At 37.6% G+C, this 72,089-nt stretch overlaps 1 protein-coding gene across 4 annotated transcripts; it reads left to right on the top strand.

Annotated features, from left to right (window-relative positions):
- The first annotated feature begins 23,314 nt into the window (after window positions 1-23,314).
- On the top strand, window positions 23,315-65,214 carry LNPK (lunapark, ER junction formation factor). Of its 4 annotated transcripts, none has more exons than XM_030241786.2 (13): window positions 23,315-23,384; window positions 27,129-27,210; window positions 28,429-28,470; window positions 29,639-29,826; window positions 33,099-33,157; window positions 36,357-36,397; window positions 42,484-42,564; window positions 42,651-42,702; window positions 49,701-49,919; window positions 55,453-55,558; window positions 56,263-56,333; window positions 57,577-57,747; window positions 63,826-65,214. In XM_030241786.2, the coding sequence occupies exons 2-13, from the start codon at window positions 27,184-27,186 to the stop codon at window positions 64,020-64,022; spliced, it is 1,254 nt and encodes a 417-aa protein (XP_030097646.1). In that variant the 5' UTR covers window positions 23,315-23,384; window positions 27,129-27,183; the 3' UTR covers window positions 64,023-65,214. The 4 variants fall into 4 exon arrangements, with proteins under 4 accessions (XP_030097646.1, XP_030097645.1, XP_050832808.1 ...); XM_030241785.2 differs by having other exon boundaries at window positions 28,426-28,470; XM_050976851.1 differs by lacking the exon at window positions 23,315-23,384 and adding an exon at window positions 23,838-24,060.
- Window positions 65,215-72,089: the final 6,875 nt, after the last annotated feature.

Below are 72,089 nucleotides of genomic sequence, written 5' to 3'. Positions count from 1 at the left end.
AGTTGTTTTTCAGACATGCAGTGAATCATTTCTAGTGCCTTATAAAGCATTATTTGGTTGACAATGTCTCTTAAAATATCTGTTTATGAAATGCAGTGTTACTTCATGAAATTTACCATTTTGCACCATGAAAAATTACCCTTTTTCTCTGGAAACAACAACAACACAGACTTAGCAGAAAAATCTTTAATGTCAAGAAATGGGCAAGATGTCAGTTTTATGCTGCATCAGAAAGACAGATATATGTATTTCACCATTTCTCCTATCCTATTTATGATTGTTGCAATCACAAATAATGTAGCTGATCTCTTGAATCTACTTGGCCTGTATGTATTGCTGCATCTTACTCCAAGGGCTCCAAGGGTACCAGCACTTTGTCATACAAAATGTCTCCTCCTTGGGTTTTTATCCAGTATTAACTCTGTTCTTCAGGAGTGCAGACAGTGACTCTGTGGGCTGCAGTGCCTCCCTTTGCAGAGCCTCAGCTGCTGAGCAATGCCACCCCCAGCCCACCTGGCATTAACATGGGGGACATGGTTCTGAACTAAAAGATGGAATCACACTTTTTTGTCAGTGTGTGTTACAACTCAGATGGTACAACTCAGATGACAAAACTGGACTGTGATGATTTCTGTTTTGGTGAGTGGCATACCATATGCTATAATATGTCACAGTGCCATCTCATATTCCCTTGAAGTGCTTTCTGAATCTCGCTTTGTAAAGAAACATTATTTCCAACTCAAGTAAAAATAACTTCTAGCTAGTTTTCACTAACTTATTTCCAGTTGACATGTTAATTTGCCAGCTATTATTTAGACTTGAAAAGAAAAAATATATTGCTGTGAAGACAGGTTATTCTAATGAATTTGTAAAAGAAAAAACAGATTTATTTGTTCAGATACATTTGTCATTTCTTGAATAATGGATGTCCTGCTTGAATACTTGATTACACATATAAGTTCCACAGTTCCTTTGTGGTCAGATCATGACTTCTTAGGAGCCAATTTTTAAAGAAAGCTGATTTCTGCATCTGTCTCTATTTTCCTATCTTCTATATAGTCTCCTAGTAGCTTTCTACTGACAGACCTCTGGACAATGTCCTGTTAAGTTATCTTGGACTGCTATTAGCATTTTTTCAGTAAAAACCCTTCCTGTCCTATAGGAGGCAGAGTGTATGAATACTCTTTTGCTCTGCTAAGCTATTAGCCTGTTGTCAAACTACTGAAGAATAAAACATTCTTTTTCTCTTGCAAAGCATTGTGCATGTCTCAGCAGGGAGCTTTACCATGTTATGACTCTTGTATTTCATCTGAGTGCTAAATGCCTGAAACTGGTTATCGATAATGAGCTTGTTTGAGTGCTAAAATTTTTCAAGAGTTCCCCCTCTGCCTCTGATAAATATCATAACATTTGTGTAGTCATTCTGGTCTTGCATAAAAGTTATTGCACATTTTGAGAAGGTTTCCCCAAGGATTTGAAATGTCATTTCTCTTTTCTAAAAGACCCACTGTAAGTTATATGCTTTTTGAAATGTTCAGTCTGGAAGGCAGGTACTAGACCCAGGCAGTGAAAGAGTTCCTGTAAAATTCCTGTTTCATTACTGAACTCATCAGAGAAAGTGTTTCTATCACAGGTTGAAAATAAAGATCTATTAAAGCATGAGAAGATAACTTCTTGAGTTCAGTTTGATGAATGTTCACTAGCTACCTGAAAACACTGATTTTATAACTAGGCAGAGATAATATTGCAGAAGAATGAAATTAGCAAGGGGTAACATTAGCAAGGTGGGATTTGACATGGGATCCTTCTGCACCAGTAAGGTGCATAACCCTGCTTGCTGAGCTGCTGAACAGCTCACTGCCTTCACCTCTGACTCACATTTGGGATCCAAACCAAGCTTGTTCCAGGCAAACACAATTTCTGGGATGCTAGAAATAAGTTTTATGAGTCGTATGACCCACTGCATGTGTTAGATGAAGTACCTGTGGTATTGGCAAGTGCATTTGGTCTTCAACACCATTCCTTTTCTTGCATCCCTTGTAACATATTAACATCCTCATTGGTCACACTAACCAGATGAATAAAACTGTTGTTTTGTGTCTTTTTTTTATTTTTTCCCCCCTCCTGAATCTATTACAGCTGTCTTTCTACATGCAAAGAAACAAGGAAACAAGTATTCCCTGGAAAAGCAGGTGACTATTGCAGTCAACAGAGATAATACCCTAGTCCTAGCTATTCATTATAGTAAAAGTATTTTGAGCTATGCTTGACTTGCCAACAGTATCACAACTTGACCTACAAAAAGACCTTTCAGGGACAAAATAACCCAGACCCGTTAGCAACTCCTATAATTACAGCCCTTTACAGCCTCATTATGACTGTCTCTGAGTCAACATGTTCCAATGTATCTCTCACTGGACATTCAGAGTGACTCATTAGGGTCACACAGCAAGGATGCAAACACAAACAGCATTCTCACAACTCCTCACCCTCCTCAGAGCCAAGGCATGGAGCAGTATCTGCTCTGCCCTGCCTGCAGCTCATACACTCACTCTAATGACCTTTACACAAACTTGGGGTGTTAGCTCAGAGCTGGGTGTGAATTACATGACCCACCCAAAAAGCTGGGTGAATACACCATCTGTTGATGGAGTTGGTGCTACTCCAGGCTGAGCACTCGGCTGCTCTGGCTGTGCTGCCAGCATCCAAACCTAATGAGTTTTAATCTAGCTCAAGACTGCCTCCTTTGATCACATTTTAAACATATCCTTGTCTGTGCTTTCAGATCTTGCTTCATGCTCCTCTGCTGGGTGAAGTACTCTGCAGAAGTTTTCATTGAATAAAGTAAAATAAATTAAATAAAATACTCATTAAATAAAGTAATTGAGTTGCATCTTGTTTGACAAACTAGATAGGTCAAATAATTCATTTTCCTAGTAAGTTAGAAAGTCTCAAAATCAAGACAGCTAAACCAATATTTAAATATTGTTGGGAAAAGAAGTTTTTGTCAGTGGTACAAACTGTCATATATTGTGGGGTTCTAGTACACGTTCTTCATTAGTTGGTGTTTCTCAGCTGAATGCCATCTTGCCAGAAAGTCATCTGTGACACTGGCAGGTGAGAAGCCAATGCAAGAGAATGGAAATATTTCTCAGTCATCTTTCATAGAGCTTAAGCAGTCAGAAGGAGAAACTCTATTCCTTAAACAGAGTTTTAATACAAACTTTCATTTGAGCTTTGCTTAAATAATAGTTTTTTTCTTCTGACTGCTAAAGCAGGTTGGAAAGCAGTATACAGTTTCTTCCAGCAGGTTCTCACACTGCTATTGTACATTTATAATTGCTCTGGGTCTCTTTTGTGTATTAGAAACTTCTCCCATTTACTGTTTGGGTGACACTGAGACTGCAGCTGACAGTTCTGCACAGGGAAGGACAGAATGCAATGCTGCCCAGCAGAGACATGCAGGGAAGCCATTATATCCAAAATCATGATACAAAACTCCAGTGTGTTTCTTCCTAGTGCCACACAGCTGGGTCACTGGTGCAAAGGCTGGAGTGTCCAACTGGCACATCCTCTGTCCCGGGGCAAGAGGAGGGGATGGATCAGTCAGAGCAGGTTTCAAAGGCAGCAGTGGTGTTGGGAAGGGGAGCACAACATCTCCAGCACCTGACATGATCATAGAATCACACAATGGTTTGTCAACCACTGCCAACATCTTTGGATGTCAAAGACCATTGAGCTCCTAGCCTTGGGCAGGGACCTTCCACCAGGCCAGGCTGATCAGGGCCCCACCCAGCTTGGCCTTGAGCACTGCCAGGGATGGGGCAGTCCCAGCTTCTCTGGGCATCCTGTTCCTGTGCCTCACCACCCACTGAGGACAGAATTTCTTCCTAAAGTCTAATCCAAGTCTTTCCTTTTTTAGTTTAAAGCCATTCCTCCTTGCCCTGCCTGTATAAAATGTTGCTGTCCCTCTGCTTTATGAAGTCTGCTTTAGGTACTGGAAGGACACAATGAGGTGTTCCTCAAGCCTCCTCTCCTCCAGGCTGAAAGGCCCAGCTCTCCCAACCTCCCTGAGAATGCTTCACAAAAAGTGCAGCTGCCTTGGGGGGTGTTGGGCAGGTGCTCTGTGGTGTTACAAAAGCATTGCATTCCAACAAAAGGTTCTTTGTGCCCTCAGATGCAGATACACCAGGTGTAACTGAAAAATTATTTAATGAAAGGTATTTCATGGATTGAAATAGTATTCTGTCCTCATTGGGGAGTGTTAAATGGGCATTTAGCTCCAGGCTAGCAGATGAAGCAAATAACCTGGTTTACAGCTGCTGCAAGTGGCTCCATAATTTTTTTTTTTTTTGGTGGAAAGATCTTTTTATTTCTATCCTCTCACTTCTCCCAAAGACAGGGTGGCTTTTTCCTCAGCTGGTGTTCCTAGAGACCAAATCCAAGTGCCCTGACAGCTGAAGCAGGACCACAGCTCACCAGGCCTTGCCTTGGCATGGTCTTGAAAAACCTAAAGGATATAACCTGGCATTTTGATTGTTTCTTGTTAGACTGATTTTACCTTAATATTAAACTAATATTTTTTTCAGATTTTATGCATTAAGCCCTCCTTCTTTTTTCCATTAGTAGCCCCTGGAGACCTTTTCCTGTCCAGCATGTTTCAGTATGGAAAGAGCAGGTGCCTGAGATTGCCTGAGATGAGTTTTCCTGGTGGAAAAGGAAGCATCAGTTGTGTTGCTAAAAGACTGCCTGGGCTGTCCTGTGAGGTTTTTAACAATTTCAGCTTTTGGGCTATTATTGCTTCTTTCAGGAGAGTAATGCAGAATATTCACCATTTGGAAAATACATTGTGCTTCATATCATGGACCTACAGCACAAAAGTAGAACAGGAAAGTCAAATCTAAGCAGAGTCCTTAAAGAATGCAAAACATCACAGGGAAATTAGGAACTCAATAATTCTCTGAAGTGAGTATGAGAATCATCCTTCCTTTTTTAAGTCAGTAGCTTTTCCTCACATATGCAAATAATTTTCCATGCATGTCATGTAATTGAAGAGTATTTTTTCTTTTATTATATTATTATCAAATTACTTGTCTGAAAATGTGATGTCTCTATTTCTTCCCATTTCTCTTTTGGAGAGTTTAAGTTATGAAATGCATTATTTTTTGCATTCTAATTACAGTATCACTTTTCTGAAGCCCCCTACATGCAATAATTTTAGTGAAATAGGCAGAAATGGTAGGGTTTTTTAAAACTTATTATCTTCCTATTATGCAATTCTTCAGTCAGTGACACAAAACTATTTCTGGAAAATTAGAAATTCTTGCAGTAATGGCTGAAAACAGATAAGTTGTATTATTATTATCTAAAAAATGAAAAAACAGAGACCTGCCCTGTGTGACTAGCCAACAACAGAGATTTTATAGCAAAACCAGAAACAACTTTTGAATCTCAAGGGGGCTGTACCTTATTCTACTAAACATCTTAAACCTTTTTCTGCCAAATAATCATAGCAGGGAAAAAAGTAGAAGACAAGTTGTATGTACTGCTATGAAAATGTTCAACATTTTTGTAATGTTGGAATGTTTTGTAAGTTCAAGATCTGTGAAATCTCGTTGGAGGTTTCATTTGTTCATGGCATGATCTGTTTCCATCAACTACCCAGAACACAAGAAAATGTAGCAAAGGCAAAAACTACAATGGAGCATTAATATTTGTTAATTTTATTTCTCTCCCTAGAACAGAACATCATTTTTTACTGATTTTATTTATCTCTCTTTGTGAGCCTTTTCCCTGTAGCAAGTGGCTGAAGCACCAGCCCCTCTGGAGATCCTCGTGGTGCTGTATGAGCAGAAGTGAGCCATGAGAGGTGACACCTCCTGCTGCTGGGCTGAGCTGCAGCCTGGAGAGAGAAACAGGATCCCAGTTACACATCCTCCTCTGCAGCATACTCACCCAAGGGTTAAGCACAACTCAAAGCACCTAAAGAAAGCTTTAACAAGCGTAAGCAAGGCACAGTCCTAGGTGAGTCCCTTGCTAAAGGAGGAAATTTCATTCCAAGGATAATCCTTCTGTACTATAACTACTTCTAACCCAGGGGAAAAACCAAACCTGTTAGCGATTCCTAAAAATTTACATTCACACATGGGTAAAAATACAGTGAATTTGGAATGAGCCATCTGAAATTATTTTCGAGCCCACTTGGCAAGCCAAGAGTGCTTTTTTTCCAAGGCACTTTATTGAAGGAAACATTCACTGGCCTTTTATCCTTTAAAGTCTGGTATTTACAAGGGAAGCTGCTGGCTGTCTAATTGCAGCTCACAAAAACATCACACAGTCTCATCTAATCTCTCTCAGTTGTTGCTATATTTAGTTTTCTGTGGGATAATTTACATATACCTGAACTGAATTCTAACTCAGGTTAGAGGAAAGAATGAAATTAAAAAGACTGAAAAAATCCCGAACATGATTTGCATACAAATTTTTTCTAAGCAAAAAGGAAACAAAAACACTTCCCTGTGGAGATACAAGGATACCCATCCCTACATTGTATAGCAACAAATAAGATCTGTGACACCTGAAACAAGTGGTAACTTCCCCTTAGAATGGACACTTTGATGATACTGGGAGTGGGAACAACTCCCAGTCACACAGAACTATCCTACCTATGTAAAGGGCTTTAAGTGTGGACAGATGCATTTTGCAGACCTGTACAATGTTCTGATCCATGTGAGGGTGTCACTCAGCTGGCCCCCACAAGCTCTCCCTGGTTTCTGCCTTGTACCTTAGTAGCACCACGTCCTGGTTTCTCTCTGGCTTTGGTCAGCAGGGACCCCAAACTTGGGTTATCCAAGTGAGAGAAACACACTGCTGGTAACAACTGTGTAATAAAGTTGCAAGAGAAGTCCTCAGTGGGTAAATGCAGGGATCACCTCTTCACTGGCACAAGGGAATTGCTATAATTCATCAAGGTCGCATCTTCAGCTCCAGAAATGAAGAAAAGCTGTCTGGACTTGAATATTTCTCTGTATAGATGGAAGATGATCATTCTCACTATTTAAAATATTTTTCTGTCCTAACAGTTCTCAGTCTGGGGAAATAGACATGGTGGGCAAGAGGGAGATGTCACTGCAGGGAAAGGATGGATGTGGTGTGTTCAGGGAGTACAAACCCTGTGGTGTTCAGCTCTGGGACAAATCTTTCTCCCCATAAGAACATCTGTGTGTGGCAAAGCTGGTGGGCAAGAGAATTTAAATTTTAAATTCCACTAAACAATCAAAAGACAGATGAAGAGAAATAGCAAGTGGAATCAAGAACCATAAAGTGGAATCAGCCAAGATGTAGATCAGAAGTAAGAATCTAACTCTGAGTACCTTTTGCTTTCCAAGATTCCAATACCATTCATTAGTGTTAATAACCTTTTGAAACAAGTTGATTTTCCCTGGGAATCTCTTTCACAGTCAGCAGTTTCATTTGCAGAGTCAACACATGTCAGTAATACATGAGGAATGCAGGACAGAAAAAGTGTTTCACAATGCACAGTGATACGTGCTTGCTTTTCCTTTCTGAGTGTATGTTATCAGTGCTTCCTGGATGTCTGTGATATTTTCAGACTTTCTTACTATGCATTAAAAATCTAGACAAGCCATGTGTTCTTCTGTCTTTCAGGTGCTGATTTTTTCCTGGTAATCTTCATCTCATTATTATTTACTTACTTGTATTTCTTTAACAGTAAATTCTGATTTATTTGCTAACATAAATTAGGTGATGTATGATTATAAAACATAATAAATTGGGAGATTATATGTGCTACATGAAGACTTATTATAGCACTTCTATTTCCTGTAACTTCATCTTTGACTATTATTGTTCCTGCAATTAATGCTTTAAAAGATTCTGGTTTATTTGCATTTACTACTGCCATAAGGCAGCATTTAAAAGCAAGCTTTCTACTCTTTTTTCCAGTGAAGTTGTGATGCATTGATGCCTCCCTGTGATAGCTATGAAAGTTACTGTTCAGCATTTTGTCAGTGTTCCATTTCATGACACTTCAGCATCTACCTATCCTTGTTTTATTGGCCTTTAACTCTTTCCCCAATAACATACCTCCTAATTCTTTCAGCCAAAGTTTCTGACTCACCAGCTACTTTACCTTTTCTTTTATAAAGACTAAACCTGAACTCTTATGATGGTCTCTAGTGCCATATCTTGTTGAAGTCCTTTTTCTCCGGCAGTACCTGAAATGGAAATACAAATTCTAAGTATGTAGACTCTTCCTGAAGTACTTCCCTGAGATAATAGTTCCCTTATAGAACACTGTGTTTCATAACTGCATTTTGAAATGATTTGGTAAACTTTCTCAGGAAATGCAGAAGGCCTAGTGCAGCTTTATTGCATAGGAGCTCAGTCTGTTGTCCATAATAGGAGTTTCAATTTATGGGCAAAAATGCTCTTAATGACACATATGATTTCAGCATACACATTTGCTTTTGATTAAACTCTGTAACACATTGGTACACCCATGTAGAACTGACATTTGTCTTTATGAATCTCATGTAAAATGACACTTTGAGTCATGCATAAGGAATTTACAAGAAGAACATGACAAAACAATGTCCTTTTTGTGAATAGAGCCCATATTGTAAGCTTTTATTGCTTTACCAGTAATACATAATTAAATATGTCTACAAAGTCTGGCTTTGATCCTGGGGCTTTCTTCCCTGGGTTTAAGCTAGATACAGTTCCTGTATCCACGATAGGACTACCTAGTAGGTAAGGTTTATGCCCAGCCTGTACTTTTAAAATCAACTCTCTTGTGAATTCATTGTTCTCTAAAAATAATCCCAAAGAATACTTTAAAGCTACAATGACATTAAGATTTCGAGTCAAAAGGTCTAAAAAGAGATTAAGGGTGGAACATGATCACAGATGGACGGCACAGCACACAGCAGTTGCTAAAAGACAGAATGTCCCATGGAGAATGTCCCTGCCCAGCCAGACCTGGTCAGAACCACCACACCAGCTTTGCTCCACTTCCACTGCAGCTGAAATTCATCCCCAGGGTAGCTGTGGAAAAGCTGAACTGGGGTAAAATAATGTGGGATTCTGTAGAAATACAGTGGAGGATGTATTGATAATTGTGAATCTTCATCCCTTCCATGTCACTGCTTTGCCATAGATGTTTTAAACTAAAAAAATATTAATAGCAGATGCCTATTTTTGTTTTAGCTTGTCCTGAGCAATCTTTGCTGAGAAATTATATGGGGTAAAATAAGAATACTTTTGAGAGAAGGCAACTGAGTGTATTTTTTCACAGTGAGATGTAGTTTGATTTTCAAAGGTTATTTAGCATCTGGAGTTCCCTTCATAAAACCTTTGAAGGAAATAAATATTTGTTATTTTCTCAACAAAATTTAGTCTCCATTGCCTCCATTATATTTTCCTTTGCAATATTTACTTTCTAAGGCTCACTGATTATTACTATTTGATTCAGACTTCTTGAGCAATTAATACCTCTTAGAAAATTTTGAGGTATCTGCATGAGGAACCTGATCCTCACACATACTGTGACTGCAGGTATTTTGAAATATTTGGACCAAATTCCCTGTTTTGAAAATATTTATAGTAGGACAGGCAAGAGAGCAACTGGAAGAAAGCATTCAAATGCTGCCAAGGAGAAATTGTCCAAGTATGAGAACATCTGAAAACTCCTGTCTCATAATTTCAGGGCTGTACTGTCTCCTTTCTGACCTTAGAGACAACCAGACTGTGTATGGCAAGTGGGGAATAGGAAAGGTGGTGGCAGCAAAGCTGAATGAGAGACATTTGTGTAACAGCTGAGACATCTGCATCAAACTAAGACATTTCTGTATCATTGTAGAGTTTTTTCTCAATCAGATGGATGGGGAGAACCAGAGGCTGGGAAATCCAGAAGTACAATCAGAGGCAAACTGATGAGTGTTCATAGTCCTGTTTCTCTTCTGGGAGAGTGGGACAGCTCTTATGTAAGATCTCAGACTCCTCAGAGCAGTAGCCTTCTTGCAAAAAAAACCATTGCCAGCACTGCCTCTTTGTACTGCAGGAAATTCAAGGGTGTTTGATGAAGTCAAAAACATTCATTTATTTTTATGTTGAGGGTTCAGTGTTCAGTTTTCTAATTTTCTCTAGAGAGACAACCAATGGCACCGGCTCTATTGGTCTATGGCAAAAGATAGAGCCTAACATGGTGCTGAAGGCTAAGCTTGATGGCAGAAGAGGAAAAACAAATGAACAAGTGAAAATTAATTCATGACTCCAGGAAAACACCTGAGTTTTTGCAACTACAGCCATCAAACTCTCTGCATATGAGTTTGAGTCTTCATTTTTGGTGCTGCAAATAGCACTTCATAGAGCTAGTGTTTCCCACACCTCCTAGAAGATCTCACTGTCCATTGTTCCTGATGCTCAGACTTACACTGCTCACACCCAATCATCCTGTATCTGCCTTTGACCAATTTTAACACCAAAATTTAAGCTCTTGTATTAGTCAAAAATATGTTGTTTTCTCCAAAGTGGAAAAATAAACCCCAATCTTAAATCCTTTTGTTGGACAAACAACTTAAGACTAGCAGAGTTGTCCTCAAATGAGGTATGTGCTTTTTTCCAATTTAACCAGTAAATGTGCCTCTTATTTCACACCTCCTGAGTGGCAATGTGCAAGGGCTTAGTAAATAATTCCTCTAGAGATCTATCTGCAGTGAACAGAGTCCACCTTCACATGGCAGACCTGCTTGCTGCACTGCATTGGAGGTTTTCAGAGGTGCTTTGAATAAACCTTCCCCTTTAACTGCAATTTCTTGTAGCTGGAACTGTGAACCATGTGGATCCAGGCCATGGGACTGAGACCTGAGACACCTGAATTTCCAAAGACCCAGGTTTTGTGCCAACAGCACAGGACAGGAAGGATGAGGGTACAGGAATGCCTGACTTTTTGTGTTAGAAGAAAAGGATGAATGTGATGCCAAGAATACTGCCTTAAAAAAACCTCTTAAATCTTCATGTGTTCTCCCAAATGGTGTCCTGGTAACCTATTCAGATGATAATGCTCAGTTTTTGCCCTTTACTCTTTTCTTTGCCATCTAGATCAGATCTTCCAGACATATTCAGAGCAACACTATGGCACACAGCGCTCCCTCCTGACTGCATTGCAATGCTTTCTCTGTTTTTTTTTTTAACTTTATTTCACTGGACTTGCAGTGCTTTTAACTTTTTAAAACCCTCTTAACAGGGATTACCTATTTATCACTATTTTACCTGATGAACAAATATATTGCTGTTAATATGGAGAAATATCAACTTAAATTATTTTGATAAGAGAAACAGTACAAGCCATGTGACCACTCAATTTTTTTTTAACATAGTTTATTAATTCTACAGGAAGCTGCACTTGGGCTTATTCCCTCTACCTCCCCAAGCAAGCAGATTGTATGTTACAATACCACTTTTTTTTCAGTGTGTAGCTTCTTTTTCCAGTCTATTACTTCAGTTTTACTTAGCCTGGATTCAAAAATGTTGTGATTTTAGCTTCTTTCTTTTAATCATTACAGTCCCTACTGTATTGATAAACTGCAACTAAACTCCTATTATCACTGCAATAGTCTTCAGATCAGGCATTTCTTTTGCTAGGTGAATATTTTCTAGACTCCAAAGGACGCTGAGCTACTTACACCCCTCCTTGATTTAATTTGTGGATATATCTCTCTCTGTCAAACATTTTCCCCTTGGAGTCTAGGCACCATTGACACAAATTCTTTTTCTTTACTTTTTCCTGCATCAAATCTATTACAGGACTTTCCTCATTTCATAGACTTTGCAGTTTCTCATAACTCCTGGTTCTCAGGTTTTGTGAAAAGGAGCAGGATGCTGAAAGCTGACAATGAATTTTGGGCTGACTTCTAGTATGTCTTTATATGTAGGTCTTTGGTTACTATTACTTATAATTGAAGAGATCTTTCCTCTTAACATTTTATTATATTATGTACATAGAGTGGCCATGGGAAAAGAAAAAAAAGTAATAGACTAAAATTTGCTTGGGAACAGGAAAACAATAGACTATACAACAGAAAGAGGCATTTTATGTAGTGAAAAGTACAAGACTTAATACCAGTAGTTTGAAAGAAGCTGCTGACAAAGTTGTCTCCTTTCTTATAGAAATATGAGTCTACAAGCAGCGTGTGTGACATCTTTACAGTAGCAGTTGAAGCACATCCACTAGAAGGTTAAAAGCACTTCCAGAAAGACCATGGTTTTACCAGAGGGAAATTTTTGCAGCACTAATGACTGGCACTTAAAATTAAGGACAGTTTAAGAAATATGGATAAACCTGAATGAGCTATTCCATTAGGAATATTTGTGTAAAGATTGCAAATATACCTGTGATTTATCCTAGGTATCTCACACTGAAACTAATAGCTAAGCCTTGATCTAGTGTTTTTTGATAGAATAAGAAATAAAGAACTTTTCAGCTTAATTTGAGTGTGGGTATTTCAAAGAGTGTGAGTATTTGCAAACTCCGAAAAAAAGGACCTTTTCATTAATCCATCCTTTTGGAAACAACCCACAAGCACATACAAATACAAAAATCCTAATGGGACTATTTTCTTACTAAGCCTGTAATAGTTTACATTCACCTAATGGCCTGGGGTTATAAGCAAACTACTCAATTAGAGAATTTAGGCTGGTTGCCCACATATTTTAGAGCAAATTATCCCTTCTCAAATGCAGAACCCCCTATATAAAAAGCCTAAATAGTCATTCCTGTTAAAAAAGCAAAAATACTATTCCCTAAATTCCCACCTTGAGTCTACTAAGTATTTTTCTTTTTCTTTACACTAGTGCAGCCATTTTATGGAGAAATATTTGTTTTTGCCTCACATACCTCAATCTAGACCCTTTTGCTGGAATGTTTTTAACCTATCAAGCAGCTAAAAAATGCTAATGCAATGTTTTTTTCTTTTCCTTCTCAAATTAAAATTTTAAAGAGTAGTTTCCCACTCTCCTTATTGGTGATACTGGAACACAGAGGTCTTCTGAAGACCGGGAATTTTGAAGCTTCCAGGATAAGATTTCCCTCTTTTAAGGGCATTCTGAATTTGAATTATCTTTTAGCAATTACTTATTCTTCTACTTCTTTTTTAATTTAAAAGAGAAGTTGATGTTTTTAACCTATAAACACCCATTAAAAGTTCCTCACCCTATTATGCCAAACTGCTGCTCTTAATTGTATGCAGCTGGGTGGATCACTGAATTCTCATGTCAAAGACAAAGATTTAAAAAGTACAATTAATTAGGTATCAACTCCTCATAACATACCCGTTTCTGACATGTAGATAAGTGGTTTTCCCCATGTGCTGGGAATGAAATCCTCCCTTGTAGTGTTTGACTACAGCAGGGCAAGACCAGCTCAGGCCCAAAGTAGGTGACCAGTGTGGTGAGCCTGGTTTTGGCACCAGTCTGGTTTTGAGGCTGTGGATGAAGGGGTTCTAACCTCTGTTATTCCTCTTCTTCCATGTGTTCTCCTAGTTAACCAAAATGACTTTCTGGGAGATGTAATGTGAGCTGAAGGGACTGTTGGTTGGTGGACGTGTAAGGAGATGAGACACAGGCCTTTCTGGAAATGAAAACGTTTTATATGTGTGCCAGGAGTGCTGTCACAGTTATGAGCACCAGTGAAGTGCCCTTTCTCTTGTTTGAGAGCTGGGGTGAAGGATGAGGGTGGCAGCTCTTACTCTAGGATCTCTCTGCAACTTAGAAAGGCTTGTTCTGGGATTCCTATCAAGAGAGAAGCCTTGTGCTCTACCACAGAGGTTGTAGATGACCTTGCACAAAATTCTGGTGAAGTCAAAGAGCTCATCTGAAGACAAAATTTAGTTCAAAATGTGAAAATGTATGCAATGGGATGTAAGTTAATAACTAAAACAACCTTTCAATAAAGCAATGAGATAGTGAGGAAAGTTCTGAATGTCCAAAGATGGCTTTAGAGCAGAGGAATCTTCCATTTTTGACATGTTTAACATTTTCAGTTCTAAGTGCCTCCATTTAAGGCTTGAAGTAGTCTACTCCTAAGAGTCAGAAGCTCTGGAATTTCTTCACTATGACACCCAACACAAGCTGCTGCTTTGGAAGGCATGGGTGTTACACATTAGATGGATGGGATAATCTCCTAGAGCAACGCCCAGTTCAGATAATGCAGCAGCAAAGATAAAAGCACATGCCATCCTTCAAATATGCTAGTCTTCAAACACTGAGAGGGGCAAGAGCTGAAAGAATAGATTAAAAGTCTCAAATAATTAGGATGTGTGTCATGGAATTAGCAGGTTTCAGTCCTGTATTAGGGGTGGACCCCTACCACTGAGTTGAACCCTAACAGATTCTGGGGAAGCATGCAGATAAAATATCCCACTACAACTGATGAGAGATTAGGGTATCATTCCATGCAACAGTCAAAGAATAGAGAAAACATAATTTCTAAATTGAGGAAAGAACATGTTAAAGAACAAAAGATGATGCCAGTGTAATAAAAGCATTTAAATACAGTGTGAAAAAGCAAAGAATTATTATAGCTATATAGAATTTTTAATGTAGTGTCAATATTATAGAGATACACTAATTAATTAATTTATTAATGCGTATACTTTTTCTGCTAAAAAAGTGTCTTCAGGAGAGTTTTAAAATCAGTAAGCTGCAGGTGGCTATTCCATCAGCAGGCTGCTCCTTTTCTTAGGGAAATCAACAAAAGCTATACCAGTAGGGAATCACATACTCAAGAAAATTCTAAACACCACCAGAAAAACAATAGGCAAATACACTTCATTTTCTCTAATGGGCTCATTAAGCAGGATTTATTCTATTAAGATAGAATTTCCTTACAAAGAATATGGTAAATTATTTACAAAGCTAAGATTATTATCAAAGGAATATGCAAGTATTTCAGGACTCAAGATCAGACCCGAAATTCTGGAGTAAAATGGGTAAAACCAAAATGCCCAATCTATCCGTGTGACAGAATTTGATTAAGTTTTACTGGCTTTTTACTACAATTTCCAATTTGATTTGCCCTACTAAAGCTAAAATTGAACTTCATATACAAAGCTTATGTGGTTATGTTTGTTATTAGCATTGTCTTCCCTGGAGATATTTGGATTTTGTTTAACTGAAAAATAAACAAGTTAAATGCCGAATTGCCTGGCTAAGACAGTTATATGATGTGGTCTTTTCCTTTCATTATAAAGATTGTGAGTTTTGGGATTCATGTTTAGGAGTTTGTGGTTACTTTACTTTAAATCTAATATCATGAACATATAATGTTTTTGTTCAATGTTCTGCTTTTTTCATATAAAGTTCTGTGTCCTGGCCAATTTATGGCCAGACTTATCCAATAAACAACTTTGTAGGAACGCATTTATAGATGGTTAGAAATATGTGTGGTGCCTGCATTTTTCTCAGCAATAATGTAATGATTTATTTTGACTGTTAATTTTAAGCTATATTATAAGGAAAAAGGGAAAGTAATTTACATACCTCAGAAGTTATTTTCCTAAAATTAGGAAAAAATAGGAAGGTGCATAGGTCAAGATTTAAAAAATATTTAGCAAGTATGAACGAATTCCTCTGTCCTTGACATTTAAACCTCCTTGATTTTCAAAGGTTAGACAATTAGTACTTGCTGAAAATCAGATCCCTTGCAGTATCCCACCTGAAGCCTTTCTGAAAGTTTTCTTGGTAAATCAAAGAGTAAGCAAACAACTCAAGTAGGAAAGCCTATTATTTGTCAATGCATATATGAGAGAGGTATAATTTAGTACACTATAAAATAGGAGAGGGATAATTGTGCTGTGGAAGCTCCCAGGAACCCTAGGATCTAATTTGCTAGGTATGGGTCATTTCAGCATAAAATAGAGACAGCACCAAGCTGTATGGATCTTATATTCAGGGAAAGAAACAAAAAGCATCCATCAAGAAGACATCAATAAGACAATACCACTTAATTATCAATGTGCCAAATATTGTTATTTTTCACTGCTCTTCTCAGTGTACTATGATGTTAGAACTCCCGTGAAAATGAAAGGAGCTTGTGATGATTTCAAGAACAAGTTGCTAAAACAGGCAGCTAACAATGAGAGTTACTAAGTTTTCATTGTACTTTAGGTTAATAGGTTTGAGATTAGCACCTATCTCTCTAAAAATGAAGATATTAAAAGAATGTGTAGAACTATTATTCCTCATAAAGAATTTAAGTCACTGACAAATTTCAAATGTATTACACCATTTTTTTTTCTGATTTTCTGGCATGAAAGAACGGATCTTGTATTGATAAATGTATATCACTTAATAAAATAACAGATCTAACAAAAAATATATTTTGTCCTAAAACAAAAGTCCTAGATTTCACTACAAGCTATTTGTGTTTTCTAGTAACTCCCTTTGGTCTCAACAGGACTCAAATTGATGTGCTGCTTCTGCTGGAAAATCAGCCTTTTCTAATGCATTTTATTCTGGTTTACTTTGCCTAAACCCCTAAAATTTTATTCCAAATTCTTCTCTTTCCCCATGCCTCATCTGCATTTTACCTTTGATTCATTTCACCTTTGTCATGGGCCTTGCTTTTCATTGGTTGATTATGGGTCAGTTTGCAACTAGAATGTGGAGTGTACCCTGAAAATGTGCAATGAAACCCAACACACACTGCTTCAAAATGCCAGTACCCAAGTGTGTTTTTAAAACTCAAGGCACGTTAATTTTATCTAAGCACCTCTTTGTAGCCAAAGAGGCTTGAAATTATTTTGAATACTATCATTTGAAGTCATTGGAGTGATTACAGTAGAAGTTCTGCTTTTTGTCCTACTTCTAAATGCATTTAATGAAATAAATTCATTTTGAGAAAGGGAATATTTTGGACATCCTTCTAGTATAATTAATTCAAGCTCTGCTTCAGACATTTATTAGTATGACACACCATGAGAAAATAATTTTGCCTGGGAGTTTTGCACATGACAGCACTGTAATTTCAGATCTTAAATTCTCAAACTTGAAGCAGTAATAGTTGTAGCAAAGGATACTCAGTAGCTGCAAAATGTTCAAAAATTCTGAACGCTTGCAAATTTCACATTCTTGGAAGTTATTTGAAAATCACATATGAAAAGACTAGCAGAGTTTACACCATTAAATATGAACACAAAGCAACAGTTCATTGTCCTTCAGCTTGCAAGATATATATTTGCTTTCAAGGGGAGCCCTAATATTTGTCATCTTTAACTGAATGAAATCACAGATACTTTTACATGTGGATTTTATTATAAGAATTGGTTTATAAGCCTGCTATTTAACATGATTCTATGAATTACGAACTGTGATTTTATTTCTTTTATAATCTCTGTAGAGCTTGCCATTACTTTTACATGTCTGTGTCTGGCATTATGCACCTTTGAAATTGTGCCAGAAATATTTATTGTCCTATTTCTGGCATTCTGGGACTCTTGGTTCCGTTTGGTTTCCAAGCAGAACAAGGCTTATTAGCAGATCCAGTTCTTCATACTTTACTGAAAACAATTTTATATGTAAATTTAATACTTCATTAAAGTAAGCTCTTGTAACAATCAGGAGTATGTATGAAATGCATTCAGTGTAGGTAATGTTCTATCTACCATTTGAGCAGTTATCAAAAGCAAAATATATGTACTAATTAGAACTTTCCTTCTCATTGCCTGTCTCCTCCAGCTTGACTAATAAGAAGGCATTAAAATGCAGTCAGGTTGAGCAGAAATGGGACACCCTTGCCTGTGCTCTGCACACACAGACAGTGCCCTGGAAGGAAAGCTGGCAGCAGTAACAACAGCACATTCTCATTCACCCCTTGAATCACATTTACTTGGTTCCAAATTCCATTATTCTTCATCAAGTAAAAATCCTGTTAAGGTCAACAGAAGTTTCATTCAAATTACTTCATAATTTGGCCCTCATTTTGTTGGGGTAGTTTCAACTTTGCCCAGTAGGCACAACCATATTAAAAAGGCTTTTGGAAAGTATTCTTTATTCCATTTAGCTTCAAGGAAATAGATGTTAATAAAATTTAAGGATGTACTTACATGTTTGTTAAATAGGAGGAATCTTGCTGGATCAGAACTCTAATTTGTTTAAAAAGCAAATTTCTCCAGGAAGCAAAAATGTAACTGACTTAGGTATTATACAGCTCAAATAATTTTAGTGAGAATAATCACACCTTTATTTGGAAACTAGGTAAAATTAGGTAAAATTAATTAGTATTTTTATAGGTAAAATTGATTTAGTATTTTTTTTGTGGAACATTGAGTTATTGTTTATATAGTAATTTTTGTACCTATAATTATAAATTACTCATTATAGCCATTAAGGTCAGAAGCTTGAAGTCATGCCTATCACGGAAGGGGAGGTACTTACATGTATATAACAACTGCTTCCAAAATTTCATACATGATCTGAAGCATGACTTACCTCAAGCAGAGGCAAACCCATATTTCTGCTTCTCGTGACAATTTCACACTAGGCTTCTTCTTTTTGTTCATGAGATCTTAATGGCAGAACATATTCACTTTGGTATTTTATGAGAAATCACTTGCCTAATTCATTGTGCCACAAAAATAATCCAAAGTTTAACCATGCTCCTAAACCTATTCTCAGAGATGTACAGTACTCAAATTAAGAAGACTCTCATTTCTACTTTATACTTGATTGCCTTCCAAGTATATAACAGGGTATCAACAAAAAGGTTTAAGACACAAAATATATTTTATTAATTAAAAAATCAATTAAATGCTTTTAAATGTTTACATTTGTGACAGAGAAATAATCAGAAAAATAACCGTAGAAATAATAACAGTAACAATAGTAATACTAACTAACTTCATAGTTATTAAATGTTATGTAACAATACCAACAGTAACAGCAACAGTAACAGTTGCCATGACAATAACAAAAGTAAGTAGTAGTAATAATAGCAACAGTATTAACCAAAAAGCAAAGATCTTAATCACAACAAGAATACTTTATGGAGTGGAAAAGTTGATCTTGGCTTTTTCTGATGACTGTATGCAACTGCTAAGAGATTTTTATATGAGCCTTTCACTTGATATTACACTTTTTGACCTGATAGATTATATACTTCTTTTTGAGGTAATAATTTTCTGGCAAGAGTCACAAGCAAAGGACTTAATGAAAGTGATGGAGCATCCAAATGCCCTACGTGATGAAATACCAAAAGGCTCAGGGAACTGGAGGCAACTGTAAGAATACAGACATCTGAGTACTCCAAATACTACAGTTGGATCACAACATCAAAAGAAGCATATACTATTACACATGAGAAATTAAATCAAAACTAGGATCTCTTTCCCAGTGCTGTTGTTGTAGAACACATTTTTAAAGCACATCTTGTCAAAACATGTCACTGAAGTCACCCCAGCTTAGAAGTTCCCCCTTTTTTGTATGCTCTGAAATTATTTGAATGTCAAAAATGAAGCACAATGTATTTGGTTAATCCAATTTTAACCTTTCTTGCAGCTATCAATTTATATCAGCCTTCAGGCCTCAACTCCTTCCAGCTCGGCAATTCCTTTTACTAGGGCTCTATCTGTATTATAAGCAATTTTCTCTTGCTCTTTTCACAGTCTCAGTCCTAACTGGAAAGTGCAACAAAACAAGACAAAAAAATAGTTTGGAGTCATCATAATCAGTCACATCAGTTAAGAGCTAAGTAGAGGCTTTTTTTACTACAGATGTTATTTATTATTATTTTTACTACAGAATTAATGAATTGCATACGTATTTCCTTGCATAGATAAAAAGGATTTTTTTCCTATATTGCTTTTCCAAATATATTATAAATAAAATATACATAAACATAATTATATTTTCCCCAAAGATGAATTACATAGAACATTCAAAAATGTGTGCCAGTTACTATGTGTGTGTCATTTAAGAAATACCAGCAAGCACCCATTCTGTTCAAGATGCAGAGGAAACAGATTCCAGGTCTCAAGACATGTGGCCCATTGTTGACCAGATTAAATTTTGGCGCCCAGTGACACCAGTGGCTGTGGTACCTTCCACTGAGGATGGCATGTCAGGATGCTGCAGCCACCCAAACCTGGCACCACCTTTATTCCACCAGTGGTGGCAGAGTGGCTTTGCAGGTGGAGAGCAGAGCTGAGGAGAGCCTGGATTCTGTCCCTAACAGCCTGGGCTTGTGTCCCTGACAGCTTGGGCTTGCTTTAATCACTGAGGTGCCCACAGGGCATGGGGAAGTGGCCTGGAGTGGAGTTGTGCCCTTGAGGAGTCCCCAGTGGTGCACAGCAATGAGCCCAGAATGGCCAAGGCACTCCAGGTAACTGGGTGGCCCAGTTTCAGCCTGAGCAATGCAGTGTACAGCAGCACCTAATTCCCAATGACTGGGATGTGAAAGAAATGGTGAGATGGCACACAGTCACAGTCACAGTGTGGGTAGCGAATCTCATGATCTTTAGGCTATATACATACCATCTGCTGCAATCCACTTGCAGGGTGAACAGAGGTTCTGTTTCCCCATCTAAAACTCCCCAGCATCCACATGGCCTCACCAGCCACAGAAGTCCAAAAGGGTCTGTTTTAAATAAAAAACCCTCAAGTAAACACAATTTGGCAACAATAAGTTCCTCTTAACCAGAGAGCATTTTCTAAATGATGCACAGACCCATGTAACTATTTAGAAAAATAAATTGGACTACTAGGCTATATATATTGATAAAATATAGGAATGCTACAAATGTTATGCTATGGAAAAACTCTTCTCAATAGCAGTGTTAGGGTGAGAGACCAAAACATTTTAAACTAAGCTTATTGTTTGATTTTTAAAATAAGTTTATTGTTCAGTGTTCTGCATATAGAGGGACTGAAAGTGCTAAATGCTGCCTGTGATGTTGGGGAAAATTCTGAAGATGTACTCTGCTGCTAAAGTAGTTATCCAAAGTCAGGTTAAACACTAATCCCACTGATAATGAAGGATTTTGAAGGGAGTCTATTTAAGAGTTTTAAATACTCTGTAGGGGGCAGTTTTGAACCAGATTAATGAAAATTTTAAGCTGGCTGATTCAAAATTATGTTTTTATACTAAGTTTTATTATCCTCAGCAGCTATATGGGCATACTTTATATATTTTTAGGTAGATCTTGGTGCTTAAGCAAACAGGGAGCTGCATGCTATTGTATAACATCACCCAGCTGAAAGGCTTATCTGCATGTAAGGTTCAGTAATGGTAGCTAACAATGATTTTTTAAACTACCAGTTACAGAGATCCAAAACTGAATATCAATGATTAGAACTTCATGGCAGAGGCCTGCATAAAAGCCAGCTCTGCAAAAGGCCTGAAGGACAGAAGTAGAGTTGGGGATCTCATTCACAATTCTGGTTCAGCCCTGAACTAGGAATCAATTTTGTTGTGACTCGAGAGTATTTATGACATTTATGGAAGAAAGAAGAAAGCAAAAAAAAAAAAAAAATGCAGCTGATTCTTGGAGACAATAGTATTGCCTACAGCATTTCCAAATGCCTTTAAACATGGTATCTTCATTATTTGCATTTATTTTAAGCAGATATGATGCTAGACCATGGAAAAAGATGCTCTACCACTTAAAGCTTGAAGCTGACTGTGTTGCCTGAACAGCTGCTGGGATATCTTTCCTGTTCTTTCCTGGCCTAAAAGCTTTTCCTATTCTTTTTGAGTTCATGTACAGGGTCTGGCTGGGATGAGGCAATTTTCTTCACAGCAGCCCATATTCTGCTGTGTTTTGTATTCTGTGACTAGAACAGCACAGCTGACACAGCAATGTTTTGGCCTTTGCTGAACGGGACTTGCACAGCGTTGAGGATTTCCCTTTTCTCATGTTCTGCTCCCTTAGAGAGTAGGCTGGGGGTAGGCAACAATTTTGGGAGGGGAAACAGCCAGGACAGCACACTCAAATTTGCCAAGAGGATATTCCATACCTCATATCATTCTCGGCAATAAAACTGGGATTGCAGAATAAGAAGGTGGGAGGGGAATCATCAGTTGCTGGAAGACTTGCTGGGCATCAGTCTGCTTGTGGGAGGTGGTTAGTTATTTCCCTTGCATCACTTTTTTCCCCCTTTCATTCACTTACTAAACTTTCCTTTAACCCAACCCACAAGCTCTCTGATTTTTCCTAGTATCTCCCCATCTTCCTGAAGGGGAAGGAGCAGGATGTTGTGTGGGTGTTTACCTCCTGACCAGGGTCAACCTATCACAGCCGGGAAAACCCCAACATTTATAGGCTGTATTATGATGCACTGTTACATACAAGAATTTCAACAATGCAGGGTCAGCTGAAGATATACAGCTTTTGCATAGGAATTTTTACTACAAGGCACTTGAAAAGACTTTCCTTCACATCTGTGCACATGCACTTGTGTTACTGTAGTGGTAAAAGTTCTGAACAGGGCATTTCAGAAACACAGTGCAAACAGAACAAGTATTTATTCTCTGTTCCTGTGTCCTCTCGGCATGAGGCGAGGGATGGACGCCAGCGACGTCAGAAAGCTGATGGAAGTACAGCACAAGGGAGAGGGCATTGTGATTACAGTAATGGGATTTAAAGACATTCAGAGTTCAGCCTCTCTCCAAAGATATTCAACACACGCCGACTGGAAGGAAGGGGACGGTGACAGCAGCCCTGTGCTGTGACCCTCAGGGGACTCCGCGCCTGCCCGCAGAGCGCACACGGCGCCTCTTTGTCAGCACTGCCTCCATGGCTGAGCACCGCTGTCGGGAGGCCTGCAGACCTCCACAGGACAGTTCGGCCCTCGCGTTCCTCCGGTTTCGCCTTAAAACACTTTTATTTTCTGTAACAGAGAGCCGCAGGAAGACGGGCTTGGCGTCTCCGGCCCCGCCGGCGGTGCGCGCCTTCCGACACCGCCCGCTTCGACTTGGCGGGGCAGCGCCGGCCGGGACACCGCCCGGGCTGGGCCGCGAAGCGCGGCGGGAGCGGCGCATCGGCATGTCACGGCCCGCTCGGGTACGACCGGGTACGGCACGGAGCGGCACGGCCGGGTACAGTACGGCACTGTACGGAGGGGCGCAGCCGCGTACAGTACGGCACTGTACGGAGCAGAACGCAGCAGCTCCGCCGCAGCCTCCGCCCGCCCGCCAGCAGCACAGTACAGCCCGGCCCGGCCCCGCCCCGCTCCAGCGCGCCCCGCGGCAGCGAGGCGCTGATTGGCTGCCGCACCCGCGCGGGGCCTGGTGGGAGCAGCGCCCGGGCGCCGCGCTCCTCCTGCGGCGGCGTTGGCGGCGGGCGGGAGATGCGCGGCCCGGCCCGCGGCAGGTACGCGATGGCGGGGGATGCGCGGCCCGGCCCCGAGCTGCTCCGCGGTGGGAGAGGGGCGCGGGGTGGCGGGTGAGGGGCTCCCGGCGCTCCCCATAGAAGCACTGAGGTACCGGCCCCGGGGCACGAAGCGGAGCAGGCGGCAGGTGCCCCCTCCCTCTCCCCGCTGGCCGCGGGGCGGGTTGGGCCGTGGTGCAGCCTCGGAGGGGGCAGCCCCCGGCTGCGGGAAGGGCGGCGGGCGCCCTGGGCCGAAGCGGGGAGCGGTGCGGCTGTGGCGGCCGGCGGGCCGGGGGCTCCGCTGACCTCTGGCAGCGCCCTCCCGGCCCGGCGGGCCCGCGCCGGCCGCCCCTCGCGCAGGCTGCTGGGCTTGGGTTTCAAAAAAGAGCGCCCGACCCACCCACTTCTCGCTCCGGCGCTGTGCAGCCCGTGTGGGAACTAATTTGCGTTTTTAATTAAGGCTCTGCAAAGCCTAGGACTTTCGTGGGATGCTTCCAGACGGAAACAGCCGAAAATGAAGTTTAAATGGAAAAAAGTTTAGTATTTTGTTGTAACTGAGGCGTCCTAGGACTGGCTAGCGGTAGGCGGTGGGGGATGCTCCTGGTTTGGTTTTGGCTGTTTCCTTGTTCGCGGCGCTCTGCTGGAGAAACTTTTTATGGTGCCAGTGGAAGTTTCTGAGGTCAGTAAATTTTGAGCAAACTGTGAGCAAAACTAGAGATTCAATTTGAAAGGTAGAATCTGTGTTCTTTGTAGTGGCAAATATCTAAAAATACTTACAGAAAGTGGAATGACTAAGTTTGCAAAAAGACCTATTTCAAAAGCATTGCCCATTCCTTAAGGGGAGAGATCTGTATGACTCTATGCAAGGCCTTGATTACGAGTTTCTAACTTATTTTTTTTTTCTTGTAGTATGTCTTCTCTTGATGTTAGTCAGTCTTGAATTTCAGCATGTCATTTATTAAAATTTACTTGGGAGACTGAGTTTTTGGAGGACTTTTAATCTGTAAAGCATTAACAAGCCTGAAGAAATTTGAGACAGTTGATAAAAGTGTAATGAGATCATGAAGCTATTTTCTCCACCTGGGAGGATGGGCGTGGATGTCTTAGTGGATTTTTGCCTCATTCAAAGGAGAAGCTTTTTGTGCTCTGGTCTCTGAGTCTGGCACTTCTGCTTTTTAATAAATAACTTAAATGTTTTGGTAGCAGAGGAGCTGCTACGAATATTTTTTTGAGTGAGTCAGGTAATAAAATTGACAGTAGTGTTTTCTTAAGCTTCTCTGTTCAGTGTTTTTAATGCTTCTTTTGTCTGTTTTAAGCCTAGGACACGTTGCAGCTATCTTACTTGTGTATTGCATCAGTGATAACGTGTGTGGAAATAAGCCCAACTGCTCTAGTGCTTAGTCAGTGAAATGCACAGCTCTGTGCTAGAGTGCAGTCTTCAGAAGGGAAAAGTCCTATGCAGTAATTTGTTGTTTAGAGCATGGGAAGGAAGTAACTTGTGGATGCTCTCTTGCCCTGAGGAGTAGGATAGATATTAGGGGTAGGTATGTAGGGTGGCAGGTGAGGAGGAAGGAGGAGAGCTTGAACCAGTTGAAGACAATTTGTGTTGTCCTGTCAGGAAGAAGAGAGGGGAAGAAGGAAAACATCTGAGGCACTCCATAGTAATCATAGAAAATTTTCCACCTCCTCACTGAGGATTCAGTGACTAAACTGTAAATGTGAGTCTGGTGGCCCTAATCCCTTAATACCTCTTTGGGGAAGGGTTTTGGTGGTATTGCAGACGTGCAGAGCAGCATCTGTAAAGCCTGTCATCATCACAGCTCCTGTAAAATCAGATGCATAGTGACACTTGTCAAACCTGTTTCTCTTCCAAGCGTTTTCCAGATATTTAAAAAAACCTTGTGTAGCAATAGCACTGTGAGTGTGTTATTGCTATAAGTCAGAGTCACCAGTAGCTCATGGATAATTTGTTCCCAGAAGATCCTCTAACACCTCCAGTGGAGAGGTTCTCAAACTATGGTGTGAAGGAAAATGGCACACACAAAGGCCTTGTGAGCATTTCTGTGTTTGTCCATGTCCACAGCTGAGAGCCAGCATTGCTCCTAAGGGCAGTGGCAATGATAGGGGAAACAAGCTAGGTCTGGGAGCCTTGTGCTGGCTTTACAGACTTCTCAATTGGCTATTTGATACAGTGTCTTTATTGCAAAACAATGTAAAAGCTTTCTATGTCTGTAGGAATATCTGGGAAGAAAGTGTAGGCTCAGATCTACTGCAATACCCATCGTGCAAAAGCTCGCCTGTATCTGCAAAGTCACAGTTGTGTAAATTTCTTGGTGCTAGATTGTGTGTTTGAAAAAAAAGACTGCTGTTTTACTGAGGTGAGTTGCTGCAGTAGTGATTATTTTGAGAATTTGTTCGAGTCCAAGGGGTAATTGCTATTTCTATATCTCACCCCGTGGTGCTACTAATTTGGCAGCAGCAGAGCGAATTTGCCCATCTGTTCTAGCTTCGTTCTCGTGGCATGTCTGATATGGATTTCCTTATCTTTAAGGGTTGGTTTCTGAAGCCAGTAGGGCCTATAGTTCTGAAGTCCTTGGCTTTCTTAAAAGGTGAGGAGGTTACCAGCCACAGCAGTGTTTGTGCTAGTGAGCAGTGCATATCCTAGACATATTAAGTTGCTCTAGTACTTCAGACAATTTGAAAACAAATTTGGATTGAAATGTACCTTTCCATTTTTGGCCAAAACAAACTTAATAAGCAAGATAATGATCACTTATATTTCTGTCTAGCCAGATCACTGCTTTGTTTTAACAAGTGTTAGTGTTTCATTCCAGAATGAAAAAGGTTTGAGTCCTGGTTGGGATTGAGCATTAGTTTACTGTCAGGGTTGTTTTGAACGGATTACTTTTTTGTTAAATAGGTAAAAAACTTGTATATTAAATGGATGGAGAGAAAGTCTGCCATCCTGAGGTTCAATTGATTCAACTAGCTTCTCATGGGAAGTTGCTACAATTTTTTTCAGGAGCTTAGACCCAGATCATCAAATTAGTGTTGTTCCTGGGTTGCAGGTTTGTGTAGGGTGAGGTGAGCTGCTCTTGCCCCTTTGGAATTGTTTTAGAGTCACTTGATGTGCTGATGACTGGGTTGTGAGTTGTGCAGGGAAGACCTGCCAATGTTGTGCTTTTGTACAGCAAATGAAATCTTTGAAACTGGTTCTTTGAACTTAAAACTGAGCACACAGCATGTTCTTGTTGGTGAGAGCATGAAAAGGAAATAGATTTATTTGAGAAATTTTCTCATTAACAGGATGAGATGTTAACAGGGTGTTAATGCTGAATGCCTAGAGTTGCAGCTAAAAAGGAATACTGAGTTATGCTTAGGGGCAGCAGAGGAAATAACTGAGATCAGTATCTTAAATAATTGTGCCCAATACTAAGTTTTTAATATTGCTTTTCTGCTGGAGTATTTTGGTGGCTCTTTTTGCAGTTCATTTGTGCCTGTGTTTTTGAGAACTCTCTGCTAGTTAAGTATTTCCAAAAGAAAAACAACTTTGGCCATGTCTGAACTGATCAACTGACTTACAGGGATGCTTATAAATCAGAAAACTGAATTTAAAGATAGCACATAGGTAGGTAGCTGGACAATGGCTTTTTACAATGTTTTGATTTCTTAAGATGTTGGAATGAATTTGAGAATCTTTGATTATGTTCGTAGATTACTCCTAAGTGCTTGATGCTTTATTTCTAGCTGTGAATTCTTGTAGAAGATTGATAGCTCTGCCAACATTTGTCCACAATAGAAGATGGGTGGATTAATTTCAAGATGGAGGGTAAGTAACATTGTGTAACAATGTAATAACCTTTAGCCCAGAAGATGGGAGTATCTAGGACATGTTGACTATTAATACTGGCTGAATGAAAGTGCTGAACTTTTCCTGTGAGTATGTTACTTAAAAGTCCAGTAGTGAGAGATATCATGATCAAAAGTATTTTTTGCTAAATCACTAAACTGTGGAACTCTGCTGTTGTCCTTCATTTCCTTTGCAGTACCAGTCTGGCACTGGCTTAATTAACTTGAAAAAATACAGTTTTAAGTCTTTCTGTAAATCTAAATACTTTTGTTGTGCATCATTGGGATAGAAACTACAGCATCTGTGACTTGACAGGTTGGTGACCTAGATAAAAATAGGAATGTGCAGAATACATTTCTGGCTGTTTTAACAAATGGTTTGGTAGCTACTTACTCCTGTACAAGTCTGTCTTCCTATCTGCTTTTATTGGTTGTTGAGTTTGAGGAAGAAGAGGCATGAGGTTTTTGACCACTCTCCTGCTTGAGTCTAGATTTGCCATTGCTTATTAGCAATTGACTGCAGAGTCTTCCTTACAAAACTCCATTAAAGGTGAAACTTTAGGTGGAGTGTCAGTTTGGTGTAATAGAAACTCACTTTTCAGGGTGATGCAGTGTGAGCTGTGGCTTTTGAATTTGTAGTGTGACGGGTAGGGAAAGATTGTGGCTTGATAATTCTCAGAAATTAGCAAAGGTTCCCAGAAGGTGGATTTCCAGTTGCTCCTGTAGGGAATTTTACTGGTGATGACAGCCCTTATTTGCAGGTGCTTGTGATTTATTTGCACCATATGTCCTTATATGGAATGAATAGTAGTAAAAAGCTGGAGTACTCAGGTTAGGGCTTCCTCTCTGTATTCTCTGTGTTTTGCCTATTTCTGCCACTCATCAAGTCTGTTCTTGTTTTGCTTTTGACCTACACATTCATTATTGCAGTAGAAGCATTATAGATTTTAATTTTTTGTGATGTAGGAGAGGAGCTTTCAGGTAAGAGTAATGCCAGCTGTAAAATAGTGATTCATTACAGTCCTTTCTATTTGTCACCCTGAAGTAGGAAAACTTCTTACCTTTATGTAAAATAGATAATTTATTAATCTATTATGAGTATGTCTTTTTGTTAGGAAACTGTAAATGTACAGTAATCCACAAAATACTGAGGTTTTAAAAGTGAGATTAATATCTTTGTTCTTTCCCTTGTAAGCAGGCAAAGCCTTCCACCGTAGAAGTATTAGAGAAAATAGATAAGGTATGTTGCTTTTTGGTGTTTTGTTTGATTTTTTTGTTTGGAAATATATGTCCTTTTTGCTGGCCATGTATTTCTCTCACATTAGGTAAAATACTCTCATGAAATTTTAAATTATTTTGGTATCTATTCCAGTAGTAGAGATTGTGCACAGCAGAGAAATTGTTATAGTTTTCCCCCTTACTGTTTAGTAATTTAAAAAATACCAATACTGTATAATAGATAGTGTGAAGCTGCAGGGCAAGTATTTATTTAGAGAGCCTGAAATGGGAATGAATATGAAGCTGCCTTGATTACACAGCTCAGTTATAACTAACTCTTTAAGTCCCCTGTAAAGGAAAATGTCACTAATGCAAAGTTCCATTCATCAGGTTGATTAGAAAAGCTTCAATGCATGGTTTTATGTGTAGAAGTTGCAACTGTAGTGGTAGTAAGTAAGGGCAGGGGCAGAATAACTAGTTAGTTTGTTTAGTTATCAGTTGTGATTTTTCACCAGCATTTGTGACAGATACCTGTACTCTGTGGGGAAATTAACTGTTTTGAAATATGCTGTTGATTTTTTTTTTTTTAATGAAGCTGTGAGTACTTCTGTTGTCACTTGAAATACAGTGAGAATGGTTAACATAGCAGAGCATTGCTCCATCACTTATTAATATACCATCATACAAATGTTCATGGTTTCACTCCTAATGTGAGGAAAGTACTGAAAGGAAAACAAGTAAAATGGTGGAGAGGTTCCAGCAATTTGCCATGTTAGTAGAAAAGTGTCAGAGTCATTTAACATTCCACAGGTACCTGATGAAAGCTTTAGAATGCTGAGTATGCTTAGTACTGACTTATGTGATAGCAAAGACTGCCATGCATAAGATACTGGATTTTTTCACTTCTCCCAAATATACTGATGCATTACAGATGTGAAAAAGTGCTGATTTTAGACTTTTCTTAGCAATTGCTAATAAGGTGCAAGTGGCCCATATCATAGCCTTATTAGTATGGAGTATTTATGCTATGAAAGTTATCTTTGGGCAAATATTGTCATTTATCAAAGAGCTGCTTGACTTTTCTAATCAAGTATCAGACTGATAGGGCTGATTTTAGCAAACATTTAAAGGCAGCTTAGTAAAACCTCTTACTAATTGCACTAATAAGGCTGAACCCTGTTTATTTCCAGGAAATACAGACATTAGAAGAATTTAGAGAAAAAAATCAGAGGCTACAGAAACTATGGGTTGGAAGGCTTCTTCTCTACTCCTCCCTTCTTTACCTTATTACTTGCTTAATTGTGTATTTGTGGTGTCTTCCTGATGAATGGACAGCAAGGCTGACAATGACACTTCCATTTTTTGCATTTCCATTGATGTAAGTAAATATGCCTTTTTTATTTTCTAACTGCTGTCTCTGATAAAAGGAGATGGAAAATACATCTCAGCAGGGGTTTGGGTTTGCTTTGACAGTCCTTGAGATGTCATAACTTGCTGAATTTTTTCTTCTAAAATAGATTCAAGTAGTTAGACATTCCCCTTTCTTTGAGGGGAATATCTCTCATGGGTCTGGGTTAAGTATAGAGCTAGGTCTTATAATCAGAAGATAATAGCATCTAAAGTCACTTGGCTTATCAAAATGATACTGGGGCTAGAGAGCTGTGTCTGAGCTGTAAGGTAATGTAGTATATGCACAAGGGTTTTATTTTCACTTATTTCTTGGGTTTTATTTTTATTGTGATTTGAGAAGTAACATTACTGCACAGAAGTAACCAAAGGTATGTCATGTACATGTAAAATGTAGTGTATAAACCTGGAAAAAATACAAGACTGAGTGGAGAAACTCACTTTATGTGTTAGGTGACTCTTAACACAGAATGGACTTGAAAAGTTGTCACCTTAAGTGTGTTTAAGACTACTTTTACATAATTAGCTGTTTTTCTGGAAAATCACTGACTGTTTTCAAGAAAATACACAGACTTCATTGTATGTGACTGGAGAAAATATTGCCTTCATATTTGTTCCACTGAACTGATTGGCTCCTTATCCTGATGAGTGGCTTTTGTTGTCTAAGAAATCTACATTTCTAAAAGTAACAAAAAGGGCTCCCACCTCACTGAACAGCTGCTTTGCAGCCTCCCCTTCCTCCAGACCATCAGGGAGGTGAGAGCAGCCTACTGAGCATCTTCCCTAAGGATGGGGAGCACAGTGCATTAACTCATTTGCTGAAACGATCACAAGTACTTCCATTTGTACAGCACCTTTGTATGAAGGCATGGTTTGTAGATGCCCTAGCTTTAGACTTGAAAGGCAAAATCAAAGTAAATATTTGAGGCTTTGTAAGTTTGATAAGCATAATGTAACATGTGGGAAACCCCCAAGGAGAGGATGGTGTTTGTATGTCATACTGCATTATCTGTAATATACTGATATATTGCTGTTGTGTACTCCTGTGGAGAAAATACATGGGCAGTAGGATCTTGACTGGAAAGGATTTATATAAAAATTAGAGCTCAAATTAATCTTTGGCAGCAATGTGATTTGATTTTGTTCTTAAAAACAAGCATTTTAAAGTCTTTGTTGTTAGTGTGTGAGGCTTGTTCATGCTGATAGGAAAGGCTTGTAAAAGAGGAAGTATTACCAGCCTTCTTTCACATAGGTGTGTTAGAATCAGTGTAGAAATGAAAGTTTTTATTATTGAAGGTGATGGCTTCTTGTGCTGTGGTTGGAATTTACATGTTGGACTTTTATTCTCTAGTTTGTCTTTTAGTTCTGCTTATTTTTCTCAAGATGGCTCTTTGTAAAATTCTGATTTAGATGTCAGCTTACTAGCACTTAGAATCAGTCTGTTGTTCTCTTATGACTTGCAACTGTTTATCAGATATTTTTTTCCCTTAAGCTATTCCCCTTCAGCTTTTTTTGGCAGATATGAATGGCAAGCAGCTGCCAGCTTGTCTTTGTTCTCGGTCAAGAGGTGACTCCATGCTGAATGCCTGGTGCCACCCAGTAATAGCTCTAGAGATTTTTCAGACCTAATCAAACTGGAGCATGTCTGCCTTTTCCAGCTTGCAGTCAGTCACCAACTTATTTCTGCCTTAGGTCAGTCCCCCAGGGTCTCAGCAAGTTACTGATGTTGGTAGAGCAAGTTAAGTTTTAGGAATATAACTTCATTAATTTTAAATGTATACTGAAATACTTGAAAAGTTGAAGAAATACGTTTGCATTTTAGAAGGGTGCTCTTCTTGAACTGATTTTTATTTGAATTGGTTTTAATTTGCATGTTCTGATTTTCAAAGAAATAGTTTCTTTTTTGTAAAATTGGTTGAAATGATCTGCTAATAAAATTTAGTCTCGGATTTCTTACAGAGGACAATGCTTTTTTATTTCATGATGTCTGACTTCATATTTAGAATACAGCTTTAGGTAGAAGACTATTAAACATACATTTAAAAAGAAATAATGCTTTTGCCTTTGTAACAAGGTATTTAAGGCAATTTAAACACTCTAAACATTTATTTCTTCTGGTACTTCAGAAATACACATTTTGTGTTGTGCAAGCAGATAAATCCATCAGTTATTTTAGCACACCTTTGGACATGAAATACTTAAACTTCTTTGTTTCTCTTACCTTGGACATGCTGCTCTCAGATTCCAGGTGCCTCATCCATCTTGCCTAACTTGGGCTGTGTTGTTAATACTTGAAGGCATTTCTAACTGGGCAGCCATTGCATAAATACAGAAGATGTTCTTATGAATTAAGTCATTATGAAAACTCTTAAAGCCTTTTGCCTGCTTTCTTATGCATGCTTTTAGCTAGATAACTTTTCTAGCCTTTAAGATTGCTGTTTTTTTTTTCTTAAATTAAACATTGCTAATTTAGGCTCTGTTATTTAATTAACATTAGGAGGGTTTGGGATGCTTGGAATGGCTTGGTGTATGAGGTTTGCCACTTGGCTTAGACTGAGTAACTTACCAGGAAAAGTGTCAGCTTAACATTAGAAGCAATTCTAAGCTTTAAAACAAATGAAGTCCTGATGATTGCAAAGAGACCTTTCAAATGTAAGATAGTCATAGATCAGTTTAACTTCATCTTGACATAAACTGCTCCAGTTAAGTTAGCTGAAAACCTACAGAAACTGAGTAGACTGAGGCCTCTCTAAAATCACTAGGACTCAGGTCAGTTAATTCTGCTTGGGAGAGCATTTGTACAATAGCTCTATCACATGGTTTTCATTGGTGTTAGAATTCTTCCCACAAATCTCCTAGGCCTTAATTTTGGTCTGAACTGGTGAGTTTCTTTTTTTGGATAAAATGCATTATTAATCTATCAAATAAGAAGTGATGACTAAGTAATTTTCAGCTGAACATTTTTTAACAAGTGATGATATTGCTGCTGCTGCCTTAGTATTTCTGCCTTAAGTAACAGTTAATTTCAATTGAAAGGATGCTTTTATTTAGAGCAATATTGATATCTTGTTGACAAGGTGCTAATTTAGTTTTTAGTTTTATGTATGAATAGTGTTTGAAGATTTCTGTCTTTTATATTTGGTGAAATAAAATCTCATCTGCTAAGTGTTGTTTGCTAAATGACTTCAGAAATGGTTACTGTAATATAATTTAATTAATATAATTCTTCTTTTTGTTCTAAAGAATCTGGTGTATAAGAACACTGCTCATTTTTTTCTTTTCCAAACGGACAGAAAGAAATAGTAAGTACTTTTTCCTTGTTTTTTTTTTTTTTTTTTTTTTAAGGATATGTAGCCAGTTGAGAATGATGCTTGCTATGATAATGTAAATGCTTTTGATCATTTGGCTTCCAGGAAGACAAGAGTAGCCTTTTAGTTGATACTGTAATGGGTAGCATTAGCTAAACATTTTTCTACTACATAGTTCATGAAAGAGCAGGAAGGAAACTGCTTAATCTTTCACTTCACTTATAAAATTGTGCTAACTTTCTCCTGTCTTTGCATGTGTCAAAAGTGTAATGGAATAAAATATGATGTAGAAGTAGGATCAAGGGGAAAGGAAGTATAAACAGTAGTAGTTGTTCCCTTGATACTTGCATCTCACAAGTATTCCAGCAGTCATCTGTTATCCTTTTACAAAAGGGAAGAGATTTATAGCAGATGTGTCTAATTTATTTGTTAGGCTATCTTTTCTCTCCCAAGTTCTCCAAAGCATACTTATGTTTTCCTGAGTGGGAAAGGAATAAGTGGGTGTTTTTTTGCTTTTTTGAGAGCTAAGGAAAATTGGAAATCGTGTAACATAACCAAAAAGTAATGGAGGTTTTCAAATATATATAAAAAGTTGTTAAATTTTGCATTAGAATGAATCTGCATGCTATTTAAAAACAGCATCTGTGGCACTTGTCTGCAGTAGTTAGAATTCATTTGAGATTTTCCTTGAAAGCAGTCCAGCCTGTAACAATATCTCATGGTGATGTGAGCAATAATACAGGCAAACCTCAGTGTTGCACTGTGTTTTATGACTTGCAGAGCAGCATGATGTATTTAATTTGTGACAGCTTACAAGTTAAACATCACTTTTAGAATTTTTCTTAAACTGAATGTTTGCATTTGGTATGCAAGCACAGAACATACATTTTTATGTAGGAATAAAATTGTCCATATATTCTGTGGTGCAGTGTGATTCATTTCTAAGGTGAAATGAATGATTTGCATTTCACGGCTGAATAAGAAAAAAAAGTATGTTTTTCTACTTTGCTTAAATGTCTTTATTGCTGTTTTGAGGATAAGGCATGTCTGGTGCTTTTGTTGAACCTGTGTTTAAAGGGTTTAGTAGATGATAGAACATGCCAAAAGGGATTATTTCTGTGTGGTTCCAGAGACTGGATAAAAATGAAGTGCTTTACCTCAGAGATAAAAGTCCTATATTTGAAAGAGAAAAATTGAATGTAGGGTTGAAGCAGTAAAGGAGGAGAAAGCATAGCTGAGAGAGCAAACTATCAACCAAGTTGCTCAAAACCAAATGTTTATTCTGGGATAACATACTGAGACACTGGAGGTGGTTATTTAATGCAGTAAAGCTCTGTGCTGGATAATCGGTATACACCAATCAGATTTGGGAATGATGCTGTGAATGAAGAAAATTTGTAGCTAGACTTCAGGGAAGGTGATGCAGAGAGATGATGGAATTTCAGTTTTTAGGACTGGTCAGGCAAACAAGTGTTAAAGATTTAGGTTGATCTGTCCCAAAGCTGGAGAAAATAAATGAGGTATGTTGCAGGTATTGACTTATCTGGTATGATTTTTTTTTTCTGTAGGTTTAATTAAGATATGTTGGTTTCTTGAAGATAGTTTGCAGTAATTGCCATTTGGCCATCTTTAAAGGGCAGGTGTTTCTTGAGGTTCTTGTTGAGTACAGGAGGTAAAGTCATCAGAAAGAACAGCCACAGTTGAAACCGATGGCATTGCTTTGTGGGAGGCTGTGCTTGAAGATGTTCTAGGCATTTCTGTACCAAAAGCACTTGCAGTTTCTTGAGTAACCATTAATAGCTGGCTGTGTTCTGCTGTTTATTTGGTTTCATGATACCACACTGCATTGCAATACATTTTAAGCTATTAATCTGTGTGGGGCAACGTGTGAGGCTGTGTTCTAGTATAAATGTAACATTTGGTGAAAGGAGATAATTCAGTGATTTGAAGATGCACACTTTTTGGAATTGTCCATCTTCTGTGGTTCATCCCAGGATTAAATATTGTCTTTTTCTGTGTCCTATAAACAAATGATGATTATTCTAGTTACCCTTTTATTGTATAAATAATAACCTTTCAAATATGTGCATGCCAGTTTTAGTATTTTGCACATTTAATAAGAGGTCTATTTGATTAAAATGGATTTCTGCATTCTGGAATAGTTTAAGTAATTATTTGTTCCCTTAATTTTAAGTAACAGTTTTCTTGAAGTAACTTTGAATGTATGGAATACATATTTATAAATAGTAAAAATACAAAAAAAGGTGTGTTTAGTTTGGTTGGGTTTGTGTCTTGTAGTTCTATGAAGCTTTTTCTGTCTTTAAAAATGGGTAGGAATAGGTATATTTTTATAGGAGGTAAGCTGCCAGTGTTCAGTAGAGCTGAGAAAGGGTAAAAAGTTGTACAGTTTATTGTTAAAATCTTCTTGCTGTGAACAGAGGTAGCAGAAAGCTAATTTGTTGAGAGAGTATCTTCTGCATTAGGTGATGGTTTATTACAGTGAGTTTTCTGTGAGTGTCAAGCTCCAAACATTGACTTTCAGGAAAATCCCACATGCATTTGGCCTTTCTTCTTTCTCTTCCTCTTAGAGAGGCTAGGTGTTGTGCCCACTTGTTGCAACAGTCTCTTAACATTTAGTAGTGAAATGACCTTCTGGTAAAACTGGGCACTTTGCTGTAGTCTGAGAATACAGAAAGGGGGAAATAAATTGAGCTTTGAAGCTTGGAATTGACCTGGCATTTGAAACTAGTATGTGTTAAGAGGTTTATGTGAAATACTGAAGCCAGTAAATCTGGTACTCAGATATGTTAATGCTTAGACCTCAAGCTTTTTTCTGTATTTTGAGTAATGAGATTAAATGTATTTGGTCCATTGTTGTACCATTTTTAATGTAGGTCAAAGCAGGGCACTGGCGAGAATTGGTTTGCTTAATGAGGAAATGGTACATAAAATTTTTTAATAGTTATATCTGTAAAGTGATAACAGTGGGCTATAATTTATAAGCAGTTTCAGCATTTTAAGTGATTTATTTTTCACATAAAAACTCTAGTTATTTTATACCAAGTTTACTGATGTTTAGAGTTGTTAGTGGTCAATGCATAATTTTTCCTGATATCTCAAGGTGAAGTCAATGTTTGGAGTGTGCTGAAATTAATTTATATTTGAAAACTAATGTATAATGTCCTTCTTTTAGATGATGCACTGGAAGATTTAAAATCCCAAAAGAAAAAAATAGTAAGTAAAACTTCAAGAGAAAATGTTTGCTATGGTTGACTACAACTGGTGTGTGCCAGATATTTGCACAAACTTGATCAGCAGTTAATCTGAGTAAGAAAAATTTCGGACGGACAAGATTCCAAGTCTTGGGTGACTTGCCCTCTTTGAGAAGTTTGTGGCACTGAAAGCTGTTTCCTCTCTGTTTATTACTCCATAAAGAAGCTTGTTGAGAGAGGAAGCTGTTTTCTTACATGGTTGGCTTCACCTGCCTTGTAAGGCAAAACTTTAAAACAGCCACAAACACTCTCTGCCCCCTAACCCTGCCTTGCCAAAGCAACTCCTCCTCCCTCCAGAAATGCCAAAAATTCTATTATGGTGCTTTGTTATTAATGAGTTTCCCAAAAGGTTCACTTCATACCTTCTGGATTTTGCCACAGTAGCTAAATTAATAAAAAACCCACAACAAAGATACCAAAAATGAGTTGGATAAGAGTCTGCTATTATGTCATGATCTGTGTTTTATCACTTAAAGTGTAGATGTAAGAAAGATAACCTGTAACTTAATTATGTCATTAACCTTTGGTAAAGAGGATTTGCTGATATTTAAATGGATGTGTCCTTTGCTTGTAGTGGTGATACAAAGGGGTTCAAGAGGTTTACATTTTCTAGGGAGGAAGGATATGAGCAATGTTAAGTTTATGAAAACTGCTTAACTGAAATCAGTTAATATTTCCAATTAACATAGTCATTTGGTAGCCCTAAAGGAAAAGTTCTTGAAGCAGAAAAGCACAGTGGAGAGCAAAAGGGTTTTTGGAATCTTAAATGTAAAGTCTTAATTTCAGGTTAAGTTTGTTTTTTGTAATCATGAAAATCTTTTTTTTATAGAACAACTAGTAGTACTGAATTTTTGTGTGTGAGAAGTAATTAGGACAAAAGCCATTGAATAAAAGATTAGTCAGGAAAAACCTAAATGTGTATTTTGCATAGGCAAAACATCAAAACAACATATTGTAGAAAAACCAGGATGAAACAATGCACAATACTGAAATGAAATGAAATGCATGCAGTGAAACAACTGCATAAATACTTGGTAGACAAGAATGGAATTATAGTGTAACTATGGAGAATTTAAGTCTGGAAGTATAAATTGCCATGAGTATATATGCAAGTCAAGCTTTAGTCATTAAAGTCCAGCTTCTGAATAGGATTAGTGGAACTGATTCTGGGAAGTCCAATAATGTGTCAGTCAGCTATTTTTTAGAGTCTGTGATAATCACATGATCTTGTGGGTGCCTTGCTCCTAGCAAGGAACCAGGAACAGAGAACTTGCTGCAACCTCTTGAATCAGTGCAGTGCTGGTATTTTTTACGCAGAAGGTGGACTCGGGAGGTTCATCATAATTTAGGATATTGAATTAAGCATTAAAATTAGATAATTATACATGAAACAGCATGTTGAAATGAGCTAGAAGACAGAATATAATTAGTGTTTTAGATAAAAACACCTAATCAATTGCATTCTGTAAATTTCATTTTGGTAATACTCAGATTTGATTTTGTTTTGTTTGATTAACTTCCTTAGGAGTGCCTTTGGCGTACCAATTGTTAGTAAAACAAAAATTAAGTGAAATAATGGGGAGAGAGAGAGGATTTCTTTTTTTCTTGTTGAGTTCTGATTTGCTGGTGAGTTTGCAAATAGGATTAGTTACTAAGAAATTTACATTGTGGTTCTTAAAGTATTTAGGATGAGTAAATTATGCGTTTCCTGTTTATTTCTAATGCAAATGGTTGTCTAGGCACTGAGCCTGCTGCAGCAGCTGTGCTTTTTCACTTTGTTGCAGCTCAGCTACCTAATTGCTGGATAAATCTTACACTGAAGACAATTGTCCTTTTGAAAAATGTTACAGTAGACTTGTGTTTTACAGTCATGTGGCTCACCTTTTCCCTGCAGACATCACTTGTGTGCTGAAGGGACATAAGGTGGTTACAGGGCTTACCTGTAAATGGTGTAAGCTCCTCATCTGCTATAATGCCCTGGTGTATTTGCAGTGACTGCTCAGTAGAAATTAATTTCTGACTTATCTTCTGGCTTTGGTGACATAGTCATATGTATACTCATGTGGGTAAAATACTTGATAAATACAGATACTTCATCTGGAAATTGCCATTACTATGGTCTGTCCTGTACTTTGCCTCAAAGTTTGTGTAATATTTATTTATCATAGAACTGACTCTGCTGGTTTTCTCCTAGTGAATACTTAAAAGCTTGTTCAGTTATTAACTGGGGGTAGGGATTAAGTTAATCAGCTGTAATTAAGGCGCTACTTCAAGATCCAACTTTGTTTCCCTTCTTGATCATAAGGAGGGATGCTGTGGTTGTGTTTGTGACTGTTTAGCTGTGATTCTGGTTTCAGAGTTTGTCAGTTAATGAGGATGTCAGCCCTTAAGCCTGAGCATGGGTAGATGAGCAAGTTCAGAGGGTTAAGCATATTAAAGCCAGGGCAAGGACATGTATTAAGCTGATACAGCTGGGAATTAGTGGAGAGTTTACCTGGAACAGCAGTCTTAAAGATGGGATAATTCTTAGCCTGAGGACAAAGTTGTGAAGCTAGTATAGTAATTACCATGCTAATTTTAGAATTAAACTTTGCTGAAGCTTGCTCAGCTACTTTGAATACTAGGCTAAGTGTAATATTAGACTTTGACAGATTTCCAAGCCATTTCAGGTAAGAGTTTAGAAATTGCATCTGTTAATCTAGGGAAAATACCCAACTATTCTGATTTCAAGGCTGTCTTGGAGTTACGTTGGTAATGGGAAAAAATGCAGCATATGAGTTCTGTTACTTAAATTAATTACTCCTTAATCAACTTTGTGTTCAGCCTTCTAGGTGTAGACAATCATTGATATTTTCATAATTTTAGTATGTGATGAAAGCTCTGCTAGGAGTTGGTTCTTGTGTAAGCCCAGTTTTGTCTAACTGGTAAATGTTAGAGTACTGAAAATGTGCAACTGGAAACTCAAAATACAGTTTAGAATCATATTTGCTGACAGAGGGTCAGTTAACTTGATGGTTTTAATGTTGGCATGGGTCTCTTCAGAGTATACTTCATTATTGTGACTTAAATGGTATATTTCCAATTTTAATGAAACTTGTGCTACGTGTACTGGTTTATTTTAAATGGTAGACTGAAGTGAGTTTCATGTCTTTGTGTGAATATAAAGACAGACCTCCTCATAGTTGGAGGTGAGTAATTCTCAATTTATGAACTCACATAGTAGTATGGTGAATGGTTTGCACCATGCCACTACTTAAGTCTTTGGTTGCTAAATTGCCTTTACAAGAAGCTTAAAATACATTACTCATACTATTCAATTTAAGCAGCTGATGTCATTCCCACAGGAATTCTGTTTGGTTGCCTGTTGGGAAGAAGTTCATCCACACAACTCTTCATAGGAAGAGAATGCTTCTTTACCGTGCTTCTTTATTAAGATCTGATAAATTCCATGAAAACAAAATCATGCTTAGGCTGGTATTACCTTTCTTAGAGAGTTCACTCGTGATTTGGGTTGCTCAGCATTATAATTTCTTTGATAAGGATAGACTGTGATTTAGCCCTTGGCAGAAAGTAGAAAATGATTTTGTAGGAGAATTTTTGGATCTCAGAGAAGACTGTTATGGAAAAAGAGTAAGGTGTTGAGCAATTTGCTGTGTTAGTGTTCAACATCAAGTTAACCTTTCCAAGATTATGCTTCAGGATGGTGAATGTTCCAGAAGTCAGTGTCTTGGTTTGTGCTCATAAATGAGCTTCCTGTGTTGGCACAAAAGCTAATTTTCTCTGCTATGCAAACACAGAGGTAGAATTTAAATTTTACACCAGCTCTTACTTTCTTCTGGTAATTACACTGATTTACTCACAATAAGTAAACTTGGACCTTTTTGATTCTTTATTTGGTATTGTCAGCCAAATTTCAATTTATTTTAGAAAAGTATGAGTGAAAACTTGAGAAATGTCCATGTGCCTGTAGAAATCCTGGCAATTTCTATATATTTTCAAGAAATTTGTAAAGAGTCAGTTGTGATACTGAATTCTTGTTCACATTCAGCCTTACTAAAATTTTAAGGCTATATATGAATTTCAAAATATGAAGAGTAACTTGTTGAATTATCCAAAAACTATGTAATATGGGAGATAATTCAATTCTCACCACAAGATTCAGATGTTGAAGTTATGTTTCAAAGTAATGTTACTGTTTTTGCAAAACTTATGTATCCACAAATAGCTACTATACTATCAAATACTTCTGTGGCAAGAAGTGCTTTAGATAAAGAGAGTGTCAAGTGATGGTGGAGTATTCTGGGTTTTCTCTCCCCTAAAGGTCACTTGGGCCTACAGAAAGTCATTCCTCATTTTCCTTTTTGACTATACAGACAATAGTATGCATTTGATGTTCACTGATGTGAAGTGAATTGGGTTTTTAAATCCTGATTTGGCAGACAAATATTAGCACTGACTGTTAGAGCCTCCCCACTTTGCAGCTTCCCCTCCCCTTTTGCCCCTTCACTAGCCTTATGCCTTTGTATAAAAGTCTGTCTTGCAGTTTTTACTTCTAAAAGCAATAAATACTTTATTTTTTCCTATTAGGTCATTAATTGTGCTCTTATTGCACTGTGTGGCATTTGTTTTACGAAGTTAGTGGGTTAACTCCAAAGTGATGCTGAAATACAAGTCTAGGAAATTGATTTTTACTTCCTTCTTCACTCCCTTTTGTTTCAACAGTCCTTAATTAACAGCCTGGATAGTATTCCTTGCCTCAAACTTCAAGATGTGTGTGGAGGAGAGAGTGTTAAATGAATACACAGTAGCCATTAAACTAGTGAATTTTGATTTAGCTTCTCAGGTCTATTTGTAATCCTGAGGTCTGTCTGAATGCAAAACTCCTGCACAGTCTGTGTATGTAGAATGGCTGAAGCTTTAGTTTCTCACTAGCTAAATAATGGCATAAAATTCATGTTAACCTGCACCATTTGTTATTTTAGCAGTGATAAATGAGTTTGAGAGAATTTAATTTTTTGACCACTGACCTTTTCAGTTTTGCAGTTTATGCCAGCAGCAAACTTCAGAACAAACAAAGTCCCCACTTTTAGCTGAACGTGGCCATTAGTCAGCATATCTAGGGAGAAAGGTCTGCTTAAGATACTGTAAAATGTATTATTTCTATCCATGTTAGGTATTTGTCATAACTTCAGCTATCTCAGTTTTAAAGTTAAGCTGCTTCTGATGTTGGCTGTTAACCACTAAAATGATACTTTACTAGTGATTACTTTTTTTAATTAAGCCCATGTATTAGCTATAAAGCCACTTGAGTGCATTGTAAATAAAACGCTGTAATAATGAAGTGCTTTAATTACACTCCCTAAAGTATGCATAGTTCTCAGTAAATTTTTTTATTTAAATTCTTAACGTGTTCCTTTTTTCTGAAAAGCAGTTTGGATTGCTGTAAAGATGTAGATCCAGCCTTTAAAGTCATTTGAGCAAATTCCATGGCTGTTCTCTAGTTAGTGAGTTTTCACAGCATTTGCAGCAAGCTAATTGCTTCTGCTAATAAATAATCTAAAATCGATGCTGACAGCAGTTAATTGGCACAGGGACTTTATTCTGTAAAGCACTTGGCTAACGACCTTCCTTAAATTAATAGCATTAAGTGCTATGAGGAAATAAATCTAAGGAATTGCCTGTCATTTGCTTGTCATGTCTAATAACTTCCAATAATGATGGCTGATAGATTTTTGCACATTCCATTATTGAAGTTGGTGCTTGTAATTATTCTCCTCATTATATGTAAACAATTAGCAATATTTGGTGTTTCCTTGCAATAAAGCTGTTAAGTACAAGTAGTCCATTAGAGTTTGGAAACTATTTTTGAAAGCAAAATTTATTTTCCATTGAATACAGCAAATCCTCAGGTATCTGAAAATGTTACTGGTTCACAGATGAGCTTTGCCTTTTGGTATCGTTGATAGGATGCTTGTAAATGGGAGGCTGTGGTGGGGGGAAATACTTGGGAAAATTATCTATTGATGTGTGGAACCTTTCTGTTTCCAGCTTGAGGAAGTAATGGAAAAGGAAACATATAAGAATGCTAAACTAATCCTTGAAAGGTTTGATCCAGAATCAAGTGCAAAGGTGAGTCTTGTTATTGATACTGATGTAATATGAAAGGTACTATGGAGCTGAGCATTCAGATAATGTTATTTATCATTAATTGGCAGGAGACTGAACTACCATCTGCTGGAACATCTGCAACCCCAAGACCTGGACAAGGTAATAGCCCTGTAAAATGGGTGCTCTTTAGCATAGATACTCATCTTTCACAGCAATTTCTAGTCTAGAAGTCTGTCCATGATAAAATTTGTAGATCAATTGACCTTTATTTAGGGTTAATAGACTGTTCATTAGGCTATGCCCGTTACTGTTCTGTATTTTTCAGGCAAGGGATCTGTTACTAAAGCCTGATGTTCTAGCAGCAGGCTATTTAATGCTGCTTGATGTTAAAGCTGAGAGAAAATTAATTTCTTGTGGCATACTTGCAATTTTTCTAGAATACTAAGGTGTGTTCAACTCTTGTGTAATATTCATTGACTTAGCTTTTCAATTGTGTTTCTATTTATGGCTAGTTAGACCTTTCCTAATGCAGTGCTTAAGCTACATCTATTTGGTGCCCAGAGAGGAATAAGAAGCTGGTGCATAATTCAGCTACTTTCTAGTTGCAAAGAATGGACAGTACTTTACTGGTTTACATTGTTCCATTTAAAGGTGCCGTTAAAGAAAATAAAATAGAAAAGCTTGAATGTGTTTTAAGGAAGCCTTGTTTCTAGATTGCCCACACAAGTTTCAAAACTAGACAGATCTCACACACAGTAGAATGCTTGCATTAAAAATGTGGTATTTTTGCAAATATTTATGCAGACAGACAACTATTAATTTTTGTTAAGGTTGTGTGTAATATGCTGTAGTTAAACTGAAAATGCTTGTATGAGCACAGTGTAAAGGCTGCCTGGTACTCTAATACTGAGGATTGTACTCACATTTAAGACCAATCTTTGTCATTAACTTGTTTATAACCTGAAAGGGCTGATGCTCAAAATAAACTGCAGAATCTGATACGCATAGTTCTTCATAAAATGCAGATTGCTTTAGAATTCAGTATTAGAATTGTCAACTTTGTGTTTAACTCTTGTGGGTAACCAAAATTCTATTTTTCCTCTTTTTCACTCGTTGTACTTGTTCAGTGCAGAGCACCTAGGTTTATTAACAAAGATGTTGATAAACTGCATCATCAAATCCGCTGTTTTGTTAATCTTGCTTAGCTTCAAATGGCCATGAAAATATTTTAAAGCTATCCTTACTTGTTGGCATTGACAGTGAATAGTTGCAGTGCAGTACCTCAATAGTGGTTTTGTTGTCTTAGACACAACAGCTTTTTTTTCAAGTTTGCTCAAGTTACCTGTCTTTCCCATGCTCCATTTCTGCAGCATTCATAGTTTTGTTCAGGCTGAAGGGCCATTCTGACACCCTGTTCTTTTCTCTGCCTTAATACAGCTTGTGGGTGGTTGCCAAGAATTTTCTGCTATACCTGTAATGTGTAGTAGTCTGGTTTTGGCTGTTTTTAAACTCTTTATAACATTCATCCTTCTTGAGCTATGTTAGAAATCGCTCCAGTAGTTCTGTAGTAGGGTGGCAGATCTGTTTGCAGAATGCAAGTAAAATTGACCAGGGGATGGAACTGCCTGGAAATGTGTTTCTATATAGAAATCTACAGATAATTAGCTATAAATTAGTCAGTGGTAAGTCTTTAGTCACTGGCTTTATGAAGAGAGAGCAGCACCAGTTTTGAAACTCCTTAGGAGGTGGTGCATGACTGATCTTTTCCCCTCTGCCCAGGCTGTGTAAGGAGCATTGGTGAGAAGTGAGTTGGTCAGTGTCTGTTAATTAGTCTTGTGCATGTTTGGGTTTCCAAAGTGTAGTGCCCCTGCTTTTGATCCAGTCAGGCAAAAGCAGATCAGTTGGATCCAGCCTATGCTGTGTTGTGTTGATTTGTGTCTTGACTGTTAATAGAAGGGCTGGAAGGGAGAGGTTCTGAGAGAGCTAGAATTATTTCTGAGAGCCAGTCACTGTAGGCTGGGGTCTACATTAATGAGTGTGGTGTGAACAGATATGTGAAACACTTGTTGCTGAGCAGTTGGCCCACACTATCTCTGCTTAGAACTTTTTATTTAGAGCTAGCTGTAAATTAGTCTCATGGGCTTGGTGAAGGAATCTTTTAGAACAGTTTCATTTGCAAAGAGTGCTCTCTGAGACTGTCATGGTGTGAACCAATAACCTCTAAGTGGGGACACAACTGAGAAAATGTATAATTCTCTTTCAAAGAGATTCAGCTTTTTGGGGTGCATGGGCATTCTTGCTTGATCCTGAATGAAAGTGTAGTTTAGCTTTGGAAAGGATTTTGGAAAATAAATTTTATAAATTGTCATGGCTTATAGTTGGATTTTATGATCTTAAAAGGTCTTTTCCAACCTAAGTGATTCTATGAGTCAATGTAAATTTGTTCATATGCAGCACAATTTTCTTTTTTCCTTTCTGTTCTCTAACACATTGAATTTGGATTTGGTGCAGCTTTTTGTCCTCATTTGAGTGGTTAATCAGACTGTTCTAATTTGGAGGTGTGTTATAGTTCAAGAGGGACAAGCTGTGCTTGCCTTTGGCTTGTGAAATTATGGAGACTTAATTTCCAAATAAAGTTTACTTACCAGATAGCTCTTCTAATATGAAGTAATTACTTCAATTTTTAGCTATCAAAAAACCTACTAGCTTATTGCTGTTCACACTAAATATCTGCCAAAAATGAGTATTAGCTTCTGTTCTGTGCAGTATATAACTTACTGTAACTAGATGACTTTATGTGGTTGTGGTATAATTTGGTGTATGTAGTATGTGGTAGAATTAGTGGTTTGGAATAATAAAATACCTGTTAGTAGTTAACATTAAAGTTTCCCTGGTCTTCTCTTTGCTTGCTTTGGACACAAGCTAGCCAAGCAACAGAACTCATTTTCTTGAGCTCTGTAGTGGAGTCTTTTTGAAAAGATGATAAACAATAACTGATACATAATCAAGTTGGACAATGTTGTGTATGAGGCAGCTGGTGAAAGGTTTGTGTGGTTTTTACTGGTTGAAATGAAAGCTTGCACATCATACTAATTGGTACAAAGGTTTCATCAGTATTGCATAATAGTTGATTCTCAGGAAAAAAACTGGTAGTAGCCCAATTTTCCTGTGTGTTTAGCTCTTCTTGCAGTTTTTGTGATTTTGACATGAGCTGCTGAAATAAGTAATGGTAGTTTTAACAGATGATTTAGGTCAGTCTTGTGTTTGGCATAAAAGACATCCCAAAATACAGAAGGAAAGGAATTTGAAAATGTAAGTGCAATTTTATCTGTTCAGAAATGTTTTTTGAGGGGTACTGTTAATGAATGTATACTTTAATACTTTGGCCATAGAGGAAAATGGGTAAGTGTATAATTTCAGTATTTATCGGCAATATCCTGTTGTTGGTGCCTGCTCTTTCATTTACTATGACTGTTAGCAGGGGTGTATTGTAAATGAGATTACTCTGTGACCTGAATTAAAAATAATGTAATAAAAGATGGTTGCAGGCTGTGGGATGGATATAGGCATGAGGAGGAAGGAAGAAAATGCTTGGCTGGTCTTCAGTGCTAAAGCCAACAAGTTATGTAAACTATATATTGACCTGCAGTGTAGTGTAGTGCTCTCTGAAAGGAATGTGTTCTTCTCTACAAAAATCAAGGTGTTTTGAAGTGAGGAAAAAATAAAATAGTTACACTTGGAAACATGAAACCTGTCAGTGCCTCAGCATTGCAGTAGTGTAATAGTCTTTAAGCTCATACTGAATCATGAGATGAGTAGATACCTTTAAAGTCATGTGTCTGCTTATGTCTGAGGTGTCCAATGCTGGTAACTGCAGAATTTGAACTGTAGTGTGTTTGGAGAATAAAAGTTCTATTTTTAAGCTGTTGATCTGTCTTCATGCTGTTGGCTTTTGGATACACAAATAAAATTACTGAGGAAAATCCTTGGAAAATGTCAAAACTTCATTAAAACTACATCAGCAGTAGCTGTAAATTGTGTTAGTGTTGAGGTCAATGAACATGTTTCTTAGCTAAGTTGTGCAACTTGGAATTATGGAAATCTAGAACTTTGCAAAAGGCTCATTTTTAACACATTGCATCTTGAGGCAATTTGAGAAATATATAGATCATATTCAGTTACTTCAGAAGAGTATTAGGGCTGTTATTGTGGATGTGCAGAGCAGGAATTAAGGGAGTTAATTTCATGGGTGAAAAGGGTCTGTATGTGTTACTAAAATGATGAGACAGGGCTATACCTTGTCCATGACAATGCATTTATGGATCCTGGGTCTGGTCTCAGGAATGTAAGCATCAGAAATTCAGGTTTGTGTGTTACTGCATAACATGTACAGCCACTCTATGAAAGGCAATACTGGAATGGATGGGCTTTTGGTTGTGCCAAGAAGAGTGTTTCTCACTTTCTCATAATGCAGATTGTGGTGACTTCTCTTCCTTGGGGAGCAGCAGCATGTTGGCAAGTTCTCTTAAGTATGAATCACAGAACAGAATGAAAGCCAAGTGAACGTCTAAGTAAAGGGGGGGAAAAAGGCATTGTAAATAACCCAATATTTTGTGGAAACTAGCAATGAGTTTTGCATTCTTAACTCTGTAATGAAACTAAAACTGCTGAAGCATAACTCTCTAATACTTACTGTAAAGTACTGGTTCAGCATCTTTATAGGAACAAAAATATGGGGAAAGAGTCATTAAAGTAGCAGTATCTTTTTAATGGAAAGTAGTTTAAAGAAGACTTGCCAAAATGACCCTTCAGAAGGAATAGGCAAAAGGGGCAAAGCTCTTTCAGAAGGCATGGAAATTGCTTAGAAATAATGTATTATGGGCTCAGAATAAATGTGAATGTAGCTATGACCTATTGAAGCAGACTCAGTACTCTTAATTAATATGTTTAAACCACATGACATAGAAAGACAGCCTTCAAAATGTAAAAGTAACATCCATAAGCAGAATTTATAGTAATGGTCTTGCACATTTTTCCATGTAAAACAATAATAAAGAGGGTTTTGTAATGGAAAAAGAATGAATTAAGTTGTCTTTACAGATGTTTAAAATGATCTTAGAGCAAGTGGAATTATGCTTTATATTTATCACTCATTTTTTGTACATATATGGACCTGAGATTTTTCCTTGAGAAATCACATACCTTTTAGCTTGAATTTGGAAACGAACACGACTGGAAACCATAACACAAACTTGACTATAAATCATGGGTTTTAATCAATATTTTGTATTTGGAGATGGGCCACGCCTGTTGGTCAGATGGCATAGAGAAAATGCAGTTATCCTAGTGTAGTAAAACTTGAAAGGTTACTGCTTATGGCTCTCACAAAAAGATCTTGAAGACCTGTGAATGGGGAGGTTCATCATAAATGAATTCTTACTTCATATAAAACTCTCAATACAGGAGCAGTTTTCAAATCAGAAGCAAGTCACCAAGGAAATGCTGATGGAATTTCTGGAACTACCACACCAATTAATCCCAGTTTCCAGATTCTGAACAGCTGAAATAGTGAGGGGGCCAACAGACTTGATAAAATCAAGTTAAAATACAGAACCTTCAGACTCATTGACTAATGTAATTTGGATGATGAAGTTGTGTGAAGTAATGCAGCCATGCACATGATGTGGCAGGGCAAAAGTAGTGCTTTGTTCTGCTTTGTAGGAAACTTAACTAGATGGGTTTTTAGTAAGGCTGTAGTTTTTAAATGTGTAGTTTTTAAAGTAGTGATTCCAAAGAATTTTTAATTCTTTCTTCTGTTGAGTATTAATCCTATTTATATGTACAGATAAGTAGGCAGGTCCATAGCCTATGTATTTAGCAATTTTCATGGCACTAGATTGGCTGTATTCCCACAGAACTTTACATTTGACCTAGTGCTTCAGTGATAGCAGCTTTTCTTAGCTGGTGCCAGCTGACATAGCATGCTCACCTCCTCCACCCACAGCAGGAGCTTAGCATGCTGCTGTTGTACTTTTGGGGACAGGGATCCTTCCTTCAGACTCAGCACACCCATCTTGCAGTGGCTGATTGCTACTGGACCTGGAAACTGCCTGCTAAGCATCTAAACTCTTCCAGCCTGACACAAGGTCAGCAGATAAAATCTCTCTAATCTTGAGACTCGTGGAAGTGATTTTAAAGTCCAAATGTAGTGTTAAATTCCATGTGTTGTGGAGGAAGACATGCAAGTGGTTTAAAGTGACATGGTGCTATACACTAACTCTGTAGGGTATTACAGCCTTAGGTGTGGGTGTTATTGGGGTGTCCCTGTACAGACTAATCTTGTGAACCATGTAAATATCTAAAGCAATGGTTACATTTCTGTTTGATTTGTTGCAATAGTGTGTGAACCTCAGGCTTGCCATGACTATTACAACACTCAAACCATGGTATGTTACTCTGGTGATAGTTGGCTTCATGTAAGAACAACTGAGGAAATACATTAAGTTTTTAATGATTGTGATTTAATAGTAGTGGTGTGAGAAGAGGTAAAAGCAGGGACATGTTCTGGCAGAGCCCCATCTTGCTTTGTGGGAATCCATGCAGATGGTTTGATAATGGGGTTACTGAAACAAGTCAGTGAAACTATATCACCTGAATGTAGCATTTCCTTTTCTTCTGGTTTTAGAATGGTTTGATTTATCCCATCTGTTTTTTTTTTTTTTTTTCATAACTCTGGGCATGTAACCTGAGCGTATTAGGTACTGAATGAATAGTTTTGGTCCCATGGAAAGCTAAATACTTGAAAGCATTTTTAAGCCATGGAGTAAAAAGTAGTCAATTCTATACATTGTGGTTTGAGTCTAGCTGGTTGTATGTCCAATGTTCTGCCTTAGCAGATACTTTGTGATTCTGTTCTCTAATTTCCTTTTAGAAGAATTTTGCCCAAAGTATTTAGCAGTTAGGATAATTGAAATACAGTATTCTATCTGGTATTTACTTCTGTGTGGTATTTACTTCTATGACATGCTCAGCTGATGATGTTTAGTTTCTTGGTTTTCTTTGATTCTGTAATTTGTTGTTATAACAATATTAATGCACTTTTACTAATATCTTGCTTGTGCTAGATATTAAATTTAGTATGTATATATTCTTGTCAGAAATCCGTCAGAGGACTGCAGCTCAAAGAAATGCTTCTACACCCCCACCTGCAACTCCTAAACAAGGCTCCCCAAAGTCCCCTGTTCCAGCACCTCCTAACCTGCAGAGAGAGAGCCCAGCTCCGAGCGGGCTCCCGGAAAGAGCTGCTGCGCCATCCTTGCAGCCCAATGTTTTACCACGGCGCCCTGGATCCCCTGCTACTTCAGTGCCTGGAATGGGTAAACACAGCACTTAATGTTATTTACAGTTTATATTGTTTTCTCTGGTTACCAATAAAAGAGGCCATTTTCAGACAGTATGGAAATGGCATTTCATTTGGAAATAGCAGAGCAGTTATCTGATTAAGCAGGAGTTCCATATTCAATTAGCCATAACTCTTTACAGCTGGCACCTTTTGATGCTGAAACCTATTGCCTGAGCTCATTTAACTGTTATGGCTTCTTTGTTTAAATGGCAATAAAACTTTGCAGTATTCTGTAGTCAACAATATAGCATACCTTTTTATGTTCTTAGTTTAGAAGAGCTCTATGCTTGTATAAATCAGGTGCAGAGGAGAACACTTTCAGAATACATTCATGCTTCTCACTAAACCCTGCACATATTTTTTTTAACATGGATCTTGACATTTATTTAAATTTTTACTCTAGAAGGTATAGTCATGCAGCCTATGCTCATAGATTAAAGTGTGGAATACCAAATACGACAGAAAAGTTGTCTGTGTTGTAGCTGAATACTAAAATGGCATTGCTGCTTCAGTACAAGAGTACAGAGTTTAGCAACAGGTTGAAATCTGGTAGTCTTTAAAATTTGTTTTTATATCCTGAATATGTTTTCCCCTTGGTTTCCTATTTGGTGTTCAGATGGGATGGACTTTTAATAAATAGAATATGAACTAAATTGTATTGGAAGGATTGCAAAATTTGAGAATTTTGGGTGGGCAGCACCATTCTCATTTTCCTTGTGGGTGGTAAAGCTGTGTGTGGGTTTGTGCCAGGCCTTTGATTCTTTGTGGGATGTTTGACAAGTTGGATCACAAGGCAAGAAAGGAGATGAAATGCTGTCTTGAAAATAGAAGGGGCACAACTTGCCAAGAATCTCATGGGCACCAGTTTAACTTGGGGTAGTTCTTTATATACAGGGATCAAGAATATTTTTCTCTGCCTTGTGTTCCTGATTTTAACTTGAAATTACTGAAATCTTACTGTTTGTCCTTCTTTACTAACTTCCATGATAGAATCAAAAAATAGAGCTGTGGATAATATATTGACACCTGCTCTCTAAGCTCCTGGGAAGCTGAATGTTAAAATACCTTTTCCTGTTGCTTAGTGTAGTGGAATAAACTTGTCATGGAAAGTTGCGATCTCTCTTCTCTGTAGAGTCCATTAAGCCTTATTTGATGTTAGTAATTCTTTACCTGTGTTAGGAAGCTGCTAAATTTGTTTTTATCCCTGAAGTGAACTGTAAAGGCAAGTTATTAGTAAGTCTTGATTATCATGAAGTACCAGAAATTAGCTTCTTGCACCAGGAAATTGGTCATTTGGTTGCAAACCACATTTACTGGTATCTAATTACAAAAAATTCCATAATGAGTTTAAAATTGCATGCTCCTTTTTAAGGAAGCTGACTGTAGAATAAAGTATTAGCTGTATAATAGCTTAATTCTTAGGGGAAGATTCAGGCACGTTGAATAAGCTGGATGAAATTCAGCCTTTACTGCATAAATGTTTTAGAGGAAGAAGGAAAATAAAGTAACTGACTTGTTTGAAAGGACAGTTGCCAATATTTGTGATTTAAAATTTTTAATGTTGTGTTTGTGATAATGCCTTACAGGCATTTTTCCCCCACTAAATAACTGGAATTTTGACCTAACATGTTACTTTGCCATAGATTAAAATGGGAGCCACTGCAATTGTCAGTTAATATGGAAGCCCTCTTTTTTCTTGAATTTCCCCAAACCTTCGAGGCATATAAAATCTCAGTCATGTAGCTGTAGTGAAAAATTCATAAATTCAATATCTATAAGAACAATATGGCATCTGAGTTAATGCTTGGCCTGCAACAAATATGAATAGCCTAATTATCTCTATTTTAGAGAAGATTAATAATTCATTTTCATTATACTATATTTTGTAGGGGAGAATCAATTTAACGTGTATTACCACAGAGCTCCCATATGTTTGAAAATTAATAACCAGCAGGTAGTTGAGAGTTTGCCAAGCTTTGCAAAAGTGACCAGTCTTTCTACAATGATTGCTTTTGATGTTTGTATTAATTACTGTTGTCCATAACAGCATGAGAACCAACATGGTTGCTTTGAGTTATTAGTAGGAAGGTAATTGAAGTTGTTGATGGAATGTGTTGTGATGTTTCATTCTACTTTATTTAATTTTTGCTTTGGTTATTGACTTTTGGAAACTTCATTTATTGGTGATTTACAAGTTATATGAAAACTTGATCTTCTGAATAAAGGCCCAAGTTAACATTTGAGTGTAAACCAGGTATTAAAAAATTATCCTAGGGCTTTAATTTTATTGAAGATTGTATCAGCCTTTTTTGATGGAAATATTGGATCTTTCAGGTTTTTGTAAAGCTGTAGGAAATTAATTTTGCCTGACCTCTACATTGGACAGCTTTAGCAGAATACAGTTTATATTGCACTGAATTTATTCCATCTTGCCTCTGGGACAGTTTTCTTGGTCTAGGTTCCTACTTGTGGACAGAATGCAGGGATAACTTGGAAATGCATTCACTGATTCTTCTCCCCTGAATTAATTTCTCTTGTTGTGAAAATAAGGCCTATTTTAAAAACATTTTTGTTGAGTATGGATTTTTTTGTACTTAAGTGATGGGTTGTAAATGGCAGTATTTTCTGAATGAGTTTTCTTGTTCTCCTAAAGATTAGGACAGTCTGTTTAGGTCAAATATCCAATATTGACAAGATGTGTCTTGAAAGATGAGCTGTTAGAAATAGTACAGCCTTAATGTCAGGATTAGTCTTGTTCTATGTGTAGCACTACAAGAGGGCATTGCTGATACTATTTGATTCCTACAATGTTTAACATTTGCCATAGAGGATGGAAGTTAGCTGTATGTGGCATTGAACATGAGGTTTACCACAAAGTAGTACATTCTGCCCTTAGTTACTTTTTCATTTGTTGTTTCTATCTGTGAAGATTAAAAAGGTGGGAGGTTTGAAATGGTAATTTGCTGGCAGTTACTTTTAGTGCTTTTTAAACATGAAGCCCATCCTGGATCAAGTTATTCAATAGTAAGACTTGCTGTGTTGTCTTTGCCTCCTGGTCCGGAGTTGAAGATTTACAGGGAGTGGCGGAGATACTTGATTTGTTCAGCCTGAAGGACAGGGGAGGGGAGACCTCACTGTGGTCTTCAACAGCCTCGTGAAGGGAAGCAAGGGGTAGGCACTGATCTCTTCACTCTGGTGGCCAGTGACAGGGCCCAAAGAAATGGCCAAAGCTGAGCTGGGGAGGTTTAGGTTGGGTATCAGGAAAGGTTTTTCACCCAGAGCCCTGGCATGGGCTCCCCACGGAAGTGGTCACAGCACCAAGCCTGACAGAGTTGAAGAAGAATTTGGAATGTGCTCTCAGGTACATGGTGTGATTTTGGGGGTGTCCTGTGCAGGGCCAGGAATTGGACTCAACGATTGAGATGGGTCCCTTCCTACTCGGCCTATTGTGTGAATGCTCTGCTTAGGAGGCACATGTTACTTCTATGTCTGTGTTTATCTAGGTGCTGGAAGCTAGGACTGTGCAGGACCTGATCCTGTCCCTGGCTAAGTTGCTATAAGAAAATGAAATCTAAACAATCCTGAAAAGCTTGAAGTCAACTGTTTTTGACACAATATCTTTCAATTAAATGGCCTTCTGAATTAATTCAACATACCAACAAACTATACTCTCTTAGTTGTCCTTTGTTTGAATTTTTAAAAAATCCTATTTGGCATTTTTAGACAGTGTGTTTAATCTGTTTTACTTTTGTATATTGAGACAGTGATTTTAGTTTGTGTTACCCTTTAGCTTCCTCTTTGTTTATTGGTCGTTATGGGGGGGTTCTGTGAAACATACCTCAAGAAGAATACTGGAAACATACAGCAAATTGAAAAGAGAATTGTTGGCTGACTTCTGTAGTCACTAAAGGCTTTCTTTTATGCCAAGATGTTTCTCATTTTTTGTTTTTACTGGATGGAATGAGAATAGCTATAAGCCAGAACTCTTCTCAGAGAAAACACTGGTTTCTTTTTGCACCTTCAGTATTTAATTTCCATGAAATACGTATACTTAGTTTGCACATCTCAGGATGAAACCTGCTAATACTCACTGATTTCTTTTTTTTGTCTAACCTTCTTAGCTATCTTGAGCTTGCATAGGACTTTTGTATTTTTAAAAGTAAATTTGTCAATGGTTTAAACCAAGTCTTATTTGTAAGGAGTCACAATTTTGTCTTGGAGTGGCTTGAAGCTGAACCATTTTGTTCCAGTTGGAGAGTTCTGAAAGACTGGTTCATTGTCCTACTCAAACATTGTTTCGTTAGTTTTGTGGACTTTGAATGTAATTCATAAAGGTCTTATGGGACTAGGTTTTAAGTGTTCCCCTCTCTTCCCCCAAGTGCTGCATTATCTTACACTTAGGACTGTTTGTTGAAAATACTGTAATGTAATACTTCCCGTGCTTAAATGTAAAATGTTTCCTCTCCATACTTTGTTACTTGAATGGTTGCATTGGAAGGCTCAGACTGGAGTTTCTGACATTAGGCCTAGCTTACTCTGTTTTAAGGCTGCAAGAGAAAGTAGACATAAGAACTCAAAGCTATAGAAATGGAAATTGGTAGTTTACAGTGGTCTTGTACAATGGACTAGATGTTTTAAAACTTTGTGGAAAGAGAAGCTGGTGTCCTGGTTTAACTGCTCTAGAGGTAGAGGTGAAAAAGAGGTGAAAAAGAACCAACCATGGCTCTTACCTGCTTTTTAAGGAGTTTCATTTTGGTAGTAGTTTGTTAAATACATGGGAAAAATAGTATCTTTATAGGCCTTCTGTCTTCTTCCATTAAGCATAAATCTAAAAGCATCCAACTTGTCATTAGATGTGGGATTACCAAAATGACAAACAGGACAGGTTTAATGTATAGACTCAGTGCACACTGAGGGTATGCTCATGTGGTATAGTAATTACACAGAAACACAGGGGTTGTTTCTGTGGTGACATCTTCATAAAATCACAGAATGGTTTGGATTTTAAGGGATCTTAAAGATAATCTCTTTGAAACCACCATGCTGATGGGCATGGGCAGGATACCTTCCAGCACACCAGGTTTCCCTGATCTCTATTCTTCTTCTGTTGCCATTGATTTTGACAGATTTATTGGTGTAAACTACAAGGGTAAATTTGCAGAGTTGAGTGTATAAGAAGATAACTTAGTTAATTTGTCCTTTCTTAAAGAGCCTCTATTTGTTAACAAGTAAATACTATTGATATGTTAAGTTCTTTAGAAATTATAAATTTAATTACATGTCCAAGGTGTGAAAATTGAGTGATTTAATAAAATTATAAGGTAAAGGAGCAGCAGAAGAATTTTGAACTATTGTGGGTTGAAGAATCTTACAGCTTTCTTAGTGGACTAAGAAATATATCCATGTATATTAAGTAGATGTAATTATTTTGTTACACTAGCACACACAACAAAATATAATACATATTTATACAGTGGAAAATAATTTTGATATAATTCATGTTCTAGGTCTTCATCCTCCAGGCCCCCCTTTGGCAAGACCTGTTCTTCCTCGAGAAAGAGGAGTTGTGGATAGGGTTATTGAATATTTGGTTGGTGATGGTCCTCAGAACAGGTAAATGTTCTTTAAGAAATACCTAAACACATGGGGGAAAGGAAGCTTCCTAATCTTCTTGTTTAAGCCATGTCAAGGTTGAAAGAGTTGTAAGTGAATTTGTCCAAAATTTTCATAATTGAGAAATGGCTTTTTCTCAATGCTTCACTTGAAATATCTTTGCAGGGAAACTGGTAATATTTGGGCCAACCTAACCTCTGTTCTGAGTAATATTAGCTGTGTGATACAAAGAGAGATCTGTGCTCATGTATGTGAATGATTTATATTTTGAACTAAAAAAAGAGAAAACATTTGCCTCAGCACTTTAGTTTTATATCTGTTATAAATGTCTTTCAGGTTGCCTTCACAACTGTCCAAACATATCAGAACTTAATATGTTTACTATGGTTACTTTTCATATTAACTGTATTCTAATGAAATAAAAGCTTAATTTGGATGTTATTTTCAGACACTAATGATACTAAAAATATGTTGAACTGTAGTTAAAGTATAGCTGAGACTATTTCACTGTGGTTGAAGCAACTTCAAAAGGTATTATTTAATCTACAGATTTAGTTTGCTTTCAAGGTTAATAATTTCATTGTGGAAATGACCTTTTGGAAGAAAAGGTTTAAGGTATTAGTCAATATGTGAGGTAAAATACATCTCCCTTCAGTGTGCTATTACTTGAAGGTATGTTACTATATATTATTTGTGTTTTCTAGGTATGCCCTTATATGTCAGCAATGTTTTTCTCACAATGGTATGGCTTTGAAGGAGGAGTTTGAATACATAGGTAAGAGCTAATCTGTTTTAGACTGTGTTACTTTGCTAATGTTTCATAACAAACATGTATCATAGTTCATTTTGGTGGCAGCTGAGTACTTAGCTAGCATTGTGAAGTACCACTTCATGTGGGAACATTTTTTAGGAACTTATTACTCTGTTTTTTAAGATTTACTTCAAGACTTGGAGAAGTACTTTATTGCGACCTTCAGGTCATGGATTTTATGTGTAGAAAACTATTCAGTAGAAATAAGCTTCCTCCAATACATCCCTGAACGTTGCTACTGGCTATGAATGGTTCTCAGAAGGGTTTTATGTTGAGAAACTATCTGACATTAAAGTGTGCCTCTCTTACCAGAACTTAAACTAAATTTTCCTTTTGCAAGAAGATCTTGGGGACGTACTGGAAAAAGAGTGGGAACAAGCCCTAGGGGCCTATATGTGAATTTATAGCTGACAATAACTTAAGACAGACACAGCTCTTTATTGAACACAGATGTTGTATATTGCCTGCTTTCTACCACAAGTGTAAGCCTGATACTTCAGAAACTAGGGATTTCTAGATAAATCTTATATTTCATTTTGTTTTGTTTATTTTTATGAGCAAATATACTGCATTGTAAGAATAAGCTAAATGTTTCCTATGAAACCAAAGATAAGTGGTCTATATGTTATCTTAGTTCTTATGAGTTCACAACTCAACTGTACCAGAAACTGCCTTGGTGAGAGTGGGGAGGACAAAAAGAGTTATTTCAAGTAATAAATGGTGTCCAGTACTTTTGCAAAACAAAACTGCTTTTTCTTAATTAAGCACCACTGGAGCAGAATGCTCCTCAGAAAGCAGAGTGAGACATACCTTGTGGAATTCCTAACATCTCCCAACACTTCCTAACATCAGAGTGTGAGGAAAGTGGTGTCTGAAGGTTTGGGGAAAGAAGTAATCTGCCAACTTAATTCTTTTATAGGAAAGAATAGAACAACACCATGTGGTAACATCTGGTGCTACTGAATTGCATTATTTTGTTCATTGTGGTTAAATCTTTCACAGTGTTGGGCAGTACTCAGTTCAGCAGAGCTGAAAGCAAGCAGGTTTGTAAAAACCAAATGTCTGCTGAATTGGAAAAAGGACTTACAGAGAACAACTAATGTAAATTTGGTTTTAGTATTTTAAACCATCAGAATATAGTGTAGGAAAAAGGTGAAATGTGAAGTTAATTAGTGAGGCTGCTTACTGGGTGTACTTTGTGGTGTAGCATTTAGATGTGCCTACTGCTACTTCCTGAATCCTGCAAGAAAAACTAGACCTCAAGCTCCACGACTTCCAGACTTCAGTTTTGAAAAAAGGCAAACTACAGAATTGCGATCTGAAACTGAGCCTCTAGAACCCAGAGAGAGAAGGCCCCAGGAGACTCAACAGACAAAAGGTAAGTACTAATCTCAGGAAGTCTGCTCTTTTCCAAATGTCTAATGAAATTCACTGTCATCTAGCTCTCTATTGAGCTATGTTTTCTGGTGAGAATGAGAACAGCTGAAGTACTCTAACACTGCTCCAACAGGGCTCCTGGTAAGGTGATCTGTGAACAAAGTCTGTCAGTGTTAAAGGCATTTGGTCAATGCCCTTAAGATGCTTTAGCTTTTCATCAACCCCCAGTTGGGTAAGCAGTTGGTCTAGATGGTTGTTGTTGGCCCATTCTAATGGAAATAGTACAGTTTATTCTGACTTCGTAACAAGTGTAGTTTATATTTTTTTTTCAGTTCTTGTCTCTGCTCCTAGCTTAGGTTGTTGATAGTAGTGTCTTTCCTGTACCCTAAAATTTCTTTGTATTTATCATTACCTTGTGCAAATGATGGTATAACAAATTTTTTCACTCTAGTGTTACTGACAAACAGATAGAAAAGGCACTGTAAATTACAGAAATAGTTAAGGAGGGAGTATGTCCCAAAGTAGTTAACTTTCACTGTGTTTGGCAGGTCATTTGATTGAGGTGTGTTGGAATTTCTGCCTTTGTTCCTTTTGCTCTTTTCCTCAGGGCAGGAAAATCTAGTAAAACTGCCTTGTTTAATTTCAGGTAGTTCAAAGACAAACTGTCAATTTTAATTTAACATAGTTCCTTTTGAGACATTTTATAGTCTACAGATACAGCAGGCATCTGGTGTACAGCCAACAGGAAGATGCAGTCTTTTAAGAGACTCCAGAAATCATAATTTCAGACCAGAGGATCTCCATTTAGATGTGCTGTTGAGTGCTTGATGGGGCTTTACATTAGTTTAAGCAGGGATCCTGGAGGAAAACTATCAATGTGCAGCCCTGAGGTTCAGGCTGGAAACACAGCAAGTGTAGGAAACTGTCAGAGTGTCATGGAGTGCTTCTGCGGGATTATTTTTAACAGGAGTACAAAAAAGCATTGGGTGTTACTTTCTGGCATGAGAAGGCTGCACAAAACCAGTAGGGAACTCCTATTTAATGGTGGCAGTGGTCTCATGAGGGTGCACTGTAGTGAAAACTTGGTTTCTTTTCCTGTACCGTAGTGCACTCTTACCTCAGTAAGAAGTGCTGTTACTGGCATGAAAGTAAGACTGAAATCAAATGGATGAAACTGAGACAGTGAAAATCTCATTTGCCCTTAAAATCCCAGTGTCATTTTTTTAGCAAGGGGAGGGCAGTTTCTTGGACTTTGGAACTAAAAAGATTATTTCAGAAAAAGGCATACTTTGTTACTGGGACCTTTAAGTGTGCTTGTTTTCTTCTGTCTGACTCAAGTAGAGAGGTCCTTCAAGAGGGATCCTCAGCTCTTGGAGGCATGTGCCTCACAGGTTTTTGAATATTTTCCATTACTGCAGGTTGTTAGAGAGAGGTAAGGAGATGTGCTTGCTAATTAATCTGATATTATCATTGAAAGAAATTATTATGAAACTATGCCTATAATGGGTCTGAGCTGCTGAGTCAGTCTATAGATGTTATAAAAAATGTAAAATCTGAAGAATTACTGTGAGATTGGAATTAACCATTTCAGATGTAGGAATGAAAACTGTGAGAAGTTGCTTTTTATGGAAGCAGAATTTTATCAAACATTTCAGCAGAAAAATAGGATGGATTTATTGCAGTAAATATGATTTTACCAATTTACCTTTAACAATGAAAATTATTTGGTTTAAAAAAATTACTGATGTGGTCTTGTATTAATGTGCTGCTTTATTTAAAAAGAGCAGGAAGAGAAACAGCTGTGAGGCTCATTGTCCAGTTGTCTTTTCCTGATAGAAAGTATATGGTAAGATTTTGCACAAGAATCATAAGAAATAAGTAAGTGGTATACAGACTTTTGGTTTTTAATGTTAAATGGCAGATCTTTTCTGCTATGGATGATACAAACCATTTTGTTTTGATAATTACTAAGCAGTCAGAAACAGAGGATATCTTAGTACTTTACATAGCTCTGAGAAATGTCTTTTTGATTTAGAGGAGGCCAGTGCCTGCCTGTGACTTGCCACAAAGGAATCTCTTCTGAATGAGAAAACATTTTCACTAAATCACTTTTTCCACTGGAACTCTAGTATGAAACATAACTGCTTACATGCAGTTGGGTTTTACTAATAAATGAACACATTCCTTGATTGTAAGTTTTAAGGTATGAAGCTATCATTAAGGTAGAGCTCTGGGGAAGGTTTTTATTCACCATTAGCTGCTGTCATAGCAAGAATACAGAATATATCTTCACTAACACATGTAGACAAACATTAACATCAGGAAACCAACTTCACCACAATGCTGGCAACACAGGGGAGTACAACTCTTATCTGTAATTCATTTGTACCATAGTTGTATAGCTCAAGGAAACAGCAAAATAATGTGGTAAAGAAATGCTATAAATATTTTTTACCAGTCAGCTACTTTAGCTAATGGGTAGAGCATGAAGCTGAATCTTTTTTTCCAGTTGTGTGCTCATGTAGTGACAGGCATGTTATATGCAATTCCTGTGGATAAGAGATCTGAAGAATGCTTATGGGGAGTGCCATTGGCACTGAACTTTGGAACTTTGTTTTAAACTTCTGGAAAATGGAGTCATCAGCTGTCAGTCTGGTGCAGATTACTGGGGCAAACATCATGCTTCCTTATTCAGCAGATGAATTTAGGAAATTTTAGTACCAGAGGGAAGCAATGAACTTCAGCTCTTTTCTTACCTTACCCATAAATGGCTTGATTTTGATTCCCTCCTCCTCCCATCAAAGGAGGGAATCAAAGTTGGTTCTCTTATGTACTTATCTTAAATGTATCAGTGTTTGGATCATACTGAAAGAGCCAACAGGAAGCACTTTTAGCCTCTTGATTAGTTTTACCTTGCCTTTATTTAGTACTGTTATGCTGTATTCTTGATTCAGGTTTAGCATTTCACAGTATTTTGAAAGAAATTTGAAAAAGAAATCTACTGCATCAGTGTTTTATGTTGAATGTCTGGTGCTGATGTTTAGAGGTCTTCATTAGATGAAGATTTGAACTTCAGACTTCAGTGCAGTGGTCAGCACTTCATGGACTACTTTGTGTGATGTCTCTAGATTGGTATGGAATTCCTTGACCAAGTTGCTCAAATATTTTTATGATTATTTAATACTGTCACTTGTAAGGATCCTTGGACTAGAGGAACTGCTAGTGTGTTTGAAAGGGTTTCCATTATAAAGGCAGATGCAGAAACTTGGCTTGTTCAACTGAAGGGGTCACAGTAATGATCTCTGCAGAAATAATGACATTTCAAGTGTGTGCTCACGGTGAGTTCTACCATAAATGGAGCTTGGCTTTGGGCAAGTGTTGCTGAAACCTTTTCTAGTAATAAAACTGATGGAAGACAAAGGACTAATATGTCTAGAACTTGATTTCTCAAGCAGACATAAGTCAGTCTTGACTTTAATAACTTGTAAACAAATTATTTTGATTTAAAAATGTATTATGTTTCCAGTCAACCATAGTTCAGTTTTGCTGGACAACATAAGTTCCCTTTTTGGTAGGACATAAAGGGTAGAGGGAATGCTGTGCTATTATCTGACTTGTTTCAAAGACTTCACAATAGCTCTCTGTGACACCAAAGCCATTAACAGATTACTGTGAGACACATGTTCTTTAAAGGCACTTCAGACATGTGGCACTATGTGAAAATCTGTCTTCAAGGGGAGCTGTAGTAGTGAAGAAAACTTGTCTCAAAGCTGCTTGAAAGCACAAGCAGCTTTATTTTAGAACACTTACACTATTTTTATGAATTCCCTCTTAACAGGCATTTTCTACTTAATTTAATAGTGATGCAGTATTATGATTTCTCTGGTTACTCAGTAAAATACTCTCTGCAGCAAGAGCAAGGGTGGCTGACTTCTTACAGTGTGTAGTGCATATGCTTTCTAAGTACTAAGCACTAAGCAGGAGTGTTGGGGGGAAAAGCTGCTGTAGCCAGCAGCAGGATTTTTAAGGTTGCATTGTTGCAGCTCTTAAATATGCAGCAAGTGTAGGGCTGTGTTTGCTGTTTAAATCATGTGGGTGAAGCTACATTCTGTGGTTAAATGATGAATTAAGTATTCCTCATCAAGAACACTTGAATTTTCTTTTGTCATCTTTTAAAGTTTATTGTCGGAACTTTCACTTGCTGCCTACTGCTCTTACCAAGACTTTATTCATGCACTATTTAAATCAGGTTGACTTTAGGCAAGCTTTCCAGTAATTGCTGTGTTTAAAATGGAATCACTATATATTTTTAATGAAGACTGATCATGTTTGTGGTTGGAGTTAGCATCACTTACTCTGAATGCCCTGGCTACTCATTTAAGGGACCTACTCTTTAGTTTCTTGTAACTTTCTCAGGCTGCATTATAAGACCAAAATTTTCCATGCAAATTTGTATTTGTTTCAATTAGTTCGCCCAAGAACATAGTGAAGGGAAAAGTCATAAAATACCTGACAATTTTTGTTCAAATAAGCAGTGTCTCCATACCTTTTAGTAGAATATAAAAATGAGAGCATTGTCCCGTTCTTCCGAATATAGTTAGAATATGCATTTCTTCAGGTTTTCTCCTTTCCATTAGAAGATTCTTCTGATGGCTGTCATTGTCCCTGGATTTTACATCAAAGATGTTATAAATGCTTGGCATCCCTCTGATCAGACTGAGCAAAACAGTCTCTACTTTCTTTGACTCAAGCCTGAAGACTGGCAATAAAGGAGTGTAACTCAAGTGTGGAAGGATTGGAGCAGGAAAATGCACAAACTTATTCATAGAATTCGAGGCTGAAGAAAAAAATGCAGAGATGAGACAGAAAGAAAACTGACAGTTGGGAGATAAAGATTGAGCACAGACAGAGATGGGATCAAGATGGAAATTAGGGAGCAGGAGGAGAGAGTGGGATGGCCTGGAAAAAAACTGGGAACGTTAGTTTGCTTGGGCAAAAATAGGAGGGTTGAAAAATTTTGTAACAAGAAGCCAGGGCAGGCGTTGAGTAGCCTGTGGTTGAGAGAGCAGGGAAAGAATCAGGAGGTGAGTCAGCTACAGACTTGCTAAAATGAAAGATCAAGTCTGAGAAAACGACGGAGAAGCTGCTCTGCTCTGAGCAGTCTGAAATGAAGCCTGGAACTAGCTAGGTAGAGGTTTGGGTGGAAAGAGGGGGCTTCAGTTCTTGATGACAGATGGCTTTCATATAAGGTCTGCTGGACAGGGCTGTGCAACAGCTCTTCTACTCAGTCATGGGCCAAGAAACCAGAGCAATGGTTCTAAAACTTTCAGCTCTGCTTGAATTCTGTATCAGCCTGAGGCAGTCTGATTACTTTACGTAATCAGAGATGTTTACCCAGCATGTTTTGATCAACATGAACATGTGGCATTTGACTGACACTGTTTTCCTGAGAGGTTGGAATTGGGACCAGTGCTGCTCCATATCTTAAAAATATGCTGGTTATCAAAGAAACTCCCACCCTAGATGAAGAGTAAGTATACTCACTCCTGTGCAGCCATCCTACACTACCCCAGGGAAGACAGAATATGTAATAATTTTCATTGGCTGGTTTGATATATTTGTTTGGGTTTTTTTCCCTGATTATCAGACTCCTTATGTTTAAAGTCATTTCCATCAAGAAGAATGTTTTAGTTTGTATACAGATTGAACCCCTATAAAAAAAAAAAAAGTAAAACAGTTGGTGAAACTGACATTACCAAAGATAAGGAAACTGAATTGTCATTGTGTTTTTAACATCTCACTTTAGTAAACAAGTTTAGAAGGCTTCTGTTGAGGACAAACATATGCAAGTAATACATAGTATTTTCTTAGTGGGAGCTAAGCTCTTTTCCATTGTATTTTTTCCCTTAAATTTTAATTGTTTTACCTGTGACCGTCTTAGAAAAGTCAAAGTTTTTAGGTTACTAGCAGTTACTAGTCAAAACCTGTATACAATTGCAGAATGTTTAATTTCTTTTTAATAATATTATCTGCCTCTTAATTTCTGGAAATGGCTATTTTGTCATTTTTCTTTTCACAGAATCTGAAGATGATGAGGCCCAGCTCGTTGAGACAAATGACACAGATGACAATACACCAAGTTCTGAGCATCTAAATGATAAGTTAGCTGAAGAAGTTGAAAAAGAAGAAGCAGAAAACATTTCAACAACAGAAGAGGCTATTTCAGAGTCTGCTTCAGCTGAACAAAGTGAAGAATCTTTAATAAAAGCAGAATAAAATACTTCAAGTGCCTTCTGTAGCTAGTTTTTAGCTTTGTTCATGCCTGTTGTTACTATTCAGGTGAGCTTTTTTTAATGGTACAACTTAAAAATCTTGCTTGGGCTTGAACTGCCTCAACTGCCACAGTGTGTCAAAGCTATGTGTAGAGGTTGGTATTGTAAATTCAGCATGTCTCTTTAAGTTAACACATAGAATGTGTAGTGGGTTGAAGTCTAACAGTTGTAGCCCTTGTTCAGTTTGCGTATTAAAAACTTCAAAGTACAAGCTTTGCTAAGGGTGACTTACAATTTGACATCTCTTTAGCTGTCACACATAAAGAGCAATTACTGATGGCAATTGACCTAGTAGGTTTGGTCTAGTGAACTTAAGATGCTTTTTCATGCTGCCCTGTTAAAATGGATTGAGTACACGTTTAATACACAGATGTTTACAAGCTAAAGTGTCATCCGACATTTGACTTCAGCATATGGAAGTGTCAATGTAGTGGTGTTAATATTATTCATGTCTAACTTCTTGACAGAATTCAGTTAAATGGCACTTGGATAAATGGCATCTCCTTTGGTGTTTGCGTTGCAGATGAACCAGAGGCACCTACATGCAAAACTGTTTTGTGTTTACATGAAATATAAGAAGTCTCTGCACTTGATTGTACTTGAATACAAAGCACTATTTATACCTGTACTATAATGACAAGATATAAGTGAATTTTGTGCCTTTGTGTATTTTGTTAAAGGAAAATAAAGACATCTAGCAGCAATACTTGCTTTGTGATTCCTAAAACTGAAGAGAATTCACGTTCTGCTGTATGCAGCTATTCTGCAGCTACTTTGTGCACGTTCAGAAAGAATGTGCCACCTTAAAAGGAGCATGTCTATTTGTAGCAAAGGTGGCTTTGATAGAATAGAAATAGATCCCTGATGAAAAGGGGAAGTGCATGTGCATTTGCCAAAAGGCTTTTCTAACTGTACCTAAAGCTAGTTGATATATTTAATGTTACAATTGCAATGAATATTTGCTGCTGGATTACTGAAAATGTAATTCTTTTATTGCATTGCTTTTTAAGCTAAGGACATTTGTTCCACATTTCCTGTTAAATGTAACAGCTGGGATCCTGGATTAGAAGTTTTCTGGTGTCTGTGAGGTACCTAAGTCAATCAGATTTTTTTAGAAATAAATGCTGAACATATGACTTGGTTGATTTAGTAATATTTATGATAACAGTTTTATTTTGTACAGTGTTGTGTACGTCACTACAGGAAGAGGCAAATTTAAGAACCATTTTTAATCTAATGTCTTGGTTTCAAAGGGAAATGGTTTTTACACTGTAAAGACAATAAAACCCCTCAATCTTATTCGTTTGAGAGTAATCTACAAGAAAAGAATGGTTTTCAATGTGACCTTAGTATCCATGTCTTTATGCAAGACATAATTATTACATGAACAACAGCAATTAATTTTCTTTCTCAACTACATGCTTTATTTTCTGATTCTTTGGGGGTAGGTTAGAAGCTCAGCCTCACATCAGTCAGAAACAAGTGTGGTCTGTGTTTAGATTAAGAAGGATTTTTTTTCTGCTTCACTATATTAATTGCAATTAATATTTTATTTAGTAGTCCTAATAGAATGTAGGCATGTGATTAAAGGAGTACTCATAGGTGTTTGACTATATTTACATGAACAATTAGCAAATAGGCATTTTATGTGTGACTATCTTAGTTGGGAATGCAAAGAAAACAGTCCCTTTTCAGGACATGTCTTACAGTATGAGAAAAGTACAGGGTACAAAGTGATAGAGAAATGAACTTTTTAATAGTTTCAAAGAATATATTTTAGATTACAGAATTTATTTAAAATGGAAGCAATTTTGCCTGAAAGGTGACAAAGCTTACTTTATTTTTTGTAAGTTGCTAATCTCTACACTGCATTTGGTGCCTCACTGATTTATCTGCTTAAAGGCTTATTTCTTTGGAGAGAAAAAGAACCACACACCATGTGAGTAATTCAGCACAGTAAATTGTTGGATGTACTTACATTATAAGTGCTAAAAAGAAGTAAAGTGTGATATCCTGATCCATCACATGGGATGAAGGCATGAGTTACTGTCAGTTCAGAACTTAAGGTTACTCTAGGCACAGATATTACTTCCTTTTAAAAACATGCATCTCAAGTGTCTGGTCTTTTGTGGAGTAATTTCAGGTCCTTTCCATGACAAGCAGTTTCTGTGCTGTAATGCATGTAATATCCGGTGAATTGACTGAGAAAACTTGATATTGGACCTGCATATTAACAATATTCATTAGCCTGGGAAGTGTATATTTCTGCATGTCCTGCTTTTGCCAAAGAAACTGATGTTTCTTAGGATTTTGGGAGTATGAACTTTTTTTTGAAAAAGGAGCCTTAGTATTTGGAGGGATTGGGTTGGGGAATTATTTCTCCCAAGATGCTTAGGTGTGACATGAGAAACTTTCCACAGAAGTGATTGATACTTTTTGTTTAATATATCACTGAGTATATCAAATGTATCAAGCAGAGACAGTCAACCTGATGTGAAAACTAATACTTCTTAGAATGTGAAAACCTGCTTTGTGACCTAAAAATACCTGCAACCTTTGAGCACAGGAAGATTTAGCTCTGTTTTAAGTGCATGATAGAATTGTCCTAAAAGACTCTCACTCTTAAAAAAAGTGTATGAGCAGTCATTTCTGTTAACTGCTTCAGAAGGCTTGAAGATTATGTAATGGATGGCCTAGAATTTTGGTAGAGAAATATCTATTTTTAACATTCTAATTTTTCAGGGTTCTAAAGCAGCTCTAGTAAATGAGGGCACAGGGTTAATCTGTGGGTGCATTCAGGCTCATGATTATACATATGACCATTATGGACTGAGCTTTTCTCATTTTACAGTAAGCATTCACATGTTACTCCTGCCAAGTGTGGGTGCCCAGTCCTGATATGAATATGGGAAGAGGATTCTGTTTCTGCAGCAGTTGCTTCTTGGCTTCTGTGTGCTATAACAGTGGCAATAGTAAAAGGCACCTCTCCAGCAGGAATTGAATCCAAAAATACCTGTAAATGAACAGCAGTAACCACACTTAGTCATCTCTTTGTAACACCAAAAAACCCTTGGAAGTAGGAGTATGTAGACATAAAAATTACAGCAAGTGTCATATTTAATCCAGTTGCAGTTTGACTCTTAAGAATGAGGAAATGGAAGATAGTAGAGGGGAAAAAAAATTAAAGAAATACTGTAGTTCCATATTTTGTTGTCTTCTGCCTTCTTGGCATGTACTCAAACCTCAAATTTTTTCAGAAATACTGAGATTTTTCACAGGACTAGGTTTCTACAATGCCACAGGAGCCCCCTTTCTTTCTGTGGCCAGGATGAAAAGCAAAATTGAGTGGGGTAGTGAAGTAATACCTAAGCTTGTTGTAGTGTTTTTATTGACTCTGGAATATTATGAGTAACTGTAGAAATGTCATTTATTCACTTATAGTTTATAAACTAGGGAGGAGTTATCTTGGCTGTGTAAAAACTGTCACAAAAGACAATAAGTGTTCTAGTTCAAAATAAATTAAAATGAGGCAGTCAGATTTACATTTTACTTTAGAAGTGAGTTAAAAAGGCAATAGTATTTAGAATTCTAATACTTCTTTTAAAGGAGAACACAACTGATTGCCCTTGGACATTTTGAATTAAAACATTAAGTGGACTCTTGGTATGGTGATTTCTCACGAAATCTGTTTAGCCTCCATGCAGGGAAGAGACGCTCCCAAGGAATGGAAAATGAAGGTAATGCACAAGTGTAGGAATGGTCTAGAGATTATCAAAAGCAAGTGACTAAGGGTGGGTATGGTTGCCTTGAAGTTAAGAAGATTGAACCCCATGTGTTGCATGTGTAGAAGCCAATGGAAGGACTTAATGGTGGAGTGAAACAGTTGGGGGAGAGAAGGGATAGTGTTTTTTTTCTTTTAGAACCAAGTCTTAATCAAGAGATAAGAAAGATGAGCTTGAAGAGATTTTTTCAGAAAATGTGGTAGGATTTGGCTGTTACCACATGGCAGTACATAACTCAGGTTATGATCATGTTCCTATGTCAGAAATAATAAGGATGGAATTGACAAGGAATCTTATTAGAGAATTTTATTTCCTTTTTATAGGTAATTCCAGGATAAGCATATGACAATAACTTGGTAGAAAAAAGCTGTCTGACTATTATGAGAGACTTAAAAAGTTTTTTATCCTAAAGGCTGGGGAGAAACACTTCGTTGTTGGTATATGGTTCTGAACTTTGCAATGTTTGTGCACTTGTGGTTTTGTGGTGCTGGAGGAGTGAGAAGGTTAGGGAAAACTTTCATTATTCAATCGCTAAGTCTGCTATTAAAAACTTCACAAAAATTAAAGGCTTTTTAACTCTAAACACGTTCAGTACAGGAATACTAGATGTAAAGAAAGTTTTAAATAAGCTACTTCTCTGTATTTATTCTGCTTCTAGAGTGAGGTATTGTTAGGTATTCTACAACGAGGAGAACTGTTCATGGGGTAAGGGAAGTCCTGTCTGTGAATGTTGCACTAGAACAATAATCTTGAAGATTCATTTTGTGTCTTTGGCAAATAATCATTTGACCAGTTTCCCTGAGTGTTGTCAAGCAAAATCTTTAAGCCTTCATTTCCTTCCATGTCTTACAGACTGTTTTTGGTTTAGTGTGGTTTTTTTGCCTAATCTCTCTTAGGAGGTTCTTTCCTGTCTAGTCATGTGGTTGAAAGTTAATGCCTCAGATGCCAGCATCTCATGTTTCAGTTCCCTTCTAGAATTGGTAAAATGCAACCCTGTCCAGATTTCTGGTGTAGTGAGCCTCTGAAGGAGACTGTACAGAAAACATATCCTTAATACAGGCTAATTTTAAAAAAGGCTGCAGATATATCAAGTGCAGAGACATTAGGAGGAGAGTAAGTTTTCCAGGAATAAAGACTGGAAGTTTGAAAGTTCCTAATAATTTGGGCAAATAGCCTTGCAGGAGGGATTAGATTGAAAATGAGAGGGCAATAAAAGATTGCTCCATGGCCAGTGGATTGTGTTTGATTGATGGCATGTGATTTCTTATAATTGCTTAAGAATGTATTTAATGGCAGTGTATGGGTGACAGAGATTTTTGGTGGTTGTCAAAAAGTTTTGATTCACTGACAGGAAAATGTATGTGAAATGATTATGGTCTTTGGCAGTGCTCCTCTCTTCCATGGCTTGGTCTTTAGATGGAATTCATGTGTCTCAGGTTTGTGGAAGGTGATGAAGGCAAGGAATTAAAGCTGGTGGGGTTGACTGGCATAGGGTTGTTGGCTCCAGATCCTGGTATGTAGTCATGCACCAATGTTTCTGTCAGAGGACAGACTGTAAGCTTCCATCAGAAATGTGTTTTAGTTGAGCTTGTCTGGTAGTCTGAAATTCACTGTACTTCCTCCTTTGGATTCTTGGCCTTTGTGGGAAAAGAATGGCATCCTGAGTAGGTGGGAATTCTAACCTTGGGTTAGAATTTTACCTGAGGTTTGTTTACACAACAAATAGGATGAGCTCCAATGGTGTTTAACAGTGGGAACTGCTACCCCCCAGCATTTAAAAAAATAAGAAATTGAGTTGTCCCTTAAGATTGTGAGTCTCAAGGAATTCCACTTCACCGTTGCTTTTGATTTGTGGCCTCTCTGGGGTCTTGTCAGGTCACATTCAATCTTTTCTCTGCAAGAATAACGATTCTGTGATTCTGTGAAGAATAAGACCTAGAGAAGTGTATGATAGGCAGGATAGTGAGAAGGGCTTTAAAATGAGATGTATTGATTATACAATAATTTGTTCCCAAACCATGGGGTTTTGAGATTAAAGCAAACACTTGAAAGATTCTCAGTAGATTATTTAACTTTGCAACAGTGAAAAATCTAAAGCACTGTATCATCATATAACTTTCAAGGTTGCATAAAGTCAATTTGATCATGACTTAAATTTTTGGGTGGAAGGGGGTGTCCTGGCCAAGTCTTGTAATACTGGTTATTTCTCACAGTAGTCACTGTGGGAATAAACCTATTTCAGGACTGCCACTGTAGGTACCTAGCACTGTACTGCTAGGATTTTCAGTGAACAATTACTAATGCTTTTCAGGAGGGCTTCACAAGCCTTTGCCACTGTGAAATCATGTATTCTCCTTTTGTTGTGTGACAAAAATAATTTGCAAAAGAGAGATTGCAACTGCCAGAGAAGAATATATGCAGCAAAATCCCAAGATAATCAGATAGAGAAGAAAATAAGGGGTGCAGATACTGGAGAGCTGACAATTTTGGGTGTTCAATTTGTAAATTCAAAGTCATCTCTAAATTTGTAAACTTATATTGAAATAATCATTCTTTCTCTCTTTCTCTCTCCATTTTGCTGCTGCAATGAAAATAGAGAAGCTGGATTTGTAGAAAACTCAAGCAACAAAGACCTTCCAGCTCTTCTCAAGTGGTCTGCCCTCTAATTCCTTGCATCACTTCAAGGAGTTCTGCTCAGTTGATGAAACTTAATTTTTGACTTGTTCAGCACTCAAAAACATTTTATAAAAGCACCAAGAAAATTAATTTTAAGAAAACTGTTTTGAATTATGCTTTAAAGGGAATGTGAAAGTTATTTCTTTAGGAATGTTTGTACTTGCATTTTTTGTATATTGAGCTTTTATTTAAACAGGAGTGCCTGTATATTTATAGATGCTGTTGTTGTAATAGCCTTGTTGCATTAGTAAAGGGTATGTGTGTTTATGTACTATAAATATTATCTTAATCAGAAATATTATCTTTAATCATTCTAATCCTAGAGGTAGCCTTGACTATACAACACCTGCAGTTGAAATTCCATTAAAATCAATGGCAAAAGCATTAATTAGTGTGAATTCTTAGGCTCTAGTAGACTTCCTGAAATGTCTGTCTTAGCTTTTCTGCTTGTAATTGAGAAAATATTTGAACTTGTTCTTCCCTTTTGAAATTTACTATTTTACCAAATGAAACAAATTTTAAGGCATATGAAATGAAATTGCATAGCTTGTTATTTGAATATATGCTGTCTTTGCTGTGTATGTAACTTCTTGAGGAAAAACTGATCATGAAAAAACTATTTATTTACCTGAGCTTAATTGATGATTCGAGATGATAATTCTGTTTAATAGCTCCTTCTGTGCTGGCTGTACCTAATCAACTTGACTTTTGTACTTATTTGGGTGTTATTGAGGACCCCATATGTTAGCAAACAAGGATGAGGGGGCCCCTGCCTCTTTAATGCAGCCCCTGCCCCCCAGTTGGACTGGCATATGTAGGAGAAGAAAGTTGTTCAAGGTTGAGTAGTTTCCGATAGGACCCATTTGTCTGTGCTACAGCCAATTGTGAGAACTCCTGGCTCATGGCATGAGCAGCCAGCTCTCCACCCTCAAAGGTCAGCCTGGCACAGGACTGCAAAATTCTGTGTGTGCTGAAGGAGAGGCAGGAAAACCTGCCTTGACTCAGGATTGAAAATATGTGGCAGCTTCAGAGAGAACTGTGGAGTTGTGGAGGTGCTGACTTTGGCCCACGATTCCATAGAGGTTTCAGGGTGGGTATTGCAGCTTTTGTTGTATCTAAATGGTGATTTATGTCCTTATTCCTCCATTATTGTCCACAAGGTAGTGCCCTGTGTCACAGGCCTGCATTACCTAGTTTTTTCAGACTGTTTCATTTTCATTAGCACAGCTGCTTTAGCTTGTGATCAGTGTAGTGCACCTCATTGATAATCTAAGAGGGTATCAGATGCACAGAAGTGACACACAACCCTGGCAGTCTGGCTTGATTGACCCCTCAGCTTCCAAAACATGGGTTCATTTTTTTTTTTTTTTAATCCAAGTTAGCCTGCATCCATTTTCACACAGATTCCAGGCAGTTTAAAGGTTGGTCAGATTCGAATATTGCTCTTTCAAATTTGATAATGTATGAGTACAGAACTGTGACCTTTGGTACGTGGTAATACATCAACATGACACGAGCAGTAAGTGCAGCAATTACCTTTACTGCACTTCAGA

This window comes from Serinus canaria, chromosome 7, assembly GCF_022539315.1.
Source record: "Serinus canaria isolate serCan28SL12 chromosome 7, serCan2020, whole genome shotgun sequence".
NCBI classification, from domain to species: Eukaryota; Metazoa; Chordata; class Aves; order Passeriformes; family Fringillidae; genus Serinus; species Serinus canaria.
The sequence above is the reverse complement of the archived record's forward strand: the minus strand, read 5'-3'. Positions and strand labels throughout refer to the sequence as shown.

What these genes read in the sequence shown, in the direction of transcription:
- LNPK (XM_030241785.2), top strand. Translation starts at nt 27,184, where the DNA reads ATGGGTGGATTAATTTCAAGATGGAGG. An exon ending in GATTAATTTCAAGATGGAGG is followed by an intron (nt 27,211 to 28,425) that starts GTAAGTAACATT and finishes TTCCCTTGTAAG; the next exon opens with CAGGCAAAGCCTTCCACCGT. An exon ending in GGAGACTCAACAGACAAAAG is followed by an intron (nt 57,748 to 63,825) that starts GTAAGTACTAAT and finishes TTCTTTTCACAG; the next exon opens with AATCTGAAGATGATGAGGCC.